The sequence below is a fragment of the Petaurus breviceps genome, unplaced genomic scaffold (assembly GCF_028583685.1).
Source record: "Petaurus breviceps papuanus isolate PSGF00001 unplaced genomic scaffold, PetGlider_PUasm1.0 118, whole genome shotgun sequence".
Classification (NCBI taxonomy): domain Eukaryota; kingdom Metazoa; phylum Chordata; class Mammalia; order Diprotodontia; family Petauridae; genus Petaurus; species Petaurus breviceps.
This window is the reverse complement of record NW_027185616.1, coordinates 10,041,758-10,113,846: the sequence shown is the minus strand read 5'-3', so window position 1 is coordinate 10,113,846 and position 72,089 is coordinate 10,041,758. Positions and strand designations below refer to the sequence as shown.

Genomic DNA, 72,089 nt, shown 5'->3' with positions numbered 1-72,089 from the left:
CACTGCAGAAACCCTATTTCAGGGCTTCACCTTTCATCTAGAATTTTATGACTGCTTAACTGACCTTTCAATCTATCCTTTACACAAAATCTTTTTAATGTCTGACTGAACCTATCATTCCTTAAATTCAACAAACTTTTATTTTATACCTGCTATGTTCCACAGGGCATACAAAGAAAAAAATAAAAATAGTCTCTGCCTTTAAGGAGCTTGCATTCTCCTAGCAGGAAAAAAAAAATATACACAACCAAGTAAATGCGAAATATCTACAAAAAATAAAAGTAACGGAGGGTTGGGGAGAAGGTAGAGCTCAAGAAAGAACTACTGCGAAGTGGTACCTGAACTGAGCCTTGGGAGGTAGGGGTTCTAATGAATGAATGAAAAAAGCATTTATTCACAGTTCACTGTGTGCAGAACACTACCAAGCAGCGTCCCTGCTTTCAAGGAATTCACATTTTAATAAGGAGACGTGACAAATTAGAAATACTCAGCTTTAGAGATTTCAAAGCTGCTGATGAAAAATGCTGTCCAATTTCAGAGAGAACTGATGAACTGAGTGCAGATTTAAGCTTTTTTCTTTTTGCTTTTTGTTTTTTTTTTTCACAATTTTGCTAATAGGGAAATATGTTTTGCATGACTTTACACATATGAATTACATGTAGCTTGCCCTGAAGGATAAAATTTTTAACTCAAAAACAGAACATGAAAAAAATTAAAAAAAAAAATTTTTTAACTTGTCAAGGCCTGGAGATCTGGAGGGTGATCCATGGGGCACAACAGCAGAGCAAATGGTAAGGCCACATGGAAGTAAAGTGGGAGGGCATTCTAGGAATGACGAATAGCCTGTCCTTTCAATGACTCCATCACCTACCAAAGAAAGTTTCATCATCTTATTCTGTCATCTCAGATCTTCCACAATGCAACTCCAACCAGCTATACAATATAAGCAGTTTCCTTTTAAGAAATCAAAGTATTCTAGCTGTGTGACCTTGGGCAAGTTACTTAACCCTAATTGCCCAGCCTTCCCCCCTCCAAAAAAAAAAAAGAAGCAAAAATAAGTGAAAGAAATCTTAAGTATTTTATGCAATCCTCCATCTATTCCACATTTCAGCAAAAATGTACTATTCATCATCCCTTATTCTTGTATTGCCCTCTCCCGTGACTGTCCTTTTGCTCATGTCAACTCCCATATTTGCATGTATTCTCTTCACCATCTTTTAAAAATTTCTTTCTTGAAAGCTCAACTTTAGTATTACCTCCATGAAGCTTTCTCCTTACTCTAAACTTCAAGTTATCCCTCTTACTTCAAAGTTCTTATAGCAGTTTTTCTAAATGACCTCTCATATGGAATTATCACATGCAACTTTGTATTATAGTTATTTGTGTACATACCTGTCTTATCCTTTCCTTATTAAGTTAATAAGTTCCTTAAAGCAGGAGCTACATTTCATCATTATATTGCTTTTCACAGATTAGATAACTTATACAATTTTTTAATTTAAGTGAAATAGAATAAATTTTGGTGTTTACTTATACATGTAACATACAGCTGAAAGCCCATTAAAATTTATTGTTTCTAAAGGATCTAATACCTTCCATTTAGGGTCTTACCTACTGTTTTATAATAATCATCTGTTCATGATAAGCTAGTTCATAGTTCATCCAAAAATGCCTTCAAACCTGTTTAGGATTCTGTATATTTTTTTACTACAATAATTGTATTGTGCTATAATTCAAACAAAAATGCTAAGATAATACTTTAGTTTACAAACCATACAAATTCATAAATCAAAGTACAGTTTGTGTATCAGTATCAGTTGAAAAAGACACACTTTTAAGTCTGGGTATGATATACAGAAAAGTGCCTGCCATTTTTTTCTGTCATTTTGTAGAAGTAGGGGTTAATTTACTCATAATCTATAATAGGAGGGGAAAGTATGATTAATTTCAGCTTAAAAAAGAGTAGACAGTATATACTGGAAAAAGAAGAAAAAAGATTGTTGCCTAAAACAGAACAAGGTTCTGCCATATTATTCATTCTATTCATATTATTCAGAACATATTATTCTATTAGACTCAGAAGTACAACACCCATAGTATGGATGGGCCAGATTGTACTTGTTTCAGGTAATAACATTTTTTTAAAAGGATTCACTCAAATATTTACAATACATATCAAATATAATGGTGGGGTAGCTAGGTGCTGCAGTAAACAGAGCACTGGCCCTGGAGTTAGGAGGACTTGAGTTCAAATCTGTACTCACATGTGACACTAGCTGTGTGACCTTGGGCAAGTCACTTAACCCCAATTGCTTCTCCTACATATATGTATATATACATACACATACACACATATGTATACATACATATATCTGATATATGTAAGTAAAATGGTAGAGCAGCTCAAAGCATACAAATTACACTTTCAGTCTTCATCCTTGTATCCTTGCCTCTTGGCAGTCCTTGGTGCCAGTACTTTAGAAATATGGTAAATGTCTTCAGAAAACAAAATGTTCATGAGTATCATAGTGTTTTCTGAGAAAACATGCATATATTTAGGAAGCCTCAGAAAGAAGAACTTTTTGATGCTTATGATAGCCAGATGGTCTCCAGGGCAACAAAACATTAAAAATATCTTAATTTCAAGGTACATATAAGTAATGTGCTACCAATCACATTAAATTGTGCACACAGTCATCATGGTTCAGGGTTATTAAATTCATATTTAGATACTATCATGTAGTAGTTCAAGGGGAAATAAAAGAAATTCTATATTTTAACATTTCTTTAATACAAACTCCTCTTTAAAAATCTCAACATTTTTTTCACTGTCAAAAAAATATCCAAGTCTTTCTTATTGACCAAAATAATCCCTCAGCTCCATTTTAGAAGAAATACTCTTGAATAAAGGACTCCTTTGGTAATACCATCACACTTGTTAGTATTTGAATTTCTAATGCCGTTATTTGCTTAGTAAAGTTGTTCCCCATATGAGTAACTGGTTAGGCACCAGCACGGATTTGACCATAGGGGAGTCAGAGTGAGCCTGGGCAAACTGATTCACCCAACACACAGGGCGATTCCCACACCTCTCACCACAGGGTAGGTCTGTCAGAGCTGGGTAAGAGACAAGCACAGAGCCTGCAGCAGTGGCAGCAGCTACTCCTGGGGCTATGGGCCCATAGTCTGGATGTTTAAAAATCACCTACCTGAACTTCCAGGAGCCAAGATAGTGGAGTAAACTGTATTGCTCTCATTCCCCACCCCACCCCCGACCCTGAAAAACCCAGAGGATGTTGCCCCAGTGTACAATCCTGAAATAGTGGAAGCAGTGGCAGGCTTGGGAGATCTACGAGGGGGGTGTGGCTATGACTGTGCTGAGGCTGAAGGGCAGCAGTGCAGGATTGGAGGGGTCCCAACAAGCCCCATCTCACCTGACCAGCAGGAGATCTTGAACCCCAGGGGGTGCCTTCTCACAACCAGAGGAATTGGCAGACAGGCTCAGCCCCAGCCGCCAGCAGGTGAGCCTGCCTGAGCTCTAGCCCAGGAGCACGGAGGCAGGAACCTGAAGTGGCCAAACTACCCCTTCCTCACAGCACACAAAACCAACAAGCAGGCCTGCAACTCCCAGCATAAGAAGCACAGGTCAGAGCCCTCTGTGCCTCAGAAGCAGAGATCCACTTGAAGAGCCAGGAAATAGGCAATCATGATAAGAAAAACAAAAACCTTAGAATCCTACTATGGTGAAAGGGAAGAGCAAAGTTCACATGCAGAAGTCAGCATTGACACTACACCCACAACCGAAGCTTCAAAAGGGAATATGAACTGGTCTCAAGCCCAAAAAGTATTCTTAGAGGAGCTCAAGAAGTATTTTAAAAGCCAAATTAAAGAGGTAGAAGAAAAAGTGAACAATTATATTTAAAATGCAATTGGCAAAATGGAAAAAAAATTTCACTGAAGAGAACAATTCTTTAAAAATTACTATTAGCCAAATGGAGAAGCAGATTCAAAACCTCACTGGAAAAAATAAATCCTTGAAGATATAATCTGACCAAATGGAAAAATATAAAACTAACTGAGGAAAACAATTCTTTAAAAATTAGAATTATATACATCGAAGCAAATGACTCTATGAGGCATCAAGAATCAGTCAAACAAAATAAATAAAAAGAAAAAAATAGAAGAAAATGTAAAATATCTCACTGGAAAAACAACTGACCTGAAAAATAGATCCAGAAGAGAGAATCAAAGAATTATTGGTCTGCCAGAAAGCCATGATGAGAAAAAGAGCCTGGACAATATCTTCTAAGAAATCATCAAAGAAAACTGCTCTGAGGTCCTAGAACCAGAGGGCAAAATAGTCATCTAAAGAATCCACTGTTCACCTCCTGAAAGAGATCCCAAAATGAAAACTGCAAGGAGTAGTGTAGCCAAATTCCAGAATTATCAGGTCAAGGAGAAAATATTGCAAGCCACCAGAAAGAAACAATTCAAATATCGTGGAACTACAGTCTGAATCACACAGAACCTTGCAGCTTCTACATTAAAAGATCAGAGAGATTGGAATATGATTCATCATAAGGCAAAGAAGCTTAGACTATAACCAAGGATCAACTACCCAGCTAAATTGAGCATAATCTTTCAGGCAAAGAGATTCAATGAAATAAGGGACTTCCAGACCTTCCTAATGAAAAGGTTAGAGCTCTATGGAAAATTTTTATCTTCAAATACAAGACTCATGAGAGACATAAAAAGGTAAACAGGGAAACACACACACACACAACTTGTTATTCAATAAGAGCTAACTGTTTACATCCCTATATGAAAAGATGATACCTGTTAATCTTGAGAATTGAATAATTATTACAACACTTAAAAGGGATATACATAGAGGATGTGGGTATAAATTAACTGATGTGATGATAAAAACCCTAATTAAGGGGTACAAACGGATTGTGATGGAAGAAAAGGAAAGGAGGAGGCAGAAAAGGGTAAATTACATCACAAAAACATTTTAGAGTAAAAGGAAAGAAGGAAGGGAAATGAGCATTGTATGAGCTTTACTCTCATTGATTTCAGTTCAGGGAGGGAATAACATACTCAGTTAAGCATAGGAATTTAACATGAAGAGACAGAAAAATCTTATTGTACAAGAAAAGAAGGGAGGGAAAAGAGCATTAAGATTTACTCTTATCTTGGGGCGGCCAGGTAGCACAGCGAGTAAGAGCACTGGCTCCAGTGTCAGACTGACCTGGAGATCGAATCCCGGGCTCAGACACTTAGCACCCACCCAGAAACACCTGGCCGTGTAACCTTGAGCAAGTTACTTAACCCCAATTGCTTAGGGGCGGCCAGGTGGCTCAGTGAGTAAGAGCACTGGCTCCAGTGTTGGGACGACCTGGAGATCGAATCCGGGCAGCGCCACACCCAGAAATAATAACTGGCCCTGTAACCTTGAGCAAGTTACTTAACCCCAAAGAAAAAAGATTTACTCTTATCGGATTTAGTTCAAGGAGGGAATAACATACTTTGTTAAGTATAGAAATCTAATGTGGCAAACCACAGGTAAAGGGAGGGGGACTGATAGGGAGAGAATATTAAGGGAGGCTATGGTCAAAAGCAAAACTTGAGGAGGGGAAAGGAGAAGGGAGAAATAAAAGCATAAAAGGGGGGGGGGATAAATAGGATGGAGAGAGAGACACAAATAGTAATCACAACTGTGAATGTGAAGGGGATGAACTTTAAAAACCATAATCCTATAACATGCTGTTTACAAGAAGTACATTTGAAATAGGGGGATACACATAAGGTAAAAGTGAAAGACAGGAGTAGAATATATGGTGCTTCAGTTAAAGTAAAAAAAAAGGCAGAAGTATTGCTAATCTCAAACAAAGTAAAAGCAAAAAGAGATCTAATCAAAAGAAATAAGGAAGGAAACTATGTCCTGCTAAAAGGTACCACTGACAATGAAGTAATATCATTACTAAATACATATGTGCCAAATAGTATAGTAGCCAAATTCTTAGAGGAGAAGTTAAGGGCGTAAGAGGAAGAAAGGAAGAAATAGATAGCAAAACTATACTAGTGGGGGACCTCAACCTCCCTCTCTCTTAACTTGATAAATCTGACCTCAAAATAAACAAGAAAGAAGTTAAGGAGGTGAATAGAATTTTAGAGAAGGTAGATGTGAGAGACCTCCAGAGAAAATTCAATGGGGATAAAAAGGAATGTATCTTCTTCTCAGCAGTACATGGCAAACACAAAAATTGACCATGTACTAGGGCATAAAAACCTCACAATCCAGTGCAGAAATATAAAATGCATCTTTTTCAGATAATGATGTAATAAAAATTATATTTAATAAAGGGCTATAGAATAATAGACAAAACTAATAATCTTATTCTAAAGAATGAGTGTGTCAAACAACAAATCATAGAAACAATCAGTAACTTTATTCAAGAGAATGACAATAATAAGACTATATACCAAAACTTATGGGATGCAGCGAAAGTGGTTCTTAGGGGAAGTTTTATATTTCTAAATGCTTACATGAATGAAATGGAGAAAAAGGAGATCAATGAATTGGGCATGCAACTGAAAAAGCCAGAAAGTAGCTCTAACAACATCTGCGTAAAACCCCAGAAATTTGCAACACGGCACTCTCTCCACTCTGGAAGCAGAGTTCTACTGTGGCAAAAAGCTCAAAAGTCTAGTAATTGACTGGGAAAATGAGCAAACAGAGGAAGAGAAAATGGACTATAGAGTCTTTCTTTGGTGACAAAGAAGATCAAAACATAGAACCAGAAGAAAACAACAAAGTCAAAACTCCTGCATCAAAAGCCTCCAAGAAAAATATGAATTGGTCACAGGCCATGGAGGAGCTCACAAAGAATTTTGAAAATCAAAGTAAAAGAAATAGAGGAAATATTGGGAAGAGAAATGAGTGGTGCAAGAAAATCATGAAAAATGAGTCAACAGCTTGCTAAAGGAGATCCCAAAAAGTACTGAAGAAAATAATACCTTTAAAAATAGACTAACTCAAATGGCAAAAGAGGTCCAAAAAGCCAATGAGGAGAATGATGCCTTAAAAAGCCAAACTGGCCAAATGGAAGGTCCAAAAGTTCACTGAAGAAAATAATTCCTTCAAAATTAGAATGGAGCAAATGGAAACTAATGACTTTATGAGAAATCAAGATATAAAACAGATCCAAAAGAATGAAAAAATAGAAGATAATGTTAAATATCTCACTGGAAAAACCACTGACCTGGAAAATAGATCCAGGAGAGATAATTTAAAAATTATTGGACTACCTGAAATCCATGATCAAAAAAAGAGCCTAGAAATCATCCTTCAAGAAATTCTCAAGGAAAATTGCCCTGATATTCTAGGACCAGAGGATAAAATAGAAATTGAAAAAATTCACTGATAACCTCTTGAAAAAAGATCCCTAAAAGAAAGGACCTCCATGTCTGGTACCTCATCTTAAGAATGTTCCTAAGACAATTCAAATGGAAGCAACTCAATCGCCTGGCATGGTGCTGGTATAATGCCCAGGTTTCACAGCCATACAACAAAGAAGTCAGTACAATGGCTCTATAAACCTTCATGTTGGTGGGAAGCCTAAAACCTCTCCTCTCCCATACTTTCCTTTGTAACCTCCTTTCCTCTGGAGCTAGTTCTGGCAATGCATGCATCAACCTCATCATCTATGTATTCGTCCCTGGAAGGCACACTCTCAAGGCAAGTGAGCATTCAGAGCATTGTTCCACATATAGATGGTGTAGTGCTGGCTGGTGGAGAACTTCTGTTTTGTTGGTATTGATTATTAGGTCAAGATTGGGCACAAGAGGCAGAAAATCAATCTATATTCTGTTGCATCTCAGCCTCTGAGGCTGCATTGAGTGGGCAGTCATCTGTGAACAAAAAGTCACACAACTCTCCCTCCACTTTAGTCTTTGCTTACAGCTTTTACAAGTTAAATAATTTACCATCCATGCAGTAGCTGACCTTGATACTATTTTTGTCCTTGTTAAAGGAATCTGACAACATCACTGAAATCATCATGTTAAAAAGCATGGGAGGGGTGGCTAGGTGGTGCAATGAGTAAGAGCACCAGTCCCAGAGTTGGGAGGACCCAGGATTGATTCTGGCCTCAGATACTTAACACCCACACAAAAAAACTGGCCATGTAACCTTGGGCAAGTTACTTAACCCCAAATGCTTTAAGAAAATAAATAAATAAATAATAAAAAGCATGGGAAGACAGCAGAGTAGGTCAGAAAACTTTTGGCTCTCCAAATTTCCTCCACAAAAAAAGATGGAGCATCACTTCAGAGGGAATGTAGAGCAGAAGAAATAAAACAAAAGTCAGGGTAAAGCAGTTGTCCTTCTAAGATAACTTGAGAAGACCCCAGGAAAGAATCAGCCTCTAGGGGTGGATGTTCCCCCAGGTGAGGTACAAACACCTCCAGGCTGACTCTGTGGAATCAACAAATGACAAGACCTAGGGGGCAGCTGGAGTAAGAGGCAGCCTCAGCCTTAGAAACTTTCCTCTCCCTGACAGTGTTCAGGTTTGATGGCTGAGTACGAAAGATTGAAGGACCTTCCACTGTGAAAGAAGCCAAGCACTGCTGTACTTACCATAAGCCTCCATGGCTGGGGGGAAAAGGAGGTAGCACATACCTGGTGAGTGCAGTAGCAGAGGGCAGGGATCCTGATGGCTGTGGGCACTTGCAGGAATGCAGAGTCCCTGGTTTCAGTTCCAGGGCAGAGACAATAGCTATAGTTTGCAGCCACCAGAAGGATGACAGAGAGCAAGATCATCCAGTAGGACACCATGCCTGGGGGCCCTAGCCATGACTTAGGAGTGGAGAGGAGAGCAGAGTCCAAGAGTGAGCCCCAGAACAACCTCAGAAAATAACAGTAACAAAGACCTGAGGCTTGGGGTATCATTCTCCATACCTCAGCACTAGAACTTGATTACACTAACAGCCACTAAAAACAAAATAAAACATTTAAAAATGAGTAAGCAAAGGAGAAAGAATCCAAGCATAGATACCTACTATGGGGATAGAGAAGATCTGGGTTCATATTCAGAGGAAGATAATGGAGCTAAAAAAAAAAACACTCCTTTTTCATGAGAAATGTCAAATGGTCCCAAGTACAAAACAAGTTCATGGAAGAACTTAAAAAGGACTTTAAAAATCAAATAAGAGAAATCGAGGAAAAAAATAGAAAAATAAGATCAATCCAAGAAAATTATGAAAATAAAGTTAACCAACTTGAAATAGAGAATCAAAAACTCAAAAAAGAAAATAATTCCTTGAAAACTAGTTAATCGACAAGGGGAAACTAATGACATTCTAAGACACCAAGAAATAACAAAACAAAATGAAAAGAATGAAAAAATAGAAGAGTGTGAAAAATCTCATCAGAAAAGCAATTGATCTGGAAAACTGATTGAGGAGAAATAAGAATAGTTGGACTACCTGAAAATTACAATAAAAAAAGGAATAAATAGGAAAAAATCCACCAATGACCACCTGAAAGAGATTCCAGGAGGAAAACTTAACAGGAATATCATAGCAAGTTTCAAAGCCCCAGATTAAGGAGAAAATATTTAAAGCAAGAAGAAAAAAAAAATTTAAATATCATGGAGCTACAATAAAGATTACATGAGACTTAATTGCTACTATACTACTACTAGGTCTTAGAATACTATATTTCATAGAGCAAAAGAGCTGAGCTTATGACAAAGGGCAACTTACCCATTAAAGTTAAGTATGATCCTGAAAAAAAATTTGACATTTAACAAACGGAAAGACTTTCGGGTATTTGTGACAAAAACAGCAGAACTTAAGGGGAAATTCAACATATAACATCTAGGAGAAATATAAGGTAAACATAAAAAACAATTATGAGGGACTCAATAAGGTCACATTGTTTACTTCTTATATGTGGAAATATTATCAGTGCTCTTATAAGTACTTATTATTTGGGTAGCTTGAAAAAAGGCTTGGGCTGAACTGAGTATGATGGGGTGATTCTAAAAAAAATACAACTGTGTAGAGAGAGATAAAAAGGAGCAATTATCTTATACACATGAGCCATAAACAGAAAAATTGATAGAGAAGAAACTAGTAAGGGTGGGGGGGAAGGGGGAATAACATATATATCTAGAAGGGTATAAAAGTCTTCTAAATTCAGAAAGAAATGAGAGCAGGGCAATAAGGTTGGGGGAGAAGATAAGGGAGGGGCTCTTGGAGGGATGGATAGGTTAAGGAATAGGAAAGCAAGGTTGCAGAGGAGTGAGGAGTAATAGGGCAAATAGGGTGGGAAGGATGGTGAGAAAAATAGGAAGGAGGAAAATACACAAGTAATTCTAGTGTAGAGTGTAAATGGGATGAATTTACCCATAAAACAGAAATGTACAGCAGGTTAATAACTTGAATTCAATAATATATTGCTCTCAGAAAACACTATAGAAATGAGAACACACAAAGATCAAATAAAAGACAGGAGGAGAATTTATTATGCAAAAAAAAGCTGGGGTAGTAATCATGATCTCAGAAAAAGTTAATGTTAAAATAGATTTAATCAGAAGAGGAAAATAGGGAACTACACTATGCATCAGCAATATTCTTCTATATTGTTTTAGATCATTTAAAATAACTAGATAGTATAAAATACCTGAGAATATCCCTGTGAAAAGAGGAACTATATTAACATAAACATAAAACACTTTTTATACAAATAAAGTCAGATCTAAATAACTGAATTAATATTTATTGTTCATGGGTAGGTAAAACCAATATTAAAATGACAATTTTACCTAAATAATCTATTTATTCAATGCCATCCTAATTAAATATGAAGCAAGGGTTGTCATTTCTCCCCACTATTTTTAATATAGTTCTGAAAATACCAGTAATAGCAATGAGAAAAGAATGAAATAAAGATAGATAAAGAGATAAAACTATCCCTGTTTGATGATCATGGTTTACTTGGAAAACCCCAGGGAATCAGCAGAGATATTAAATGAAACAATTTTAGCAAAGTTGCAGGCTACAAAATAAATGCTCACAAATTAGCAGCATTTCTATATATTAATAACAAAACACAAGAAGCAAGGGGGAAATCTCATTCCAAATGACTACAAAATGAATGAAATATCTGGGGACCAACCTTCCAAAGCACACAAAAGACTTACATAGATTCAATTACAAAGCACTCCTTAAAGAATTAAAGACCACTTACACAGCTGGAAGAACGTTCAGTGCTCATGGCTAGGCCAAGGTCATCACAATAAAAGTGTCAAAAATTACAAAAAATACCTAAATTAGCTTACACTTTTAATGTTATACCAACCAGATTACCAAGAGGATACTTTTGATAAATATAATAACAAAATTCATTTGTCAAAGCAAAAGATCTAGAATATCAAGGAAAATGGTGAAAAGAAAGCATAAAGACAGACTAACACTTCCAACCTCAAACAAGTCATCAAAACCATCTGGTACAGGGGGTGGGAGGGAGAGGAAGAGAGAGAGAATGAATAGAGAAACACAGCAGGCTAGAGAAGGGAGATTCAGAAACAGAACTCATTCAGAAACATTAGAACTCAATGTGGCAGAAATTAGGCTTAGACCAACACCTTACAACACATTCCACAATACATTCTACATGGATATGTGACCTTAATATTAAAGATTATTCTATTTTTAAAATAGAAGAAAAACAGGTCATGTGCCTCTCACAGCTATGGGTAAAAGCTATATTCTTCACCAAATAAGAAATAGAGTCAATATCAACAGTCAGTGGTGGAGGGGTTGTAAGAAAATAGGCACACTAATGGATTGCTGGTGGAGCTGTGAAATGGTACAACCATTTAGGAAAGCAATTTGGAATTATGCAAATTAAGTGACTTAAACATCTACACCATTTGAACCAGAGATTCCATTACTAGGCTTATACCCCAAGAAAAAACGAAATCCCCATATACTTAGAAATATGATAGCTAAGAATTGGACACAAAGTAGATGCCTATCAATTGGGAAATGCCTAAACAAATTGTAGGATGTGAAAATAATTGAATACTGCTATGATGAAAGAAATTATGTGTGTGATGAATATAGAGAAACATGGAAAGATCCAAATTAATTGATGAAAGATCCAAATGAACAAATGAAGTATAGCCGAGAAAACATTATACATAGTAATTACAACAGCATAAAAGGAAAGAAAAATTACATGTCAAAAAAATCAAAAGTAAATCTAGCAAAATTATAAAGATAAATTGTGACTCAAATGAAGAAATATAAGAAGATAGCTCCAATCTATACCCTCGTGGATGTGGGAAGTCCATAGGCATTGCACATTACACATTGCAACGTTTTCAGACTTTCTCAATGCATTGATCAGTTGTGTTTTTTTTTTCCTCCTCTACAAAGTAATACTATTTGTCATATGGGATGGTTCTTGGAGAGGGTGGGGGAGAGGTATATGTGATACTATGGGGATGTCAGAAAGAAAAATCATCAATAAAAATTTATTTTAAAAAAATAAAATAAGGGGCAATTAGATGATGCAGTGAATAGAGCACTGACCCTGGAGTTAGGAGGACCTGAATTCAAATTCAGCCTCAGACACTTAACACACTGCTGTGTGACCTTGGGCAAGTCACAACCCCAATCGCCTTGCCTTCTCCCTCCAAAAATGTTTTTTTTTAATATATTTTTTTTATTTTTTAATTAATTTATTTCCTTTTAGTTTACAGGATTCAATTCCACAATTCCTTGAGTTTCACATTTTGTTCCCTTCCTCCCCCCCCATGGCGGCATATAGTCAAGTATAGGATCTGTAAATACTTTCACATTATACATTAGTCAAATTATAAAGATGGATTGTATCAGATGGAATGAAAAATGATAAAGAGGACATAAAACCAAACAACTGAAGGAAAAAGATCAGGCATTTTGCTTCCACCTGGATATAAACTCAGTTCTTTCTAGTTCTTTCTCTGGATGCACATATTTCTCTCCATCATGAGTCTATTGGGATTGACTTATATCACTGCATTGCTGAGAAGAGTCCAGTCTATCAAAGCTGGTCATCACACATACATTGTGTCTGTAATTGTGTACAAATTTCTCTTGGTTCTACTCTTCTCACACAGCCAGCAGTTTGTATAAGCTTCTCCAGGTAAATATGAAGACCGTCTGCTCCTCATTTCTTATAGCACAATAGTATTCCATAACATGCATACACCACAACTTGTTCAGCCATTCCCCAATTGATGGGCACCCCCTTAATTTCCAATTCTTTGCCACCACAAAAAGAGCTGCTATAAACATTTTTGTACATATGGGTCTTCTTCTCACTTCTATGATCTCTTTGGGCTATAACCCTAGGAGTGGTATTGCTGGGTCAAAGGATATGAAAGTATTTATAGACCTTTGGGCATAATTCCAGATTGCTCTCCAGAAAGGCTGGATCAGTTCACAACTCCATCAGCAATGCATTTTAGTGGTCCAATTTGCCCACATCCTCTCCAGCATTTGTCATTTTCCTGTTTTGTCATCTTAGCCAATCTGACTGGTGAGATGTGGTACCTCAGAGTTATCCTCCAAAAATATTTTTTAAAAAATTTAAATAAAATAAACACGTTAGGGAATAAAGAGGGAAAGAGTTCATGGCTAAACAAATTATAAGATCAAACAAGATAAAATGGACAAATTTGATTATATAAAAGTAAAGTTTTGCACAAATAATTTAGTGTAGTAAAAATCAGAAGGGAAACAGGTATCTGGGGGGAAATCTTTACAATAATTTTCTGTGATAAAGGTTGCATTTCCAAGATATATGAAGAAATGATTCAACTTTATAAAACTAAAAAACATTCCCCAGTGGATAGTCAAAAGACATGAATAAAACTCAAGCTACTAACAATCATATAAAAATGTTCTACGTTCTTTTTTCCGCGCTGCCCCGAAGAGGGTTCCATATGGCGTTGTTCTCAGTTTCTGGTCATAACTTTAAAGGGAAACTTTCACAATGTCCGGAGCCCTAGATGTCCTGCCCATGAAGGAGGAGGATGTCCTCAAGTTCCTGGCTGCAGGAACCCATTTGGGTGGCACCAATTTGGACTTCCAGATGGAACAATATATCTACAAAAGAAAGAGTGCCGGCATGTACATTATTAACTTGAAGAGAACTTGGCAAAATCTTCTGCTGGCAGCTCGTGCCATTGTTGCTTTTGAAAACCCAGCCGTTGTTAGTGTCATCTCATCCAGGAACGCTGGCCGGGGAACTGTTCTGAAATTTGCTGCTGCCACTGGCGCCACACCTATTGCTGGACATTTCACACCAGGCACCTTCACTAACCAGATCCAGGCAGCTTTCAGGGAGCCCCGCCTCTTGGTGGTCACTGAACCTCGGGCAGATCGCCAGTCTCTGACTGAAGCATAATATGTGAACCTTCCAACCATCCCCACTTCGCTATGTGGACATTTCCATTCCATGGAACAACAAGGGAGCTCACGCCGTGGGTCTGATGTGGTCGATGCTGGCCGTGACGTCCTACATGTGCATGGCACCATCTCCCGGGAACACCCCTGGGAGGTTATGCCTGATCTCTACTTCTACAGGGATCCAGAGGAGATTGAAAAGGAAGAGCAGACCGCAGCTGGGAAGGCAGTGACAAAGGAGGAGCTTCAGGGTGAGTGGACTGCACCCGCCCCAGAATTCACTGCTACTCAACCGAAGGTGGCTGACTGGTCCCAGGGACTACAGGTGCCATCTGTGCCCATTCAGCAGTTCCCCACTGAAGATTGGAGTGCTCAGCCGGCCAGTGAGGACTGGTCTGTGGCTCCTACTGCTCAGGCCACTGAGTGGGTAGGAACTACCACAGGAAGGTCTTAAAACCCAGATGCTCTAATAGTGTTGGAAAAATGCTAATAGAAAATATTGGTTTCTTAAAAAAAAAAAAGTTCTGCGTTGCCAATAATTAGAGATATAAAAATTAAAACAACTTTCAGGTTATAACTTACGCCTAGTAGAGCAGCAAAAATTACAATAGGAAAATGAAAAATGTTGGAGGGGGGCTGTAGGAAAACAGGTATACTAGTACACTATCGGTGAAGCTATAAATTGGTCTGGTAATTTGGAACTGCATGCAGAAAGTTACCGACTATGCATACCCTTTGATCCTGGAAGAGATGAGAGAAGCAGGTATCAGCTGAACATTTTATCTGAACCAAGAGAGGGTTTAATGCACATGCGCACACACACACACACACACACACACATTCTACACTCCCAGAATCTGATGTGGATATATATGAAATTCAACAGGGAAACATGCCAGGATTGAGGTTAGGTAAGGGAGAGAGGAAGGAAAAGGGAAGGGAATAAGCATATGGACAATTTGTTCCAATGGCCATGAAGGCAGCTAAAGCAAACACTATGGAGCGCTTAGAGCTTGGTCAGACAACTTTGTGCAACTCTGCCTCACTTAAATACAGTTCATGCGTGAGTCAAGTCATCACCCTATGATGTCACTGGTCCTCTTCAAAAATGAAGGAAAAATGACAACTATAAGCTAAATAAGTTACTATAAGTAACTATAAGTTACACTGTGCTAAACACTGTACAAATGTTATCTCAGTTGCCTGTCACAAGGACTCTGGGAAGTAGATGTTATTTCCATTTTACAGTTCCGGAAACTCAGGTAAACAGAGTTTAGGTGACTTGCCCAAAGTCACACAGTTAGTCTACCTCCAAGGTTAGATTTGAACTCAGGTCTTCCTGAATCCAGGCTCACTGCTCTAGTCAGTGCCACCTTAAAGAGGGAGGCTAGTGCAAGGATCTAAGACAACTCCAAAAGACTCATGACGGAAAATGTATCCACATCGAGAAAAAGAACTAAGGAGTCTGAATGCAGATCAAAGCAGACTATTTGCTCTCTCTCTTTTTTTGTTTCTTCTTTCCCATGGTTCATTCTTCTTTACAATATGTCTAATGTGAAAATATGTTTAATGTGAACGTATGCGTGGAGCCTATATCAGATTGCATGCTGTTTGAGGCATTATTTTAAAATTGTTTGGAGGGAAATGTTGAGAGTTCAACTGGGTTGCAGCCTCTAATCTGCTACCTTGGCTCCACTCCACATCTAGGTAAAGGTTTAAATTGCTTCACAGAATTGTTCAACCATTTCACAGCACCAACATTGCATTAGTGGGCCTATTCTCCTAAAGCCTCTCCCAAAATCTTCATTGTCCTTTTCTGTCACCTTTGCCAATCTGTTGATAAATCCTCAGAGTTGTTTTTACTTTCATTTTAGCTTTCATTTCTTGTATTATTAGTGATTTGAAACATTTTTTCATATGAAATATTTTTTCACATGTTAATAGCTTACCTTTCTTCAAGAAAGCCTGTTCATATTGTTTAACCATTTACCTGTTGGAGAATGGTTCTTTTTCATATGTTTCTATCATTTTTATGTATAGTTTGGACATAAAGACTTTCAGAGAAATTTGCTGGAAAGTCATATTCTCCAGTTAACAGTTTCCCTTCTCCACTGAATTTTGGGAAAAAGTTTTCAATTTTTTCCTTGTATCTCCTGTAATCTTCTCTATTTCTTGTTTGGTCAAGAATTCTTCCATCATCCATAGTTGTGAAAGCCTTCTCTGTGCTTCCATATTGATGGCATGATCTTTTATATCTAGGTCATGTATTTTTTTGAAGGTTATTATGGTATATATGTTGATCTAAATTTAATTTCTACAAGATTGCTTTCTAGCTAACACCCAGCAAAGGTCATTGCAAAAGGCAGTTTGAATAAGGAACATTTTTTACACATATAACCCTTTAAATTGTCTACACTTTGCTCCACGCACTGGAGTTAGCTCAGGATAAGAACTTCTCAATATGTTTCTACTCCTCCTTCCTTTCTCTTGCCTCAAGAGATGCAGAAATCTAAACTACAAAACACCTATCTGCTTGGAGATGATGAGATTAGATCTAAGAGTTTTAGTCTGGAAAAAAGGCAACCAGGTCCAATGTGGCTTCCAAAGGGCTAAAAAGCTAAAAAAAAAAAAAATACAGATTACAAAGAAAAAAAAATCATAAAATGCTCTAAGCTTCCAGGCAATCTACTGATTGCCAAACTGGGAGGAATTGAATTTGGTGTAATTATCTACAGATTTCCCCCTTGATTATATTCTCTATAATAAAACGCAAACTCAAGATACACTTAAAATTATCTTATCTTTACCTAGTAAATCATTTAAAAAAATTTTTTTTCAAATGCTTTATTAACTTCTGATTTACATCATTCATTTCTGCCAGATTTTGAGTTACAAATTTTCTCCCCGTTTTTCCCCTACCCACCGCCCCATAATAGCAGTCCCACAGGATATCCCCTCCTCCAATCTGCTCTCTCCCATATTTTCTCCCATACCCTTTTCGACTTTTCCAGTGGATCTCTATGCCCCAATGCCTGTATATCTCATTTCCCAATTACATGTAAAATAGCATTAATAATAGTATATATATATATATATATGTATGTATGTATGTATGTATGTATTTGAGTATTTGATTTTAAAACTTTGAATTCCAGATTCATTCCCTTCCTCCCTTGTCACCCACCTCCCTTGTCCCCTGAAACACGATACTCAGTTTTGCTCGGTAGGTGATTCTTGGTTTTAATCCCAGCTCCTTTGACCTCTGGAATATCATATTCCAAGCCCTTCGATCCCTCAGTGTAGAAGCTGCCAGATCCTGGGTTATCCTGATTGTGTTTCCACAATATTCAAATTGTTTCTTCCTGGCTGCTTGTAATATTCTCTCCTTGATCTCAGAATTCCAGAACCTGGCTATAATATTCCTAGGAGTTTTCTTTTGGGGATCTTTTTCAGGAGGTGATAGGTGGATTCTTTCAACCTCTATTTTTCCCTCTGGTTCTAAAACATCAGGGCAGTTTTCTTTGAGAACTTCCTGAAGGATGATTTCTAGGTTCTTTTTTTGATCATGGCTTTCAGGTAGTCCAATAATTTTTAAATGATCTCTCCTGGATCTGTTTTCCAGGTCAGTGGTTTTTCCCATGACATATTTCACATTGCCTTCTATTCTTTCATTTGACTGGATCTGTTTAACAGCATCTTGATTTCTCATAAAGTCATTAGCTTCCATTTGCTCTAATCTAATTCTGAAGCAATGATTGTCCTCATTGAGCTTTTGAGATTCTTTTTCCATCTGGCAAATTTGGCTTTTTAAGGCATTCTTCTCCTTTTTGAGCCTCTTTTGCCATTTGAGTCAGTCTGTTTTTTAAGGTGTGATTTTCTTCAGTCAGGCTGTTGACTCTCATTTCATTATTTTCTTGCATCGTTCTCATTTCTCTTCCCAATTTTTCCTCCACTTCTCTTATCTGCTTCTTAAGGTCCTCAATGGCCTGTAACCAGCTCATATTTTCCTTTGAAGCTTTTGATACAGGAGTTCTGACTTCACTGTCTTCCTCCTGTTCCATGCTTTGTTCCTTTTTGTCCCCAAAATAGGAGTCTGATGTTGGAATCTTCTGTTTGCTTTATTTCTTTTGCCTGCTCATGTCACCACTCAGTTACTTGACTTTTGGGCTTTTTGCCACAGAAGGACTCTGCTACCCGACAGGGGAGCTTTTGTCCCAAATGCTGGGGTTTTCTCAGCTGCCGAAGGTATTAGTTGGGTGCCCTCTCTGAGGCCTCCACAGGCTCTGGCAAGCTGGACACACACCCCAGGACCTCCACCCTAGACTGCAATCCAGATCCAAGCAGGTTAAAGCAAGAGTCATTACCCCTCAGACTGGTGCTTGGTCCCCCTACACTCTGCAGACCAGGAGCTGAAGCTGCCATGTGGTGCTGGCTGTCTGTGCCAGAGTCTCAGCAACTTCTTGCCCCGGGGGCAAAAGCCATGCACTCCCTCTTACTGGGTCCCAAAGTCCAGACTGCACTGACCTCTCACTTTGTCCTTCACATCTATGTGTTGATAAATCTGGAAATGGCCACAGCTGCTGCTGATCTGGGGTCCCTCAGGCTGGCGGCTGGTTAGGCCCGCCCTGGAGCTAAAGCCTCAGTGTGGGGCTGGGCTCGGCTCCCAGAGTGCTGGGCTGGCTGATTCCTGCCGGCCTGCTGGGCTGTCCTCAGCGGGAGGTTAGCTTCTCTGTGTCATTTTGTGGGTTCTGCAGCTCCAAAGTTTGTTTAGAGTCCCCTTTTACATGGATTGGGGAAGGTGGGAGCTGGAGCAGCGGGGAGGCCCTGCTTCTACTCTGCCATCTTGGCTTTGCTCCTGTTGACTTTGTAGTAAATCATTTTTTAAAAATGCAAATATCCAGTAGGCAAAATTGTAAATAGACAAGTCTTAGTAATGAACCATGAAGCTTATATCATGCAGCACTAACAATAGAAGAGAAAAAACCAAGTGGAACAACTGCCTTCATACCAACATTTTTCGGAGTTGCCAACAAGTGACTCCTGCTGGATTTGCTCAATAAGCTGAGTTTCTTACTGGAGAAAAGAAAAGACTTGCAACAGGCCTCAGAGAATCAGTCCCCTGGCAGCCTCCTCCATCTGCTGTCACAGCGCTCCAGCCCCTCTCTCTGCAGTTCTCCTCCCTCACATTCTTCTTCAGAGAGATTTAATTGCAGCTGAAGTGGAAAGTTTTTATCTTCCAAAGCCATCCTGAGAGAGTGTCCTTTCTTCCAGAACTCAGAAGAAATAGAACTGTCATGTTCTTTAGTGACTAAGGCCCCGTCCAGAGGTAGTCAGTCCAAAAGTGGCCAGAAGGGCAGTTTCAGAACTTTCCCAAAAGCTTTTGTCATAATACAATAGTGAGTCCTTAGCCTATTACCAGGAGTCCTTTGATTTACAGAATACTATGCTACTATGTTCATTTGCTTCTGGAATTTCAGTACCAACTCTGTTACCGAATCAGAAACTCTCAGTTTGAAATCTAGTACTAGTATCCTTCACATGTCCCCCCCACCCCCATTTCCCTTGATAGTCATGAGACGAATTGTTATTTTGCCTAGTTCTATTTGGTACTTCGATAGGTATGACAGAAAATCAGTAAAAATTAAGTAGTTGTTTGAATTTTGTTATAGTGAACAATTACCATGAGCAATTACTATTTCTCTAATTATCTAGTTCTCTAATTATTTCTATAAGGTGTTTTGGGGCTTTATTTATATATAATTCACATATATATCTTGATAGTGGGGCTCCCAGATATTGTATACAGTCTGCAGCTATTTTGAACAGAATTTTTCTTTTTCTGCCTCTTCCCTGATAGGTTTTTTTGGGTAATTTTTTAAAAGACTGATGATTTTGTGGATTTATTTCATATGCTAGGTTTATTTTAACATTACTGAAGTTACTATTTCAATTAAGTTTTTGGTTGCATCTCTAGGGTTCTCTAAATCCATTATACCAAAAAGAGATGAGACTACACATTCCCTAAGTTGCTTTTTCTTGTCTTCCTTCTAGACATTCCTAAGGAGAAAGTTAGATTTAGCTTATGCCTTTGACATAAAAACTAACTACATAGAAGAAATTCAACTAAAACATCTTGAAAACAATGAATGAATGAGAAACTCTGAGTGTTGTAGGCAATTCCCTATAGCTATAAATGTCAAAGATTGGCTAATCTGCATTGGTTTAAGAAGTCTGTCAGGAAGAAATCCCTACACCATTAAAATCACAGGTCTAGTTTAAAAGAAAAATACACAAATTGGCTAAATTTACTATGAAAACAGAATAGAGTGTGATAATGGTTTTTTTCTTTATATACAATATTGCCCATAGGAAATACACCTAAAACTTAAGGACCCATACAGATTCCAGTTGAAAGACTATAAAATATATTATACTTCAGCTGACTAAAAAAAGTCCCGAGTAGCAATTGTATTAAAAATTGTATCTTGCGGCACCTTCACCAAAGCCTAAAGCAGACCAAAGTGGGGGCAATCAGTGGCAGTGAAGTTGAAGGCTTTCGAGGATTCTTCCTGATTTTGGTTGATTCTCTTCTGCCCCCACCCTTGATGCTCCAAGGGGACTCTCCCCCGAGTCCCCACTCCCACTGGAGGGAAACCTCTCCGCTATGGAGAAGTTGGAGATAATCCAGAAGGCCAAACTGGCCAAGCAAGCTGAGCATTATGATGATGACGTGGCCACTTGCATGAAGGCAGTGACTGAACAGGGGGCTCAGCTCTCCAATGAGGAGCACAACCTGCCTACAAGAACGTCCTGGGGGGCAGGGAGGTCAACCTGGAGGATCATTTCCAGCATTGAGCAGAAAACTGACATCACTGACAAGAAGTTGAAGCTGGTCAAGGTCTACCAGGAGAAAGTGAAGTGTGAACTAAGATCCATTTGCACCACCTGTACTGGAATTGCTGGATAAGTTTTTAACAGCCAATTCAACTAATCCAGAGAACAAGGACTTCTGTCTGAAAATGAAGGGAGACTACTTCCCATACCTCATTGAAGGTGACTAAAAACAAACAAGGAGCTTATCAAGAAGCATCTCACTTCAGCCAGAAAGAGGTGCAACCTACATATCCAATTCGCTTGGGCTTAGCTCTTAATTATTCTGTATTTTACTAGGAGATCCTTAAAAACCCAGAGCTTGCCTGTACATTGGCTAAAACAGCTTTGGATGAGGCAGAACTGCATACCACTGAACGAAGACTCCTACAGAGACAGTACTCTTACCATGCAGCTGCTTAGAGACAACCTAACATTACCGACATCAGACAATGCAGCAGAAGAATGTGATGCTACAGAAGGTGCAGAAGATTGAAATTCAAACAGGTTGTCATCTTCCTTTCTCTCTCACGTCCCCATTCCTTATAGCTCCACTTGGATTTCCTATAGCAAAGAGAACCCAGCCATGTGTATGAAATCATTTGTTCATAGTCTTTTCACACTGAAGCTTTGGGAAGACTCCATTCCTTTGACTTGTGTTTGTCCTGGCCTTCCTAGTGTGCAGTTACCGCTGTAGAAAAGTATTAATGGCTTCATTATATATAAATCATATATATTCATCATATAAACATAAGTAACTTCCAAACGCTTATGTAGAGGACTAAAGTGCATCTGGTATTTAAAGATCTGAACCAGTTTTGCAAGTGACGTGAAATGTAGTTAAATGCAACTCAAGGACTTTAGATAGCATCCAAACAACTTTCCCATGCTCTTATATGCTCCTTTTAAGGAGGAATCTAGAAGTATTGGGTCAAATTGAAACAAGTTTGCCGTTTTAGAGTTAGGGATCACAGACTGAAATACGCCTACTGTAAAATAAGTCCTGTGACAGCAAGAAATTTTCTTACTCTTCACTTGCTGCTGTTTCATTTGACAATTTCCCTGTCTCAATAAAAGTTCACTCACACTCAAAAAAAAATTGTATCTTGTTCTGGTCCTCCTGACCACCCCAATCCACTTCTAAACAGAATAGTAAGATTATAAGTAGCCCATATAAATTAGCAATAGCAGGAAATAATATTGCAAAAGGGAACCTAGAAGTCACATACAAACTGTCCCAAGGATCAAAGGAGCATAATTTACAAACTATCATTTATGAACCAAAAACCATATCCTGGTAATATATGCTGAATCAGGGATAGCCTTCTAGGATTTTCTGTCAGAGCCTTTTGGTTCTGTGATATCTAAATCTCAGCTAAGTTTCAGACATCTGCAGTTAAGACCAGCAGAACACCAAATATTACTAATAGCTTTGAGGTGACATATGTTATAACTTTAACATGTCATAACTTTAAAGTTTTCAGATAATTTTGAGATGATTTGAATATGTTAATGAACTAACCTCAAAGTGGCAAGGAGAAGAGTTAATCTTGTTTCCCCCACAAAAAAATCCAATAAAAATGAGACCTTAAACCCCCACCCCCTAGCATTCTTCCATCTCCATTGGGTCCATGCTGCCAAGTGCTCCCAAGTCTAATTCATGATTAAGTGAGTAATTATCACTGCCTCTTTCTCTCCTCATCCTCTTTCCCATACTTCTTCTATTCCCTAATTTTCTGTTCCCATACCATCTGCCTGTTTACCCCATTTTCACCATTGGTCTCTATATAACATGCTGTTTGCTCCTGGACTCCATGTTTTATTAAAGTGTTGTTTGATTTACTGGTATATATGTATGTATATATAGTGAGATATATTTTTATATATGTAAAATATATAAATAAATAAATGTGTATACACACACACACATACACACACACAAAATCATGACTATCAAGGGAAATGGGAAAAAAAAGTGTGAAGGAAGGGAGCTTGCTAGTACTAGATTTCAAACTGAGAGTTTCTGATTAGGTAACAGAGTTGGTACTGAAATTCCAGAAGCAAATGAGCATAGTAGCATAGTATTCTGTAAATCAAAGGACTCCTGGTAATAGGCTAAGGACTCACTATTGTATTTTGACAAAAGTTTTGGGAAAGTTCTGGAACTGCCCTTCTGGCAACTTTTGGACTGACTGCCTCTGAACAGTGCCTGAGTACACTTCCCGTTTCCATATTGGTCTGCCTCATTTCATAATTTCATAAATTAGCAATTCAGCAATTCTGATTTTGGCCAAAGTGGAAGCAAAAATATAGGGCTTTAATGACAACAAACAGAAAAAAACTATATGTCTTAAATCACCATATTATCAATAATAACCACATATGAACTGAAGGGAAGGCAACCAAGTATTTAATGGAAATTTCTTAGGAGATTCTTACCTAAGCATGATATAGAGAAAATTATCAAAGGCAAAATAGACAATTTAGCTTATTTAAGTAACTTTTGCATTAAATAAAACCAAAACATTGAGAATAACGAGAAAAGATTCATATGGAAAATTTCTGCATTCAACATCTTTGATGTCCAAAATCTATAAGAAAATGTCACATTCTCTGGTAGATAAGTCATAAAAGGATAAAAACAATAATCTCTACCCTAGTTCTGTGCCTCAATCACTTTTTACTTCCCTGACTCCAGTCTCTCCCCTCTTTAATTCATCCTCTGCACAGGTAGTAAAGTGATGTCCCTAAAACACAGATAAGATTATTTATCACCCTCCTACTCAGAAATCTTTAGTGGACTCCCTACTGCCTCTGGGATAAGACACAAACACCTAAGTCTGACATTTTAAAACACTCCTCAACCAGGCTTTTACCTACCTTTCCAGCGTTTTTCATAAGTCTTCCCTCTGTTGGGTTATCTCAAATTTATCTCGCATTATATCTTGTTTGCATGTTGACTGTGAGGTCCTTGAGATTAGCAGCTGCCTTTTAAGCACTGTCTCTTTACCTCTGCCTAATATCCTTATATCCCAGTTTCTTTAAAACACATCTCAGGTACTACCTGCTACAAGGCATTTCCTGACATTCTCATTCTCTCCCTCTTTAAATTGTTTTGCACAGCTTTGAATATTGTTTCTATTGCTTATTTGTGTTGCTCACCAGAGGTCACTGTGGCTGACAGGGTGCGACCTCTTAAGGTCTTTACTTCCGTCCCCTTTCTATTAAAAACAAACTGAGTGAGGGTGTTAGTCTATTAGGGTGAGAGTCCCAGTGCAACACTGCTTTCCTTCTCTGCAAAGCTAAAAACAAATCCTTAAAAATGAAAATTACAAATATAATTTATAACATGTTTGGAGCTCTCAGAAATTTTGTTGACTTACCAAGCTAGGATAGCAACCCAGGTCCTAGTCAGTTTAACTTAATGTAATCCTACCTGGTTTCCTCCCCTATAGTCACACTTTCTAGATCAAAACACAAACTCAGATACCACTAAAATTATCTAATTTTTATTGAATCATTGTTGCAAAAAGTAAATAATTGGTAGTCAATAAATAACAAAACAATCCTTAGTGAGTAGCCTTGTTCAGGTTTCCACAAAGTGGAAAAACCAATTTCGCCCAAGTTCAAATGAATTTTGTCCCTCTTGAGAAGCCCTAGGATTCTCCTAATAAGCAAAGCTTCAGCTATGAGCAAGGGAAGGGAAAAGGTTGGAAAAGGCTCCAGACAGGCTTCTACATTTCCTGCTCCCTCTGCTACTGCAGCCCCACCGGCTCCAGAACTTGCCTCTCTTTCCAGTCACCGTTTATCAAGGACTGAGGATACAGAGAAAGGCAAAGACAACCTCTGCTCCTAAGGAGTTACAATCCACTGAGGATTTTTTTTTCTTTTTGGAGGGGCGAAGGCAGGGCAATTAGGGGTAAGTGACTGATCCAAGGTCACAAAGTATTACGTTTCTGAGGTCAGATTTTAACTCTGGTCCTTCTGGCTGTGCCACCTAGCTGCCTCCAATGAGGATTTTCCAGAAAGCTTTTTAAACTTCCTCTGTCCTAATCCCTGGATAAAATGGCTTGGAAAAAATACAGTCCCCAACACCTTCAGAGATTTATGTTTCTTCTTGTCAGAACTGCTATTGTGCTTTGTACATGTCTATCACATCCACCCTGATTTCCCTCCTCCCCAGAAGAATGTTAGCTTCTCGAGGGCAGGGATGATTTTGTTTTTGTCTTTGTATACCTAGCATAGAGCCTCGCACATAACAGCTGCTTAGTGAATGCTTCTTAGAATTTAATTGAAAAGACAGTTCTTGAAAAAAAATGAACACAAACTACCAATGACCACCTTAAATGTGTTCAAAATAGCTACTAATTAGAAAAATGCAAATTAAAATATCTCCACTACTTCATACCCACTGAAATGACTAAAATGAGAAAAGATGAGAAAAATCAGTGTTGGCCAAGAATGTAGGGAAACAGGCATGCTACTACATTGCTGATAGGGATGTGAAGTGAGCCCATCATTTTGGAAGAAAAAAAAAGACAGAATTATACAGGTTATAAAAATTATACTCTTTGACCTAGGAATCTTATGTTTAAATCTACATCCTACCAAGGTTAGAGAAAGTAAAGCTCCATCGATATGAAAATATTCATACCAGCACCATTTGTGACAGCAAAAAAAAGTAAAACCAAATAATGCAACCAACAGGAAGAGAATGACTAAAAAAAAATGTGGTATGGGAATGTGATGGTGTGGTGCTGAAAGGAACAAGACAAGAGACCCCCGAGAGTAAAATTTGGAAATGGATTTTATTTTCCTCATTTCCTTGGGGTCAGGTCCAAATCAAACAGTGAGTCTGCACAGACAATGTGTCAGCTTTTAAAGGGATACCACGCAGCCAACAGTTAGGTATTACACAAGCAGAAACTTGCAGAGGCCAAGAACAGTGATTGGTCAGTATACACCTTGAAATTCCCACCAGTGCCCAATCTCCCTGACCTCTGTGGAGGTGGGCTGACTAGGTAAAGGTGGAGATCGGTGGGGGAAGGGACAGGGAAGAATGGGGTCATGCACAACAGGGAATTTAACCTAGGATAAAATTCCTACTCATCGATATGTTGGGGGCGGGGTCATGCACAGCAATGGATTATTAAAGGAATGATTAATATGAAGAATACAAAGAAAATCAGGTAGCTCTATAGTGTCTAAAACTGAACTCAACCCCAAAATTTCTTCCTGACTTCCATATGACAGTTGAGGGTACCACCATCATCCCCATTATCCTGCTTTGAAACCTAAGTGTCAGCCTCAACTCTCATTCTCTCTCAAATCCCTAGGGCCAATCTGTTGCCAAGGCTTGCTGACTTTACCTTCATAACATTTCTTGAATACAACCCCCTTCTCCCCACTGGCACTGCCACCATCTTGGCATAAGCTCTATTCCTGGACTATTGAAATGCTCTTTAGCTGGTCTCCCTGCCACAACTCAACTGCTGGAAGTGGTCTTCCTGAAAGTACAGGTCTAAGCATGTCGTATTCCTTGAAGGTAGCTAGGTGGCTCCACAGAGCTCCTCCAAGTGCTAGGTTTGGTGTCAGGAAGCCCTGAGTTCAAATCCAACCTGTGTAACTCTTGGGAAGTTATAACCTTTGTCTTTCTCAGTCAACTGTAAAATGGGGATAAGAACAGCATCGATTTCACAGGGTTGTTGTGAGGACCAAATGAGATGATATTTGTAAAACATTTAGTACAGTGCTTGGCACACAGTAGTTGATTAATAAATTGTTCCCTTCTCCCTTTCCTTCCCACTCTATCAACTCAAATGGCACCCTATCCTATGACTCTTAGGATTAAACATAAATTCCTCTGCTTTAAATTCAAAATGAATACAAAAATATTCAGGGATTTTTTGATAGATACAACAGCCAATCATACTTATCAACACAATGATATTTTAATAACTGGTATATTTTATGCTCGGAGCACATATAAGTCCCATGGTACACTAAAACCAAAGGATCATGACTAATATTCCCAAAAATCTTAAATAGAACAAGGCAGGATGGATACAACTGGAACTTCAACAGAGGGCAAAAGGGGAAAGTAAAGATTTATACACCAAGGGACTGATAACAGAAGGGGAAGATCTATGCCAGGTAAACTAATAAACTGATCAGCAAATACTAGAGGATTTAGCTGATCTCTCAAGATGGAATTTTGCCAACAGAGCAAGAACTGACCAGATAACACATGGAATTTTTTCCCTCCTCTTCTCTGCCTCCTGGCTTCCTTCAAGCCCCAGATAAAATGCCATCTTCTATAGAGAAGCTTTCCTGATCCCTCTTAATTCTAGCACCTTCTCTCTGTTGGTTATTTATAGTTTATCCTGTATAGTACTTTTTTTTTGTACATAATTGTTTACAGGTTGTCTCCCCAATTAGATTGTGTGCTCCTTGAGAATGGAAATTATCTCTTTTACCTTTCATTGCATTTTAACACAGTGCTGGCATAGTATTATAAGCATTTATTAGTGCTTAATAAATGATTATTAATTATTGCAGAACAAAAAAAATAAAGTATGTGGGAGTCTAAACTGCAGTTTTCTTTTTTTTTCCTTTTTGGAGGGCAATTGGGGTTAAGTGACTTGCCCAAGGTCACATGGCTAGTTTTTGTGTTAAGTGTCTGAGGTTGGATTTGAACTCAGGTCCTCCTGACTCCAGGGCCAGTGCTCTATTCACTGCACCACCTAGCTGCCCCTAAACTGCAGTTTTCATATAACAAAAATTGATAGGTGGAAATATCTGAGAATTAAAAGTAGCTCAAATTTATAAGGTTTACAAAATGCTTTACAACTGTTATGTCATTTGATCTCCAAAACAACTTGTAAAGTAGGTACTAATATTTATCCTCATTTTACAGATAAGAAAACTGCGGCTGAGAGAAGATAAGTCACTTGCTCAGGGTCACCCAACTAGTTAAATGTCTGAGACAGGATTTAAGTTTAGATCTTACTGGCTCCAAGCTCAGCATCCTATCCACTGTACCATCTAGCTTCCTTAAATAGACATCCACCTCTTTATCTTAAAAGCAAGTTATATATTTTTTAATCAAAAACAATAAAATGCTTTTTTCTGGAAGAAAATATCTTGTCTATTAAAGAAGTAAAGTTCCTCATCCTTATGCCCAAGGACACTTATATAAGGGATTTTGCCTAATTTCCTCATATCTTCTATCCAATTATAGTACTTTTTTTTTTTTTTTGCAATTTACAATAACAACTAGCCAGTTATAGGCAAAATTGTGAAACGGGTGAAGAATGTCACTTTACCTCTCTTTGTTCTCCATCCCCTTTCAGTGTCCCTTACTATTAAAATTAGAATAAGACAAAGTTCAAGTTGACTTATTTCAGGACTAGAACAAGATTTGATAGTTATTAATAACAAAAGTTATTTCAAATGAGTATTAAAAACTCAATCTGGTAGATATTAACAGTAAAGTCAACTATAGGTATATATACCTATTTTTAAAAAAACCATAGTACATTACATATTTCTACTTTGGTACATCTCACTAAATCCTTTGGAAACCTAGGTAAATCCCAAGTCATCTCAGATGTAGAGTCAAAACAGAGGATGAAATAGTTCAAATTCACACACTGAAAATTAACCTAATGAAGTGAGATTTAAGTGCAGAGAATAAGTAGGCACTGGAGCTTACCTGGAACATGGTGAGCAGGTTTTAACATAGCTTTTTTTTTAGAAAAGAGGAATGATGCTGGCAGAAAGTCTTTGGGCCCTCCAACAGGAAAACAAACCTATTAAGACGTCAAGAATGATGATAATCAACTCAACTATCTCAACCAACCTGAGAACATTTAGGACGAATAAGGCTAATTAACAACAGAATTGTAAATATGTTGACCACCTGCAAGGTATGCTGGTCTCATTCTAAATGGGCAGTAACACTTCTCAGAGGAGTAGATATAGTACAAAAGTAGCAGCAGCAGATTTTGGTTGGGATATGGCTTGTCAAAGAGTGTGGGAAAAGGGAGCCTAACCCCTCTCATTAGAGCAGAGAAGGGAAGGGGTACAGTGCCCTGGTCCCTTGAGCCCAGGAGTGGTTCTTAATGTTAAAATATGATAAATCCAAGAACACAGACTAGTAGATTAGAACTGGTGGGAGCACAATTGGATTAACAGTGTGGTATACCACAACTTTTCTCTAATTTCTTAAAATAATGTCTTCTTTTACATTTAGTTTGAGTATCCACTTGGAGGTTTATTGTGAGTTATGGCATAAGATGTTGGTCTAAACTCCATTCCTACCAAACCAATTTCCTGTTTTCCCATTAGTTTTTGTCAGAGTTTGGGATTTGGAGTCAGGAAGACAAGGGTTCAAATCTCTTCTGTGAACATTTACTGGCTGTGTGACTTTGAGCTAATTGCTTAATATCTCTAAGCCTCAGTATGCTCACCCATGAAATGAAAGAGTTAGACTTGATGACCTCTAAGGTCCCTTCTAGCCTTAAATCTGTGATCATATGAATATTACTCCAGTATGAAAAACAATGATTATAATTAATTCAGAGAAGCATGGAAAGATTTACATGAATGGATGTCAAGTGAAGTAACCAGAACACAGAAAACAACACACACAATGACTATCACTACTAATGATAAATGGAAATAACATCAACAAAACAATTAAAATTGAATGCTATGAAATTATAGTGATCAAGCATGGTCTCAAGGAAAGTAAGTATCCCCCTTTCTTCTTTTCAGAGAAGGAGACTGTGGGTGTGAAACTCCACAGATAAAGTCAAAGTTACTTTGCTAAACTATTTTTTCTCTTTTTATTGTGGTTATAAAGGCTGGTTCTCTGGGAGGGTAAAGGGAAGGTTACTTTGGAAAATTTCAGTGGTGTAAAAACAAAAGATAACAAAATTTATTTTTGAAAATTAGAGCATACAGATTGGGAGAAGGGGTATTCAGTAGGCTTGCTATTTTGGGGTGGGGATAGGGAAAAGACAGGGAGAAAAAATCAACTCAAAATCTTGTGGAAATGAATGTTGAAAACTAAAAATATATAAATTTTAAAAAGAAAATTAGAGCACAATAGAAATAACTACTTTTCACAATGATAACTACAGGAAAATTCTTATACAAACAAAGAATCGAGATTATAAAAGAGAAAATATTTGGTTTTGATTACACAAAACTGAAATGCTTTTGCAGGTACAAAATCAACTATGAAGAATATACTTTGGCAAGGCCAATGCAACCAAGATAAAAGGAAAGCAGAAGACTGGGAAACAGTTTTTACAGTCTGTTTCTGATAAAGGCCTCATTTCTCAAATAGATAGAGAATTGAGTCAATTTATAAGAATACAATCATTCTCCAATTGATAAGTGATTAAAAGACATAAACAGGCAGTTTTCAAATGAAGAAATCAAATCTATAGTCCTATGAAAAAATTGATTAGAGAATACAAATTAAAACTACTCTGAGGTGCCACCTCATACCTATCAGATTGGCTAATATGACAGAGAAGGAAAATGATAAATATTAGAGATGTGGGAAAATTGGAACACTAATGCATTGTTAGTGGAGTTGTGTACTGATCCAACCATTCTGGAGAGCAATTTGGAACTATGTACAAAGGGCTATAAAACTTGTGCATACCCTTTGATTCAGCAATACCACTACTAGGCCTGTATCCCAAAGGATCCTAAAAAATGGAAAAGGACCCACATGTACAAAAATATTTCTAGCAGCTCTTTTTTGTTGGCAAAGAACTGGAAACTAAGGGGATTCCCTTCAATCAGGGAATGGCTGAACAAGTTGTTGTATATGAATATAATGGAATACTGTTATGTTATAAGAAATAATGAGCAGAGGGGGTGGAGTCAAGATGGTGGAGTAGAAGCAGGACCTCCCCGCTGTTCCGGCTTCCACCTTCCCCAATCCATGTAAAAAGGGGACTCTAAACAAACTTTGGAGCTGCTGAACCCACAAAAAAAGAAATAATGAGCAGGCAGATTTCAGAAAAACCTGAAAAGACTTATGTGAACTAATGCAAAGTGAAATGAGCCAAACCAGGAGATCATTGTATACAATAACAGCAATATTATGCTATGTGTAATCAACTATGATTGATTTAGCTCTTCTCGGCAATACAGTGATCTGAGACAATTCCAAAAGACTCATGATGGAAAATACTATCCATATCCAGAGAAAGAGCTGTGAAGTCTGACTGCAGATCAAAGCACACTATTTTTACTTTTTTTTCCACTGTTTTTCTCCTTTTGTTCTGATTCTTCTGTCATAACATGACTAACATGGAAATATATTTAACATGATTATACATGTATAACCCATATCAGATTGCTTGCTTTCTTGGGGAGGGGAAGGGAGAGAGGGAGAAAAATTTGGAATTTTAAATCTTAAAAAAGTAAATACTTAAAAGTATCTTTACATATAATTAGAAAAGAATTAAATACTATTAAGTGGGGGGAAAAGAATATAGTTTGGTATCTTTGCATAAAATGTATCTCATAAGCAGGACCAGGAAAATAATATCCACAATTTATTCATTCTTTGTTTCAAAGAGGACCAATTACATCACAGGGTGATGTCTTGACTCATGCATGATTTAGATTTAAGTGAGGCAAGTTGCACAAAGTCGTCAGCCTCACTCTCTCTTCGAGAGTCATTGAAGTCCAGTGCAGTCCAGATGACTGTAATGGGAATGGGAATTTAAAGATCTTCCCTGACCCTTAATAGACCTGGGGGGGGAATTTGAAGATCTCCCCTGCTTTGCAAGTAAACTCTGCCCCCTACATTCTGCTGAATGTAATCACATACAGCCTGTGGTGGGAGGAGTTTTGCTGAAGGGAAGCAGGGCCCATAGGAAGCTGGTTCAGAGAGAGCCAGATGAGTGGGGGAGAGAGAACACTCAGGCAAGGAGTCAGATAAGCTAGTGAGTAGATGCTGATCTTGTATTGGTTTGTGGGAAGGCTGAAGGGTGCTGTGGCTCTCAGCATTATTATGGCTTCTGAATATTGTTGGTACTGTGATGGAATCAGCTTACTGGTTTTGGGATTCAGTTTTCTGGTGTCTAAATAAATGCTTCAGTTCTATCCTCTACCTGGAGAGTTTGGCATATTTTGCAATCAACCGTCATGCGATACTTATAGTCACAGTCTTTATTGTGATAATGGGAGCTGTAAATATTGCACTGGCACTACAGTGACCCAGGACACAGTTGATGACCTTGGCATCTTTGTTAATTGAACAAACTCTAAGCATTCCACGGTACGTGCTTCAGCTGCCTTCATGGGTATAGAACAAACTGTCCTCCTCAGCTCATTTCCTGCCAAGGGAAGTCTTCACATGCTTGGGGTAGACATCTCCCTAACTTACCAATGGGTGTAAGGCTGGTCAGCTACCCTCAATCTGTTTTAGTCTGTGTGCTGAGACTACAACAATGTAAATGGAAGAACAATAAAATGAAACTGAACACTGTGTGATTATAGTGACAGAACTAGACCCTAGAGGGAGCTTAGAAAACTCACTTCCCCAAACTATAGAGGTGTGTGAAATATGAGTGCATATACACTGCCGGAGCCACCAATATAGTAGTTGGTTTATTTGAACTGATTCCTTTCCTTTTTACTAGAAGGGAAGGGTTGCTGGGGAAGGATAGAGAAAGGGATGCATTCAAAAATGAAGAATAAAAATTAAAAGGGTCAATTAGAAATACAAACAAGGTGATCACTCAAGAGAAAAAGAAAATAAATCATACCTATTATGCTAAATTTAAAATCTTTTGCTCAAACACAATGTAGCTAGAATCAAAAGAAAAGCTCTTAACTGGAAAACATTCATTTCAAATATCTCTGTTGAAGGTCTGATGGCCAAGAGACAAAAGAAATTGATTTTTTTTAATATTCAAGAACAAGAATCATCACTAATAAATTAGTGGTCCAAGAATATACAGTTTTCCAAAGAAGAAATTCAAGCTTATTAATAATCATGTGAAAAAATGTTCCACATCACTAATGAAAATTAGGGAAACATAGTCAGTCTTTTACAATATATCTACTATGTTATTGTTTTGCATTAGCCACACATGTACAACCTAGACTGAACTGCTTATCTTCCCAGTAAAGGTGGGTGACAAGGGAGGAAGGGAATGAATCTGGAATTCAGTTTTAAAATCAAATGTTTAAATATATATATATATATATTATTATTATTATTAATACTATTTTACATGTAATTGGGAAATAAGATATGCACTGGGGCATAGAGATCCATCATGCCCTACTGGAAAAGTCAAAAGGGGTATGGGAGAAAATATGGGAGGGAGCAGATTGGAGGAGGGGATATCCTGTGGGACTGCTATTTTGGGACAGTGGGTAGGGGAAAAACAGGGAGAAAATTTGCAGCTCACAATCTGGCGGAAATGAATGATGTAAGGCAGAAGTTAATAAAGCATTTGGAAAAAAAAGAAGAAATGTAAAATAAAGACTATGAAACTTCCTGTATCCCCAACAAATGTGGTTTATTCCCTAGACAGAGCATACAGATTTTCATTTAAAACAATTTGGGTGCTTATCCAGGATTTAAATAGAATCAAAAGTAAGTTAAAGAGGGAAGACCCCCCCCTCCCAGGCCCTTCCCTCCTCCATTCAGTGGGTCTCTATTGCCCATAGGCTTTTTTTCTCTGGACTGCTAAAATTCTGAGGGAATTGTTGGGGATCCAGGAACATGGGTGTTTAAGGGAAATGGAAGGGCAGGCATTAGTCCAGAAATCCCACCCCCATAACCGGTTCAGCCCAGGTTTTGGGGATCTCAGGAAAGTTGAGATGGGAGGAAGTGCTGGAAAAGAAGAGTATCTGACAGGGACCCCCTAGGGCACCTCCTCCGTGGTCAGCTGTGCCTCGAGCTGCTCAGTGTCCAGCACTAAGCATGGTCAGAGATGTGAATGAGAAGGAACCAAGCCATGTGGGTAGTTCAAGGAAGAAATCCTTTTATTGATTCTTAGGACAAGGTTTTTATAGAGCAATGAGACAAAGGATTAGGACTCAAGTTTTCTTATCATTGTCTTTGTCATATCCTGGAAGTAGCACAGAATGGATAATTTCATAAGGATTTGTCATCTGGGTGACTAAAATCTTAGGGAAAAGCCTCTGATCTTGTAGTTAGGTAACTCCTATTGCAGCCGCATCTTCAAAAGCATACAATCAAGAGTAGGCTCCAAAGCAGAAGCTGCAGTCATCAAAGTTTCCATACTTGGCGCTGACCACTCAGAGTTATCCGAGTATTGAATCATGTATTTTGGCTCTCCACACAGCTGAAGAGATACTTGCTAAATCCCCTACCCTGACTCTTGCAGGCTGCTGGGAGGGTGGGGACCACTGGGTGAGTACTGGGACCTGGGACAAGCAGCCCTAGTTCTTGTCTTGAGTCCTCACTGGGGCTTGCCAATGTATCAAGAGGGCAACATTTGCCGTATGGAGTAACTGAGCAGATTCAGGGAAGAACCAGCTGGTGACCATGTGATAATAATTGATATTGATAAAGGTAGGGGGACTTAGGTTGGGTAGAGGAAACTGGGAGGATGATCTTGGAACCTGCAGAACACCTGGGTGCTGAGTTAGCTACTCAGACCCAGTTCTCAGAGGCTGGGGAAATGGGAGAGAGGGACTCAAAAGAAAAGGTGCCAAGGGAAGGAAAGAAATCTGGGAAGGATCCTGAGCTTTTGAATCTGGAATCGATCCTAAGTTTTTGACCAATCTAAAAAAATTTTTCTCAGTGCACTCATAATATTAAGTGTTGTGTCCATGTCTGATCTGTGTCTGTGTGTCTGAAATGTCTCGTGTTTGTGGCTGGGAAAAAAAGAAAAGAAAAACCCTGGTCAGCAGAGGGGTAATTGGCAGAACAAAGGACCTCTGGTAGGCAGTTAAGAGTGAGCTGGATGGAGAAAGTGAGAATCTTTTTTTCTCTTCCCCAGTCTCTGGGGCAGTTAAAGTGGAAATTTCTAAAAGGAAGTTTTGGATGGGGTAGGTGAGAACAAGCCCTGTGATCTCAGGTCCATATTGTATTTAGCCACCTTCTTCCCCCCCTTCCCACCTGAAAGGATTAGGAGATGCTAATGGGACAGGGAACTTTTTACAAGCCTCTCAGAAGAAGGAGGGGCAGTGGGGAGTCAAAGTTCTGGATTCTGGAGGAAGATTTCAGTTGTTAACTCCCCTGATCCCAGATCAGAATTCCTGATTTGTAAAGGGAAAATAATAATGGTTGTTATTGGAGAAAGCAAATTTCAAATTGAATTTTGTTGTATATGAATTGGCTTTTGAAGGGGTGGGATAAAAATGTGGAACTATTATATTTGGGTACAAATGTAATAATGATACTGATGTTTACTAAGTTTTGTGATTTGGTAAAAATTATGAGCTATGTTGCTAAAAGCATCTAAATGTTATTATGAAGCTTGCTAAGTTCTTATGAACTCTGTGCAAAAGTTGTATTGTAAGGATTCCTATTTCACAGATGAAGATCCTGGGGTGTTAATTTGGGGGTTTGTGGATTACCACATTCATTATATGAAATTCCAGAAGGTAATAATTTCTAGTTAAAGAAGAAAAGAAGGAAGTTTATTTAAGGATTAATATTTTGGGAATTTATGTTACTTAAGGACATTTTACACCAAATTAGTTTTAATGAATTCCAATATTTAAAGGTTTATTTTTGCTTTAAGAAGGAAGCTTTAGTTAAAATTGTTTTGCTAAAAGAAAACTGGTAATTATATTGAATCTTCTATCCAGACCCACAGTAATTTTTATGATTCTCTGGGTGGGATGCTGATGTCTGGGAGATTGGCTTCTCTAGAGGGTTTGGATGGGGAAAGTTGATGGCACAAGATAAGGGAGACAAAGGAAATTTTATGACCCAGGTTGGGGGAGATAAGGAATTTTAAGATTATGGGGTCAGGGGCAGCAGTTACAATAAGGGCCCCTAAAGAAGTCTCACTGAGGGGCAGCAGAATTGGAAACCAGCCAGCCCCCAAACTGGCTTTTAAAGTCAATAAAATTGATTTCTAGTAATTGGTTTTCAGTACAAATTTGGAATTGAGAATAGGAATCCTGATAAGATGTTGAATGGAATCCCTTAGATATGTGAGTCCTGGTAAATCTTTATGGCTTATTGCAATTCAATGAGAGTAATGATACATAATTCTTGTTAACCAGTAACCTCTGAGTTTTGTTTCAGCTGGGATACCAGTACAGACAACTAAGTTAGACAAGAATAATAATTTATGAGCTATCTTGTTTTATGGTTAGAATGTAAAGGAAAGTTGAATAATATAAATAATGGGTTTTAGAGTTTGGGAAGATAAATAAAGGTTTGGTTAAAAATATGGAAGGCAGATAAGAAGGTTTGGGGGAAACTGAGGGTTACCCAAGCCACTTAGGTCTCTAGATAGTTGCTCTGGATACCTTTGTGTGTCAGTTTCAGATGATTTAAGTATGTGGGAAGATTGTGAGGAAGTATTTCAAGAAGGGAAATGTTAATAAATAGCTCAGTCAAACTGGGACTAAATCAGAGACGTCTACAGTCTGGAGAAAGGAATTTCAGTATGAGTTTAGATCAAGCATGATCAGAGAAAGAGAGGGAAGTTTGGGAAGTAGATGGAAATCTGCTGGAACAATATCTCAATGGGAGATTTGATTTTATGAACTAGAATGAGTGTAGAAATGAATACAGGTTACTTAAGGCTCACTTTAGAGATGTTTCTTAATGTGAGGTTATAGTTATATCTGAAGCTGATTATTGGAACTTGCTATCTGAGATTTAATGGGACTAGTTACTGACTCTTCCTGAGTCTAACTCTAGGTGTGGATATCAAGAAAGGCTAAAGGCTGTCTGATTCACTGACTCAGGATGCCAGAGAAGATGCATCTATGAATTATAAAGGGTAATCTCATAGGAAGATTGAGAGAAAAGCTTTTTGACATGTGCTGAGGTTGAAGTCTCTCAATTAAATTTCCTCATTGACACTCAGCAGAGGCCTGGCTCAATGATGCAGTCTGCATTTTGATATACTTTCTGCCTGGAACTGGCATGAAATTGGGGAGATGTTATTCCTTTGCCTTAGTATATGTCCCTACTCTTTTAATAGCAGTTTTCTATAATCAAGGTTTTGTAAGCAAAGTATCAATGCTTTTTTAAAAAATAATTTATTCTAGAACATCTTAGGTTACTGTAAGATTGAGTTGTTAGGTTTAGGATTTTGGCTCAAACAACAACTAGTTATTTATCCTTAATATCTATTGTTCATATAGGAGTTATTCCTGTATAAGTCAGGGCCCGTTAGTTCTTTGTAATAATAATATGGGGACAACTAGGTCAAGGGCTTCTGAGGATATTATCATGTTAATATCATACTTGCCTCAGTGTTGTTATAATAAAAGAAGAATGGTTTGCAGTCAATTTTGTGAATGCTTTAGAAAAAACAACATGACCAGAAGTTGGCATTGTTTTAAAAATTGATTACTTGATGTATTTATGTATGTATTGAAGCTTGTTACTAATTCCTTATTGATCCCCTGGTGGAGGAATTAATATAAGATCTTGAACATGACAATTGGCCAAGGTTCCAGTTTTGATTTTGTAATAATGGTAGGGATATATAAAGCTTAGGGGTGGCAATTTAAAATTGTTCCAAGGTCACTTTTGTAGGAGAATGGACACAGGAAAGCAGATTCCTACAGGAGGATGAAGAGGTGATGCGATGTGCTGCTGAGGATGGCCACAGACAACAAGAACTAGATAAGGTCCATCAGATGGTGGCTCTCCCAGGCAGTTGTGTGAGAAGAGACTTCTGGACCTCGAAGGGACAACTGATTGCTATTTGGGGGGGCTCTATGTATCTGAACTCACAAAGGGGACTGTGCCCTTTAATTTGTCAATGCACTGATCTTACCTAAAGGGGAGGTGGGAGTCAGGGTTACAGGGCTACCGTTTATATATAGTGAACAGGTTCATAAAGTGTGTGGCAAGCTGAACCTGTCAAACTGTTGCATAGAGATAAGAGCTGATATTGAAACAGTTTGAGGAAGGGGTAGCTTAAAAGGTGTGGAAACCAAATTTCTGTTAAAGAAGAAATGGAGGGATTGTGAAAAATGCTGGCAGTTTGGTTTCCACAGATTTTATAGGAATAGGAGTTTACATGCAGGAAGGCATAAATCTGTAAAGAGGGGCCTGAGTTAGGCTGGTCACCATTGGGGGATGGTCACCAACTTTTCGTTAACATGCATGCTTAATGGGCAAGTCAGGAGAGTTGTAACCCAGAAGAGCTGGAGCCAATCCCAGCTCTGAAGGGAGGATAAAGAGGGAAAGTGAATGGAAAGGAGCATAAAAAGGGCTTGCCTTTGTCTAATCCTTTGTAGTCTCTTTCCGGAGGCTACCCATTTATTTGTTACAGAATAAATGTAAAAAAGATGATGAAAATTCCTGGATCCCCAACAAGTGTGGTTTATTCCCTAGACAGAGCACACAGATTTTCATTTATAACACACATATACACATATCAGTATCTAATGGTGGCCTTCTCTGGATGGGATAGGAGGAGGGAGAAAAAAATTAAAAGTACACAGCAGAGAACAAAAGAAAACTCAGAAGGAAGGACAGAAAAGAAGGGTAGCTTTGAAAATGACATGTATTTATTACATAGTTGTTTTTTAAGTAAATTGTGTGAAATGGAGATTTTTGTGGTTTCATATTGAATCCTCTTTTTGTGTTGTGCTGTGTACATGGAAATGTGGCTTTTTTGCCTTTTTGTATATAAGTTCAAAACAAATAATAAAAAAAAATAGTGAGCTGATGTGATCATGTCACCCTGCTTAAGAAGTTTTCAGTGGTTTTCTAATGCTTCTAAGATAAAATACAAACTCCTTAGTTTAGTATTTAAGGCCCTAAATAGCTCTGGTTTTTCCTTTCCAGACTTAATTCATACTATTCCCCTTTATGTATTTTATGTGCCAAACTGACCTACTTTCTATTTCCAGAATTAGGTTTTTCTATCTCCCATCTCCACGCCTTGACACAGGCTACAATGTATTCCTTCCTCATCTCTGCTTCTTACAACCCTTCAAGGTCTAATTCAGATTTCCCCTCTTAATGTGATTTCCCCCCTTTCCTAGTATCCTTACCCTTTAGTGCTTTCTCCCTGGTCAAATGATATATTTACCCATGCATGACATCCCCTAGGAGAAGCCCAGACCTTTAAAAAAGATTAAAATATATAATAAAGTATAATCAGGCTAAAGAAATCAACACATCTGAAAGCATGTTCTCATTCTGTATCTCTAATTCATCATCTTTCTAATCAAAGGCGGGAGGTGTGCTTAAACTCATTTAAAATGTTGTCTTTGTATTCTTAATGTCTAGCAGTGCCTTGCTTGTATTTCATAAATGCTTACTGAATGGAATTGTTTTTTTTTTCCTTTTGGAAGCCTGTTTTTATCCCTTCATTTAATAATAATCATATTCTATAATACTGTGAACCATAAGCTTACATTCAGTTTCCGTGTAATGGGAGCAGGCAGACTATCAATTACGTGAAAGAGAAAATCCTTCAAAAATTACCTGGGATCCTTTATGTCATGAGTCTTTTTTATAGGGTTATACTATTAAGACTGTCCAAAAGTGGAAAGGAATGCCTGAGATCATAGGATCATAAGGTTTAAAGTTGGAAGGGGCTTTAGATTATCTAATCCAACTTCATTATTTTATAGAGGGGGAAACTGAGACACACAGGAGTGAAATTATTTTCCCAAGGTCACACAGATTTTAAGTGGCAGAGCTGGAATAATTCTCTATCATAGGTGGTCTTTCAGTATAAATGATCCACTTAAAATCATAAAGATTTAAAATCATAAGATCATCGATCTAGAACTGGAAGGAGTCTTTGAGGCCATTAAATACAAACCCTCTCATTTTACAGGTGATAAAACTTGTTGACAATGTTGTAGAGATTCATGTTTTAAGAGTATGTTAAAATAGATGACCTCTGAGCTCCTTTTCCAACTCTTTTACAAATTTTTATTTATCTTATTTTTAATTTATGAAATAAAATATGTGTTTCCATAGCACGGTAGAATAAAAAAAGGTGATTGCACATGAAACTGCAAATCTATTTTGTACAATTTGCTATTTCTTTTAAATATATAATAAAATTATCATGTAAATTCCTTTATTCCCCTTTCCTTGCTCCCTCCCCCTACCACCCAAGAGATGGCTATCATATGCATATATATACACATATATATATTATACATATACACACACTCAATCATTCTGTACATACTTCTATTTATCAGTTCTCCAACTCTTTTAGAAGATACAAATGTCTCTAGAAACATTTTAACCCAAAGTCAGGCTTGCCTATAAAGTTTACAGTTAAGTGGAAACATTTGTGTGGTCTCTGTATACACATTTAACTTTTCCTCTCATGGCAGAAGTACCTACTCATAAGTGGATACCTTCATAAAAATGACTGTAGATGATGTCTCAGTAACCTATAGGGTTCACACACTTTATGAGAGTTAAGTGGCATTTAAGCATTGTATCCAACAAGAAAATGGGAAAGTCAGAAATTATAGATAAAGGCAGGGGATCAAAGGGTAAGAAGGTCAATAAACACCCATTCTAAACATATAAAAATGCTTATGTCAAATTCCCTCCACCCCAAATGCTTGACATACAAATATGGAAATGAAACCATGTAGGGTTTTCCCTCACCTTTGTGAAAAGTACCAAACTAGTGACTTGCATGTAGTAGGTGCTTAATAAATGACTTTTGCATTAAATGATACTGCTAAGGAGTGCTTCTTATTGGAATAACCTGGGTGAATTTTTATTTAAACTTATCTGTAATAAACTGTTGACTTGTAGAATCTCCATTCTGTAAAATTTAAATTCAATAGGAGTAAACTGAAATATATTCATGGTTTTATCTAAATCTTTCCCTTTTCATAAATGCTAAAATGAACTTATAAATTCACTGACAAACCAAATATAATAATAAATAAAACAAAGGACAGCCTCTGTAGGGAAAGATATTCAGTATTCAGAAATGTGATATAAAAACAAAAATAAGAATGAGATTTAAAAAAATAAAATGTTATAGTCCCAAATAGTAGCTTCAACTGATACCAGTTCCACCATTAGATTACACTCTTGGAGATAAAGAACTTGGTTTTTAATTTTTGTAATTCCTTGTGGTACTGAAGAGGTTTGGGGTGCTGGCACCCCTAGAATGCCAAGGCAGAGTTGCCTGGAATGAATCCACCCTAAAGGCTTCTCTTAGTGAAGTGGCAAAAGTTTATAGTAATGCTTTAGCAAATGCAGGCAAGGGTCCTTAGGGAAACTGCAAACTAGTGAGAATGGTGCTGGGGCTTATATGGAAAAGGGACAGGCCTAAAGAATGCCAGTGATGTTAATTAGGTAATCTAGGGACTTTAAGGGATATATCAGGGGTCCAGGTGTCTTTGGGAGCAGGCGCCTATAATCTATGGATGGGAAAAAACAGGGAGTCTGCAGAGATAACTGTTGATACCAGACATTGAGGGAGAAAAGAGTTTTTTTGTTTTGCTGCCAGAAGCATGGACCTTGGGGAATCTGGCTCCAGGGAGAGACCGGGGTCAGTCGGGCACAAAAATCCTTGGACCAGGCACCCCTATGTCTGTTCTGATAACAGAATCAGGCCTACAACAAGGGAAAAAATTCTTACAGGACAACAGGGGCCTGCTGAGAGATCGGGAGGCTTCCGAAGGCATGATCTTTTAGGGCTGGGACCCAGCACAAGTACTTGGTAAGAATGTTCAACAAATCTTACTGACTGGGGATTTCACCATTTTCTTTGATTCCTACAACCTCTTAAAATTGAATATGCTCAACATCTGAAAGTTTGAAATATTTAGTATTTCCAAAGATCTTTTTTTTTTTTCAAATTTAGATGGCATAAGGTTTGAACTTTATTGACAAGACTCATGAGACAAGAAGGTCCTATCTGACAAATCATCTTTGAGAGGATCTCCCATATATTTTGCCTTGTTTCAGAACTGCAAGCCGAGTGTATCTTGTGGAATGACTTACTCCCTTCCTCACTTTGCCCCAGTTCCCACCGATGAGTTAATTACCTTCTATCTCGGAGAAGACACGACAAAAGAATAACGGCAGCGGTTCGGAAACTAGGTTTACTTTCTCCTTCTCGTGCCTACGTAATGCAGAACCTGCTCTCGCCTGGTATGCCCGCTCCCTTCCGTGCGCGATCATGAAGTATTCTGAGAAGCGCGCGAGTGGACCAGAGACAGCAGGGACCTGCCTTCCTAGTCACTGCCGGGGAACTCTGAACGGAGATCGGCCGCAAGGGTCCTGATTGGTTTCCTACGGGTCCGCCGCCTGACTGCGGCGCTGTTTGTTTTATTTACCTCTGAGTCGAGATTGAAGCGTGTAGTCCCACCGGGAAAAACGCACAGCGTGGAAGGGGAGGGGCTTCCCTCCCACCCTTTTTCGCGCCCTCCTCAAAGGTGCCCCGGGCAGCCGAGTGTATCCAGGAGCGAAGCTGCCAAGTTTGGGCGAGGAGAACGCAGGGTTCAACCCCGTCGGGCGAGAGGAGCTGGGGGGAGCGGAACCCAAAGCAAGAGGATATTAAAATCTTTTCAGTCGCGATGCCTGGGGGGCTAGACGCAAGCAGGGTCGGGGGAGGAGGAGAAGCGGCCAGGCCTTCCCCTCCCCCTCCCCCACCCGTGGGAGCTCCCCGCTGGGCGCCTCGCGGAAAACCGACCCGGGGTGGTGGTGCCCCGGGCTTAGCAATCAATCGATCACCCAGACAAACAGCGGGAGGGATGGGAGTGCGGGGGGGACACTCTCAGGTATGCCCTATAGCTCTTTTCCCCACCACCTTCCCTACTTCTTCTCCCTCCCAGGCAGAAGTCCGGGGCCGCAGGTCAGCTGGTAAGAGGCCCGCCTCGTAGGGCTGGGAATTAGCCGCCAGACGCTGGCCCCGCCTCCCGGCCCCGCCCCCGGCCCCGCCCCCAACCGCCTTGGTCCTCGAGGGCGGCGACGGTCCCTTCCGCGAAGCATCTGTAATGAGAAAGAAGAGGGGAGGGAGGAGAACGGGGGTGGAGCGAGAGAGCGCGGGAAGCGCAGCGTGCTCGTGCCCGCGCGGGGAAGCACTCGGGAGCGGCGCCAGGATAGAGGCTCGTCCGCCCGACAACCTAACGCAGGCGCGGTGGCCAAGTGGTAAGGCGTCGGTCTCGTAAACCGAAGATCACGGGTTCGAACCCCGTCCGTGCCTAGTGGCAGTCACGCTCGAGGCCGCACATTTTTAGGACGATTTCGTTTCCGTTGGGGTTGCGGCCTCGCAGTAGCTTCCGTGTGCGTTTTTACCTCTTTGCGGCATGTGGTGCAGGAAGCCGCGCACCTGCCGGGAGCCGGGGCGCAGGCGGGGCGCGGGGACAGTAGGGACAGACCACGGCTCGGTCCGCTCCGCGGAAAGGCCCCCCGCGGCCCGTCCGAGCCCAGCCACGGGCCGGCTCCGCAAGCCTCTGCCCGCCTCTCAGCGGGGTGCCTTACAGAGAGTAATCCCCTGCCCCGCCTTAAGGAACCCGGCCATAAAATCACACGAATGGGGGGATCCCCAGGCAGATGCAGTGCCCAGAGCGCTTCCCCGATTACATCTGCGTGCATATTCCATGCGTGTGCCATGTACGTGAACTGTCCGACGCAGGAACCAGTCTGCGCCCCTTGGCAGTGCCTCCGTCACTGTCCGCACAAGCCGCTGGTCCTGTTCCAGAATGAAGGTCCGACAAAAGCAAGCAAAAAGGCATCTTTTTCATCTAGCCCTGGTAATCTGTACAGACAGTGAGTGGCATCATGGCAGTTGGAGGGGGTGTTCTTTATTTATGTATTTTATTTGTATTTTTGTTATTTATTTGTATTTTTAATTGTATATATATATAATTGTATAATTTAATGGTATATATATACAATTTATTATTGTACTTATTTGATTTTTATGTATATTTATTTATGATGGTGTGAGGGTGACTTCACAATTTTGAAGGCTTGACCGATGGAATAAGAGATTTGACAGGTTATACCACCTAGCGGCCCCAACAAGTTCTCTTTAAAAGGAATTGACAACATTTGATTTCTATATTCAGAGAAAACAGTATCACTTCGTGCCCCCTTTTGATCTCCTCATAAAGAATGTGCATAAAGTGTTTGCAGAAAGACCACCAAGAAAATAATTGCAGCAAATGTGCATCTTCTCACAGAAGATGAATAGAGACCCTTTATGAAGAACTTAAACTAAACAAATGCTACAAATGAAATCAGCATATACCTTGATAGTCTGATTTCAAGGCAAAAGTGAACATAGTCAAGGATGGTGAAAAAACATGGGAAAATATGGTTCAGGGAATGAAAAAGTCTTATGGAAGCTTCATACCAGTATCTCAGGAATACTTTATTTTCAAAAAGCTGTGTGAGCATCAATAGCATCACCAAAAAATTGACTGTATTTTAACGAATAGGAAATGGTTCATTATGAATATGGGAGTCATTCCTGAATTAGCTGTCCATATACAGTTAGATCACCGATTTGTTAGGGAAAAGATTAAAATTAATACAAAATTAAAAGTATAAGAATGACAAAAAGATTTGATAAGCAACTAAAATAACTCTAACCTGACCCCCTTTTTTTAAAGTTACTGATGCCAAAAATGAGAAGCAGATGGAGGAAAGAACTCCTTTAATGATAACATTTCATTCAGAAGTCTGACTGGCATACCCTGATTGTTGTAATGAAGAGGCTAAAATGGTCTAGAAACTTTGTTGGTTGAATCTGCTTGCCAAGTGGAGAAATATAGCAGCCAAGAGTAAAACTGATTTAGAATATAAATTCCTTTGTAAAATACTGTGGAGAATGGTCAAGGGTTTTGGATAATATTGCCTCATACAGAAAAAAAAAAACACGAACTCTAAAGAAAATTTGGTGAGAGACTCAACCAACTATGTAGTCATTTAAAGTTGAAACTGGAGGGAGTACAACAAATGGAAGAAAAAGGGAAAAGATCTCCAAAGATTTTTATAACAGTGAAACCACTACATCACAATCCTGTATATGCTCCTTGATTAAATGGAAAGAGCACTGAAAGCAACAGAGATGCAAAAAGTAGCTGGAGTAGATCAAATGCTTAGAAAGGCATTTCATGTTATTGGTCACAAAACGTGGAGAATGTTGAGGAATTATTTCTCATAGTATTTGAAAGAGATATTGATGTAATACAAAAAAAAATCTCAAAATTTATAAATTCCATAAAATGTGACAGAGAACATTAAGAGCTGTGAATCCACATGGCTGCTTTGTCCTATACATAATTTATTTTTTGTTTTTTGGAGGGAGGAAGGCAGGGCAATTGGGGTTAAGTGACTTGCCCAAAGTCACACAGCTAGTAAGTGTTGAGTGTCTGAGGCTGAATTTGAACACAGGTCCTCCTCACTCCAGGGCTGGTGCTCTATTCACTACGCCACCTAGACGCCCCTATACATTAAGTTTTTATGAAAATAATTTATGCATGTGTCAAGGACATCAGTGATAAGAAATATTAGATGGGGATCAATGGACTTTCACAAGCAATATTACCTACCAGGCCATATCTTGACTCTCATACAATTGTTCAAAAGATGTAACAAAAATAAGATCCAATTATACTTACTAAAATTTTGAATCAGTAGATTTGCCACTGTAAAATGTCACTTTAAAATTATTATTTTTTCAATCTCCCACTCCACCCACTCCTCAATTGAGAAAAACAAAGATTTTATTTCAACAGAGGTTACATGTATACTCAAACAAAACAAATTTCTAAATTGACCAAGTCCAAAATAACATGCTCCATTCTGCATTCTGAATCCTTCATCTCCCTAGCAGAAGGTAGATATGTTGTTTGATCATTAGTCCTCTGAAATTGTGGCTGGTCATTATGCTGATCAGAGAGTCTCTAATTCATTCAGAGTTACATCTTTACCATAGTATTCTCATTATATATTTGTTCTCCTGGTTCTGTTCATTTTGCTCTGCATCAGTTCATATTAGTCTTTTCTAGGTTTCCCTGAAACCACTTCCTTCATAATTTCTTACTGCACAACAGTATTCCATTATATTTATATACCTTATCTTTTTTTATTTAATTTTTTTTTTCTTTTTGGAGGTGGAAGGCAGGGCAATTGGGGTTGAATGACTTGCCCAAGGTCAGACAGCTATTTAAGTGCCAAGTGTCTGAGGCCAAATTTGAACTCAGGTCCTCCTGACTCCAGGGCCACTGCTCTATTCACTGTGCCACCTAGCTGCTATATGCCTTATCTTGTTCAGCCATTCCCCAATTTGGGTGCAGGCCTTCAGATTCCCATTCTTTGCCACCTTAAAAAGAGCTATGAATGTATTTGTATATCCTTAACAATTAGTTTTGCTTAGGACTAACCTTTAACCTACCTTCCCTCTACTACTCACCTCTCCCCTTTCTTCCCTGTTTTATTGTTGAATGGAATCTATTTTTGTATTTAGCTCTTTATGTCTCTGTGTGTATGTGTATGTTCTTCTTTCCTTTGATCAGTTCAGACGACAATGATGTTTAAGCATCAGAAACTCCCTCTACACCCTCCTCCTTTTTGCATAGATATCTACTCCCACACCCTGATTATGCGAGACACTTTCCCTTGAACTTTCTTTTCCTTCCTCTCCTCCTAATGGATATTCCTCTTCCACTCTCTTTCCATTCTTTTCTTAAGATCATCAATATGTAACAGATACCCTTCCAAGCCTTCTGTCTGACTCGACTACCTCTAAAGCCCCTGATGATAACAAATCCCCATATTAGGATGTAAGCAGTTTATCCTTGTTTAGTTCCTTATGATTGTTCATTTGTGTTTACCCTTTTTATGTTTCTCTTAACTCCTGTATCAGAACTTCAAAGTTTCCATACAACTCTGAACTTTTCATCAGGGATACTTGAAAGTTTTCTATTTTGTTAAAAAACCATTTTTTTCCTTGTAACATCATACCCAGTTTTTCTGAGTGTTACTCTTGCTTATAATCCTATATCCTTTGTCTTCTGGAATATTATATTCTAAGATCTCTGATTCTTTTTAGGGTGGTAGATGCTAAATTACTTGTGGTTCTGACTATGGTTCCTTGGTATTTGAATTCTATCTTTCTAGCTGCTTGCATTTTTAAAAATTAGACTTGGGAGTTCTGGAATTTTGCTATAATGTTCCTAGAAATTTTCATTTGGGGGTTTCTTTCTGATTGTATTTCTATTTTGCCCACTGATTCTAAGAGATCTGGGCAGTTTCCTTTTAAGACTTCTTGAGATATTATATCTAGGTTCTTTTTTTTTTTTGTAATGTTATTCAAGTAGTACAATGATTCTTAATTTTTTTCCCTCCCTGATCAGTTTTTCAAGTCAATGTGGGATTTTTTGTTTGCTTTTTGATTGTTGGGGTTTTTTTTTCTGCTATAAGATGCTTTCTGTTTTCTTCTATTTTTCTAGTCTTTTGCCTTTGTTTTAATATTTCTTGTCTTTTGGAGTCATTGGTTTATTTTTCATCTATTCTAATTTTCAGGAAATTTGCTGCCTAGGCAAGGTTTTCTATTTCTTGTGTGAAGCTGTTAATTCCCTTTCCAAAACTCTCAATTCCTTTCAAGTTTTTTCTTCTAGCACTCTCATTTATTTATTTATTTTTTAAAGCAATCGGGGTTAAGTAACTTGCTCAAGGTTACATGGCCAGTTATTTCTGGGTGTGGTGCTGAGTCTCTGAGCCCGGATTTGATCCAGGTCATCCCGACACTGGAGCCGGTGCTCTTACTCGCTGAGCCACCTGGCCGCCCCACACTCTCATCTATTAAACCATTTTTAGCTCTTTCCCCAATTTTTTTCTTTTCTTCTAGAAATTCTAATTGAAACTGTGCCCCCGATTCCTTTTATGAGTAGGTTTTTTTTTGGGGGGGGAGCTTTCCTTGTAGATATCTTGGAGTTATTCTCTTCTTGGGGATACATAACTTGAGTATCTCTGTCACCCTAAAAGCTTTTTATGGTGGGATTCTTCTTTGTGTTCCCTCATTCTTCCAGCCTACTTCCTGACTTTTGAATTGATGTTAGGGCTGGGCACTCCATATTTCTAGACAGGTCTGGACTGGTTCTGATGCTACTTTCTTGGACTATTGAGTGTTGTGTTATTCTTATATCTCAGGTTGTGGATCTGTAAGCTTTTGAGACTCCTGAAGTAGTCTGATCCAGGTCAGTCTGATTTCTGCCCCCCAACGCTTCTTTAAAGGTCTCCTCCGATAAGGTGTCACTCATCTCCCTTCTATATATCAATAACAACTATTCAATGACCCACTGATTATTAATATCAAATGGGGCACAAAAGAGAAAAATGTGTGACTGCCAGAGGTATTTGCCACCACACTATAGAATCCAAGTTGAAAAGGAATTCCCTTTTGATGGTGAGGTCCTCCAGCCACGTGTGCTGTCAGATGTCATCATGCTAATTGAATCAAGCCTGATATATTGCAGAGCATCTTAGATAAGACCTCTAACCATTCAAAAGTTTGGCCTTCTCAGCCATATAGGAAAAGCCAAGCTGATGAAAAATGGCCATCGTCCAGTTATAATATGAAAATAAAAGGACAACCTCTTCTATCAAAATGAACATATGTACATATATGAGTGTACATATGCACATACATACATATATACATATATAGCGTATACAAATATATATCTAGTATCCACATGTACTATGTATAAATTATATGTATTGGCAAGTATTATATATGTATATGTATGTATTGTTATATGCGTACATTATACAATGCATTATTGTATATAATATTGTACACATGTATTATTACATGCTTATTCTATTATATATGTATAGTATATAATGTTATTTATATGTATTATATATTGTAATATTATATGTATTGTTATATATTTATATTGTTATTATTATGTGTACTATATAATACATTGTTACACATACATAATATATACACACAATAATATATGTTATATTATTATGTATAATATTTTCTATATACACATTTAAGCTTTACTAGCTTAAAACGACTAAGTTTTTGGGGATAACATATATGTGAATATATATTATATACATGTGTATTTGTATGTGTATCATATATTCACATATATGATAAACGCCGCAAATGGACAAGGAGCTGGGCCCAGAATTGAAAAGGGAGTAAATCATATTACTTTTGGGAAATTATAAAAGTCTTTCAATGACCTCAGACCTCTCAATGAAACAAAGACTCATCTTTTAAATACCAGTATTCTCCTCATGATGAGGCATGGCCATGGAACATTATGGTCCTCAGAGAACTGTAGCTGAGGAACATCCAAAAAGACAAAGAGGCAGCATATGATGGGAATGAATAGGCTGCAACACGTTACAAACCAGGAATGGTGCTGAAGTGGTGTGAAGAATGTTATTAGGGAAATGTACGAATTAAAAAGAAGACATGGAGAACTGCGGGACAGCCCACATATTCCACGGGTGCCCTGGAAGGCATGTGGGATCAGTCCCATGTAGTGATCCTGTGGGAGAACATGGACAAGCAACAGTTTAAGCAGACAAGGATGGACTGCCATCTGCACTGTGGAGTGAATATTCAAGTCAATGAGATTATAGATTAATTGCAAAATTGGAAGAGTCAAGAATTTGGACTGAAAGCTCTTAGCAACACAGCAGTCAGTAAATAAGGAATTACTAAGCTGTTACTGTGTGCCTAGTCCTGTAAGTACTAGGGATACAAAAACATCATGTAGGTCCTCAAGGAGCTGACATTCTAATGGGGAGACAATACGCACTCAACTATGTACATACGAGATAATACCGTGTAAATGGGAGATAAAAACCAGATAAAGAGGAGTTCAAAAGACAAAGCTCAAGGCACGAAGGCTACTCCAGTAGTCAGCAGAGTAGAAGGTTGTACATAGATCACAAAGAGCCAGCATCAGTCCTGAGGTTGCAGAAGCTAATTGCAGCTAATGCCCAGCAGATGGCAGCAGACATTAGCCGTGCAAGTGAGCCCTTTGCATTTGTGTCTGCATTTCCTGGTCAATGTGTTCCCTTCTCCGCTGATGGGACCCATGGGGTCGGAGGTGATTTCCTAGGAGTCCATGGGAGGTGGGACCCAAGGGACAATACCTGTGATGCACCTAGGTAAGACTTGGAGTCAGGAAGGCATGAGTTCAAATCCAGTTACAAACACTGCTGTGGAGCTTGGGCAAGTTACTTAACCTCTTTCTGCCTCAGTTTTCTCAAAAGTAAAACAGGGCAAATCAAAGCATTTACTTCCCAAAATTGTCCTGAGGATTAAGTGAGATTAAGTGCTTAGCACAATGCCTAGTACACAGTAGGTCCTTAATAAATGCTTGTTCCTTTCCTTACTGGGGGGAGGAGGAAGAACAGGGGAAAAGCATATGTGTGCCCATATGTGTGTGCGTCTGATGATAGGATGAGAATAGAGGATGGCAAGAGTGATAGAAGGAGCCGTAAGGGCTGTAAGCTTGATTCAAGAATGAGAAGTTGGGGGCGAGTCAAGATGGCAGAGTAAAAACAGGACTTCCCCGGGCTCCGGCTTCCACCTTCTCCAATTCATGTAAAATGTAACTCTGAACAAACTTTGGAGCTACAGAACCCACAAAATGCCACAGAGAAGCAAACCTGCCACTGAGGACAGCCCAGCAAGCCAGCAGGAAGCAGCCAGCACAGCATGTTGGGAGCCGAGCCCAGCCCCGTGGGAGCCAATGGTTTTAGCCTCAGGGCGGCCACCACCAGCCCCGGCTGGAGGGACTTCAGATCACCAGCAGCTGTGGCAGTTTCCAGAATTATCAACACATAGATGCTAAGGACAAAGTGAGAGGTCAGTGCAGTGTGAACAGGGAGTTTGGGAGTGCGGTTGGCCTTTGCTCCCAGGGTGAGAAGCAGCTGAGGCCTGGCAGCCATGCAGCCGCTGCCAAGTGGTTGCTTCAGAGCTCCTGGTGTTCAGACTGTAGGGGGACCAAGTGTCCAGTCTGAGGGGTAATCTCTCTTGCTTTAACCTGCTTGGATTTGGATTGTGGTCTAGGGTGGAGGTCCTGGGGTGCGTGACCAGTTTGCCAGAGTATGGGGAGGCTTCACAGAAGGCACCCAACTAATAGCTCCAGCAGTTGAGAAAACCCCAGTAATTTGGGACAAAGCTCCCTACTCTGCTATCAGAGTTCTACTGTGTCAAAAAGACAAGTAATTGAGTGGCAACATAAGCAAACAAGGGAAGCAAAGCAAACAGAGCAACCCAACTTTACACTCCTATTTTGGGGACAAAAAGGATCAGGAACAGGAGAAAGATAGCTAAGTCAGAACTCCTATACCAGAAGCTTCTAAGAGAAGAATAAGCTGGTTGCAGGCCATTGAGGAGCTTAAGAAGGATTCTGAAAACCAAATAAGAGAAGTGGAGGAAAAATTGGGAAGAGAAATGAGAATGATGCAAGAAAATTATAAAATGAGAGTCAACAACCTGACTGAAGAAAATAACACCTTAAAAACAGACTGACTCAAATGGCAAAAGAGGCTCAAAAAGGCAATGAGGAGAAGAATGCCTTAAAAAGCCAAATTTGCCAGATGGAAAAAGAATCTCAAAAGCTCACTGAAGAGAATCATTCCTTCAGAATTAGATTGGAGCAAATGGAAGCTAGTGACTTTATGAGAAATCAAGATACTATTAAACAGATCCAAACAAATGAAAAAGTAGAAGGCAATGTGAAATATCTCATTAGAAAAACCACTGACCTGGAAAATAGATCCAGGAGAGATAATTTTAAAATTATTGGACTAACTGAAAGCCATGATCAAAAAAAGAACCTAGAAATCATCCTTCAAGAAATTCTCAAGGAAAATTGCCCTGATGTTTTAGAACCAGAGGGCAAAATAGAGGTTGAAAGAATCCACTGATCACCTCCTGAAAAAGATCCCAAAAAGAAAACTCCTAGGAATATTATAGCCAGGTTCTGGAGTTCCCAGATCAAGGAGAAAATACTACAAGCAGCCAGGAAGAAACAATGTGAATATTGTGGAAGCACACTCAGGATAACCCAGGATCTGGCAGCTTCTACACTGAGGGATCGAAGGGCTTGTAATATGATATTCCAGAGGTCAAAGGAGCTGGGATTAAAACCAAGGATCACCTACCCAGCAAAACTGAGTATCATGTTTCAGGGAAAAAATATGGTTATTCAGTGGAATACAGGACTTTCAAGCATTCTTGATGAAAAAATCAGAGTTGAATAGAAAATTTGACATTCAGATACAAGAAGCAAGAGAAGCATGAGAAGGTAAACAGGGAAAGAAATCATAAGGAACTTATCAAAGTTGAACTACTTACATTCCTACATGGAAAAATGATAATTGTAACTTATGAACTTTTTTCAGTATGAGAACAGTTGAAGGGAATAGAAATGTGTGTGTATATATATATGTATATACACATACATATATGTATACATACACATATATGTCTATATAGGAGGGTATATGAGCATATGAATACATATGTGCATATGTGTATATATGTGTACAGGTGTACATAGACAGAGGGTACAAGACCAGTTAAATAGGAAGGGATGATACTTAAAAGGTGAAACTAAGAGGTGAGAGAGGAATATTATGAGAAGAGAAGGGGAGAGATAGAATGGGGTAAATTTTCTCATATAGAAGAGGCAAGGGAAAACTGTTACAATGGAGGGGAAGAACAGGAAGGCAAAAGGGCATGAGTCAACCTTATTCTCACTGAATTTGGCTTAGGGAGGGAATGACATACACACTAAATACAGTATCTCATCCTACAGGAGAGTAGGGGGAAAGGGGATGAGAGGGGGGATAATGGAAGGGAGGGCAGGCTGGGGGGGAGGAAAGTTGGAAGCACCCACTTTTGAAAAGGGACAGCATCAAAGTAGGGAATAGAACAAGTGGGGGGTGGGATGGGATTGAGGGAAATATAGTCAGTCTTTCACAATATATACACTATGGAAATGTTTTGCATAGCTACACATATACAACCTATATTGAATGGCTTATCTTCCCAGCAAGGGTGGATGATAAGGGAGGTAGGGAAAGAATCTGGAATTCAAAGGTTTAAAATAAAATGTTTTAAATATATATTATTATTTTACATGTAACTGAGAAATAAGATATACAGGCAACGGGGCATAGAGATCCACCGTGCCCTACTAGAAAGTTGGAGAGGGGATGGGGGAAGATATAGGAGAGAGCAGATTGGGGGAGGGGATATTCAGTGGGATCGCTATTTTGGGGTAGTGGGTAGGGGAAAAATGTGGCAGTGATAGGATTCAAATCCAAGATCTTCTGACTCTGTGGAAGACAACATCTTTAATGTTTTCCACAATTCCTGTTATTTATAGCTCTATACCACTTTTAAATTACATGTATAAGAATATGTTTTTGTTTCTTGAATCTTGTAACTTCACTACTATCTTTATTATTGGGTAAAGAGCAGAGAACTTATTTGGCTTTAAAGGTGAAAGCAAAAATCTCAAGAATGTAAATTAATTAATATTAAGTACTATAAGATGCATACACACATTTATCTATAGCTGTATCATTAAGTGAGAACTTTATCCCCTTTGTTAGGATCTTTATGCATGGGAAGTTTATTCACCCTACCCAATGGAATTGAGTTAGCATTTCACAAACAAAATCCCATGGGGAAAAAATCCAAAAAGACCTCTTGAGGTCTTTGATTCTTCACTTGAGAAAATAACTCAAGACTATTTTAGCACTTGTCAGATAGTTGACTTGTATTCCATAAGTGTCAATTTTCCCTAGATTTGTGCTTTGAAGCCAGATAAGGTCTCTGCACTTTAACCAATAATAAATTCTTGGATAGAGGCTATCTGGACCTATATATTGCTCCATGATACCTGGTATTAGTGATAAGAGTTTCCAAGTTCTCCCTTATGTACTCTCACTTAAATCAGGAAACTTCCATTCTCATCCTCCCCTCAATTTGTTCGTCATCAATCACCACCCTCGAATCCCCTAAAGAAAGGGGGGAATCTGTAAAACAGGCCAAGGATGGAACTTTTCCTGTAACAAAAAAGTATAAGAAGCTCTCTTTGGATCACTCCCATGACCACCATTGAGGGAACTACCATATCACCACCTGCATCTGGATAAAGACTGTGAGGACCATAGTATCCCACTCCAATCTCCACCTATATGTATGAGGTATCATTTTTTTAAAAAAATCTCTTTTAAGCAGATACATTTTGTTGTGCATGGGCTTCTTTTTTTCTCCCTCGTGAGGAGGCAGAGTACCAATATAATCATTCAGAGAGGTGTTTGCTAGGAAATGATGAAATTGAAATAGGAGCGACAGCCTGAGTCTCTTCCTAATTTTTAAATTCCTCAACCTCTAAGAGACCTCATTTCAAATGCTGCAGTGAGTTTCCCCAATTTAGAATCCAAATGAAACATAATCCATGGTATACATAACAATGTGAACAGGACTGTGATTCATGAAGTGTACAAGGTGATAGAAATATGTGTGTCAGCTTACTAATTTTTCTTCTCTGATGAGAACGTTATCCTTGCTTAACAACAGTGATCTTTTCTAAAGGTTTAGTGAGAAATGTAGTATATGTTTTATAGGAGGGACCATCTCCCTATCTCCTTGCATCCCCAATGAAGCATGCTCAGAGTCATCCTTCCTCTTTCTATAGGCACTTTGGGGCCTGCTTCTGGCCATATGATGACCCCATGCTGAAGGGACTTAACATTTTAGTAAGTACCTTGAGTGATCCCTTTGTCCTGATTTTAAGTTTAATCTCAATTTCTCACAAATCATCAAGCTTAATTAAATTTGTTCACAATTACTAACATTTCCCCATCACTTTCTTAAGTCTAGACTATTAATAAAACAAATCAAGTCTTGATTTATAGCATTTGTTAATTTCCCAAGTGTAAATGCTCATTTTGAAAACTTAATAATCACTCTCACCTGTTTTAGCAGGCTACAATGGAAAAAAGACAATTCTGTAGTTAGACTACTTGAACTCAGTCTGATGCTTCCTGTCAGTATTACTTAACTTCCCTGGACATGTTTCCTCATCTAAAAATGATGAGACTAGATTAATTGACCTCTGAGGCCCCTTTCAGCTCTAGAGCTAAAATCAGAAATAGCTGTTGGTTTTACACACCAACAGCACAGATTTATGTTCAAAAAGAAGCACTGGTTTCACACATACCATTACTCTCTTCCTGTGGCTAAACTTAGCTTACCTATTTTAGGTAAAGCTAGAGCAAGGACTCAACCTTGTTTGTGTCATAGACACCTCTGGCAGTCTGGTGAAGTCTATGGTTCCCTTCTCAGAATAATGTTTTCAAATGGATAAAATAAAATATGTTGTTTTTGCAAAGGAAAAACCAATAATGTTGAAATCTAGTTATCAATTAAAAAAAAAAAGTTCATTGATCCCAGGCTAAAAACCCCTGAGCTAATCGGAGAAGTAACTTATGAGGAAAAGGGATAAAGGAGCTGGGCTAAAAAAAGGGGAGAAGGGAATGGCAAACCACTCCAGTATGTTTATATCTTTCCCTACCTTGTCTCTTATCCATGTTCTCCCATAGGATCATTACAAGGTATGATCCAACATGCCTTCTAGGTTACTAGTGGAGTATGTGCTCTAACCCGAAGTTTTACACATGACCAGTCTATCTTCTTTTTTCTCCTTACATTTCTCTAATAACATTTTTCACACCACTTCTGCACAATTCCTTGTTTGTAATGTGCTGCAGCCTGTTAAGTCCCTCTACTTTGTCTTTTGGGTAATCCTCAACTACAGTTCTCCAAGGACCATAATGTTCCATGGCCATGCCATATCATGAGAAGATTACTGGTCCTTAAATGATGAGTAGCTTGGCAGTACATTGAGCTCCATAGAGACAGTGCTGGAGTAAGTAAGAGCCAGACAGGCACTGGGCTACGCTCTGAAAATGGGCTAAGACACCAAGAGGGAAAATGTCTTCATATGCCTTCTTTGTGCAAACCTGTTGAGAGAAACTTGAGAGGAAGCACCCAGATGCTTCTGTGAACTCAGAATTTTCTAAAAAATGCTCAGAAAGGTAGAAGACAGTGTCTGCTAAAGAGAAAGAAAAATGTGAGGACATGGCAAAAGCTTATAAGGTTTGTTATAAAAGAGAATACATACCACCTAAAGGAGAAATAAAAAAGAAGTTTAAGGATCCCAGTGCACTGAAAAGGCCTCCGTTGGCATTTTTCTTATTCTGTTCTGAGTATCATCCAAAAATCAAAGAGAAGCATCCTGGTCTTTCTGTTGGAGATGTAGCAAAAAAAAAGGAAGCTAAACCAAAGGAAAAATATGAAAAGTCTGCATACCAGGCTAAAAGAAAACCTGATGTCAGTAAAAAGGGAGAAGAGCAAGAAAAAGAAGGAGGAGGAGAAAGATTAGGGAGATGAAGATGAGGAGGAGGAAGATGATGATGATGGCAATGAATAAATTGGTTCTAGAGCAGTTTTTTTCCTTGTCTATAAAGCATTTAACCCACCATACACAGCTCACTCCTTCAAAAGAAAAAAAAGTGAAATGTAAGGCTGCGTAAGATTTGTTTTTAAACTGGACAGTGTCTTTTTTTGTGTGCAATTAACACACTACCAAATGTGTCTTTAGATAGCCCTGTCCTTTAATGGTATTTTTAATAGCCGCTAACCTTGCTTGGTACTGTATGGGGGTTGTAAATTAGCATGGAAATTTAAAACAGGTTCTTGCTGGCGAACAGCACAAATTCACTATATTTGGGGATGCAGTTCATTTTCACCTTCAGTTGTCTTTGATGCAGCATATGAAATAGTTGTTCTGTTAACTGAATACCACTCTGTAATTGCACAAACGAAAAAAGGTGCAGCTGTTTTGTTGATGTTCTGAATGCTTCTGAGTAATTAAATTTTTTTAATTAAAAAACATATGAGTAGCTTATGAGGAAAAGAGATAGAAGAGATGGACCTCTAAAAAGTAGTCAGCCATTCATTTGCATGATTTATTTTTTCCATCCAGAGAGATTTTCTTTGGAGCTCCATTGAATCTAAAGTAGTAGAATCACAGAGGGCAATCCAGATGAATTATGACTCTACCTAATTGATATCATCATCATTGAAAGTCAAGTTCCATAGACAAATCATATTAAGGATTCCTATTTATTTATTTATTGGTTGGGATGGCTGACCTCTGAGGTCCCTCCCAAGCCTGAGTTATTCTATGAATTTTTAAAATGAAAAATACCTTTATAACCAAAGACTTCCAGTGTCAAGCTAATAGTCCTTTTATTTTAAGAAATATTTGATAAATAGTTGATATAACAGGATTCTGGTATACAGCAAAAGAATTTGAATAGCTCTTTGGATTTTCCTTCAGTCATTTTCAATCATGTCTGACTCTCTTCCTGTCCCCTTTGTAGGTTGTCTTGGCAAAGATACTGGAATGGTTTGCCGTTTCCTTCTCTAGATCATTTTATAGATGAGGAAATTAAGATAAATAGGGTTAAGTGACTTGTGCTACCTAGCTGCTCTTTGGGGTTTATGATAATTTTTTTTTTTTTTAAGCAATCGGGTAAGTAACTTGCTCAAGGTTACATGGACAGTTATTTCTGGGTGTGGTGCTGAGTGTCTGAGCCCGGGATTCAGATGATCTCCAGGTCTTCTCAACACTGGAGCCGGTGCTCTTACTCGCTGTGCTACCTGGCAGCCCCGGGGTTTATGATAATTGTATTTTATCTCTATTATTAATGCGACAGGCAGTGACTTGACTCCATTCTATAAAGCATATTGGAAAGAGCATAAAACTCAGAAGTTTAGAGACCCAGTTCCTGCTCCATCACTAGCTCCTTGTGTGATCTAGGGCAAGTTACTTAACCTGTCTGATATTTAGTTTCCTAATCTGTAAATGGAGATAAATCTAGGGACCCACCCTCTTCTTGGGGACATTAATCCATTCTGCTTTGGACTGCCCCGAGACCATGTTTCACATTCCATCCAGTCATCTACTAAGAAATCAGGGCCAAAGGAGGCTTCTTGCCATCTGCCTCAGCCCCAAACACAAGCCTCTTCCTCCTGCCCTGCCTTGCCCCCATCTCTTGCTCTGACAACAATAATCAAATCAATACCTTTTGCTACTGAAAAGGGAGTAACGATTGACTGCTCTATGACTCACCAGACCAAACCTACCTTACCTGGCCAGAATTCATGTTTTATTTCCCTGTTGAAATATAAGCTTGCTTATATTTGTTTCCCAGTGCCTAGTTCGGTGTCCAGTAAATGTTTTTTTCCTGCCTTCATCCATTGTTGTCACTGGATAATGAATGTGAAAGTACTATGGAAAAGTAGAAGCTGTATAAACATGTAAATTATTATCATATCCTGCCTCTTAAATGAAGAAGCTCACTCCCCATTGTCAAAGAGACCACCCCAAAGCAAGACATTCCTGGTGAGTAAGACGGAGCCAAAGCTTGGCAATGTTCAGTGACAGAGTTTATGGAGACAATCGGCCTAACCATATTTCAATTGTGGCTGATGTCATCTATTTAGAAAACCTACATTTAACATAAATAAAAATAACATAGGCATTTCAAAATGTTGGGTTACATGTGCAAAATTAATTTGAAATGCATTTTTAAAGACACATTTCAAATGTACATAGGATTTAAAGAAAATATTATACCCTCCCCAAAGAGTCAGGCTTTTTAATATCACATTAAAGTGAGCTTTGTCTAACAAACTACCCTGCTGGTATGTACTTTACATGTCAGACAACTTGATATTTCATCTATACTCTATCACAGAAATCTATTCATCCATATTCTTATAACTCAGGTAAACATATACTGTGTCTCCATAGTATAAAGCAGGTATGCGGTACAGTGGATTGAGCCTGGGACTGGAACCCTGAAGACTTAAGTTTAAATCTGACTTCAGACAAGCTACTTTACTAAGCTGTATGAACCTAACCTAGTCACTTAACCTCTATCTGCCTCAATTTCCTCAACTATAAAATGGGGATAATAACAGCACATACCTCTCAAGATATATTGTGAGGATGTAATGAGATAATATTTGTCAAGTACATAGAACAGTGCATGGTTCATAGTAGGTATTTGTTTCCTTCCATAGCCATCTATCTTTAATCTATTTCTTTTCTTTTTTTTTAAGCAATTGGGGTTAAGTAACTTGCTCAAGGTTATGGCCAGTTATTTTGTGTGGGTGCCAAGTATCTGAGGCCGGAACCAATCCTGGGTCTCCCGACACTGGGGCCGGTGCTCTTACTCACTGCACCACCTGGCCGCCCCATATCTTAAATCTATTTCTAATTCTATTTTTAATCTATCTAAAATTCTACTTAATCTATCTCTAATTCTATCTATATCTATCATTTGGTATAAAAACCTCTCAAATCTATAAACCTACCAGTCCTAATGCTTTCAACTATTTAACCCTTTAAAATGAAGTTCAAAGCCTTTTTCAAATATTTAAATCAAGGAAACTTTGGGTAAGTCATCTAGCTTCAGTTTCTTCATCTGTAAAATGGGTATAATAGCAGTACCTACTTCACAGATTGTTGTAAGGATCAAATGAGACATGTAATTTGCATTGATAATCTTAAAGTGCTTTACAATGTTAAGTAGCAATTGTTATTACTTTTAGTTCTCAGACTCTTCCTAGAAGAAGACATACAATGCATTTTACACATAGGACAATTGAGAGGTGAAATCACTTTGAAAAAAGTGAGTCCAATGTGGGACTTCCTTCATGAAGCTGGCTTCACAAATACCCACCAACACCTGACCTTATAGTGATGCCACCAAGATACCATTAATGGGTCCAGGAAGACAGCTGGCCTTCTGTTCCTGCTGGTAGAATGTAAGCATACTGAAGGCAGGGACAGTTTCATTTTTGTCTTTGTATCCCACCACCTAGCACAGTACTTGGAACACAAGAGGTGTTTAACAGGTACAAAGTCAGAACTCCTGCATCAAAAGCCTCCAAGAAAAATATGAATTGGTTACAGGCCATGGAGGAGCTCAAGAAGGATTTTGAAAATCAAGTAAGAGAAGTGGAGGAAAAATTGGGAAGAGAAATTAGAATGATGCAAGAAAATCATGAAAAGCAAGTCAACAGCCTGCTAAAGAAGACCCAAAAATACACTGAAGAAAATAACTTAAAAAATAGACTAAACTCAAATGGCAAAAGAGGCCCAAAAAGCCAATGAGGAGAAGAATGCCTTAAAAAGTCGAATTTGCCAGATGGAAAAAGAATTTCAAAAGCTCACTGAAGAGAATAACTTCTTCAAAATTATATTGGAGCAAATGGAAATGAATGACTTTATGAGAAATCAAGATGCTATAAAACAGATCCAAACAAATGAGAAAATAGAAGGCAATGTGAAATATCTCATTGGAAAAACCACTTACCTGGAAAATAGATCCAGGAGAGATAATTTTAAAATTATTGGACTACCTAAAAGCCATGATCAAAAAAAGAGCCTATACACCATCTTTCAAGAAATTATCAAGCAAAATTGCCCTGATATTCTAGAACCAGAGGGCAAAATAGAAATTGAAAAAATTCACCAATCGCCTCTTGAAAAAGATCCCAAAAAGAGAATTCCTAGGAATATTATAGCCAAATTCCAGAGTTCCCAGGTCAAGGAGAAAATGCTGCAAGCAGTCAGGAAGAAATAATTTGAGTATTGTGGAAACACAATAAGATAACACAAGACCTAGCAGCTTCTACATTAAGGGATCAAAGGGCTTGGAATATGATATTCTGGAGGTCAAAGGAGCTAGGACTAAAACCAAGAATCACCTACCCAGCAAAACTGAGTATAATACTACTGGGAAAAATATGGTCATTCATTAAGAGACAGATAGCTTTCAGGAATAAGAAGGTAGAAACCCTTTTGGACTCTGTCTGGAACAGACAACATAGAGAGTATTGTGTTCAGCTCTGGGCACCACAGTTTGGAAACACATTTCCAAAGAGAGCATCACCAGGCTGTCCCCAGAATGGAGAAAGGTTTTAGGTTCATGCCATGTAAAGATCAACTTAAAGAACAAGGGAGGTTTAACCTAAAGAAGAAAAAATTTGTGGGTGATACCGTGTTTCCCCGATAATAAGACACTGTCTTATTAATTATTTTGGACAGAAAAACACCAGAGGGCTTATTTTCAGGGGAGGGCTTATTTTAATGAACATTGACAGAAATTTTAATAAACAGGTAAATGTGAACAAAAAAATGTACCTTTATTCAATAAGCAAATCACTGGGGAAGAACAGGATGACGCGCTCACTGCTGCAGCTCTGATTGGATGCAGCTCGGAGCGCTGCATGCGTTTCACAGGGGGAGGCACAGTGCATACAGAGGGTACCATAATGTAGCATGTAGAGCAGGGGATCACCTTCACTACAGTAGCAATCTCAATAGGGCTTATTTTCGGGGGAGGGCTTATTTTAGAGGAACCTTACACAGTAAGGGGAGGGCTTATTTTCGGGATAGGTCTTATTATCAGGGAAACACGGTATTATTTTTATCTTTAAGGATGTGAAAAGCTGCCACATGGGAGAAATAATAATAATGATAATAATAACAATAAACTAGCTTCATTAAGGTTTGCAAAGTACTTTTCCATTTGTTCTCATTTAATCCTCATAACCCAGGGGCAGGTGCTATTATCAATACCATTTTTCAATTGAGGAAACTGAGGCATATGGGATTAAGTAATTTGCTCAAGTACACACAGCTAGTAAGTGTTTGAGATGGGATTTGGACTCATCTTCCTGACTCCAGGCCCTGCCTTCTATCCCCTGTAAACCTAATTGTCTTCCTCTATTAATTGGATTAGGTGGCTTCTGTACTCATCACCAGGCCTTCAATGAGCTAAAATGTTAGAGGATCTCCATCTCATACAGAGGAATGACACTCCTTAAAGAAAATGAAATATTTCTCCGTTGAACTATGGAATAACCTGATAATCTTGCATTTTTCTAAGGAGTAGAGGGAACCCCATCTAATGGCCAAGGATCTAAGGATCCTAGAGTCACTCAGTTTCATGGATATCATCTGACCATTCATGGATCCAGGTCAATCAATTCTTCATGAGCCATGATTAGATTATTCACAGTGTGTTTTACTTATAAATCTTGCTTTCAAGTTCTCACTGACATAATTAAACCAAATAGAAAACAGTCCTTGGTTAACACAATTCATTAACTCTTATTTGTCTTCCTTAAAGCCTGTGACTCAGCAAAAAACTTTCCGAACCAATCAATTAATCAGCTGGGTATTTATTGAATACCTGCTATGTGTCCAGCTTGGTGCTAAGAACTGTGGGTAATAACAAAAGGAATAAAAGACAGGTCCTCAAAGAACTTTCAGTTTAATATGCATTAAATAATAAGATAACAGTATGTATATTAATTAGTGAAATGACATGATATTGACTATAATATTACAGCACTGCAGAAAAGGAAGAGATAAATATGAGACGTAGTAATAGAAGAAATAGAGTGGGTAAAATGTGGTTGGACAGACTTGAATGAACTGCTATTGAGTGAAGTGAGCAGAACTAGAATTTTGTACACAGTGACAGCCACAATGTTCGATGGCTAACTTTGATAGACTTATCTCTTCTTAGCAATGCAATGATCCAAGACAACTCCAAAGGACTCATGATGGAAAATGCTGTCCATATCCAGAAAAAGAACTATGGAATCTGAATGCAGATTGAAGCATATTGGTTTGTTTCTTTCTCTTGGTTTCTCCCATTGGTTCTAATTCTTCTTTACGATATGACTAGTATGAAAATAGGTTCAATACGAATGTATATGTAAAGCCTATATCAAACTACATGCCTTGTTGGGGTGGGAAGGGGAGAGACGAGAAGAAAATCTGGAACTCAAAATCTTACGGAAGTGAATGTTGAAAATTAAAAATAGATAAATATATTTTTAAAAAAGTCACTGACCAAAAACAAAAATATTTGATTGGATGGAAAGGAAGGAGGAAGCATTCCAAGTGGGAGAAAAGCATATATAAAAATATAGAAGAGGCATGAGTGTGGCCAGTGAGGAGACTGGCTTATCTATAAAGAGAAGGTATGTATTAAGAATAAGGCTAGCTATATAAGAGGACAATATTATTATAGAAGGCCTTAAATGCCAAACTGAAGAGTAAGAGTTTAATATGTTGAGGAAGGTTAGCTATGTAAGGGGATAAGTTTATTATAGAAGGCCTTGAATGCTAAACCGAGCAGTAAAAGTATGATGTGTTGGGCAGGAGTCTTTGTACTCAAGTACCTTCCCTAACCTGAAGAAAGTAAGAAACACAGAAGTCACATCTTATCTCTAGATTCTTAAAGTCTGTACCACAAGAGGACAAGCTCTGGTAGTCCTAATCAAGCAAGACAAGTTTGTAGTGTAAGTCCAGTGATGATTGATTGTCTGAAAACCGACTTAGTTACTAAAATCAGATGGACCACTCACTGTTCACCAGGCAATAAATTTTCAGACCAGCTCATAAAGTTTGTCTAATGAGTCTTTGAAGGGAGCCAGAACATCGGATTCAGGAATCAGGCTGGTCCTAAATAAGTTTGCTCCGGGTTTTCCCCATGGCCAGTGCAAAGTAACTGGTCTTGGTTTTTTCCCTTGAGAAGCTGCCCTTATCAGAGCCTTTCTGATATCCTGTGATCCAGGGAGGTGCCCTGTTCTGGGATTATTGCCAGAAGATGTTCGCTGCCTTTTATACATTTTTAGATACTATACTTGGGACCTGGTTATCTCCAAGGCCTAGTAGTAACATCATTACTTTACTGAACAAAGGTTATTACGAAAACCAACTGACCTATAATTACCTTCTTTGTTTACCTTCTCTATAAAAACCTTGCTCATGGTATCAATAAACGGATTGCTTGACAATCACGCCTGGACCACGTTTATGCATCACACTTTCTCGGGCTAGTGTGTCAGTTTAGAGCTGGCTTAAGAAACCACTCAAGTTACCTCTACAAGTCTTAGCAGAATTGCTACATATGTTGGTAGAGAGAATAGTTACACAAGGAAGAAAGGAATATGCATTTATGGAGTATTAATGACATTCCAGGCACTGTACTGTTTTTTTTTACGAGTATTTTTTCATTGATCTTCATAACAACTTTGAAAGGTAAGTACTAATAGTATCCCCATTTTCCAGTCGAGGAAACTGAGGCAGAGAGAGGCTAGGTGACTTGACCAGGGTTACATAGCTAGTAAGTATATAAAATGGGAGTCAGACTCATGTCTTCCTGACTCCAGGCCTAGCACTCTATCCGCTGGGCTCTACCTACTTGCTATATGGATGGAACAATGAAAAATTAGTAATGAACAACTCATTTATACATTATAAAGGTTTACAGAGTGCTTTCGTCACAGCAGCCCCATGATGCACATAGCACAGTTTTCAGTGTATTGATGAAGAGACTGAATAATTGGGGGTACAGTGTCCCCGTGCACAATCCTGTTGTGAGGAGAAATGGAGGATTGGCTAGGGTGTGTTGAGAAGAACTGAGAAGAGGACATGGCTGAAGCAGAGAAAGAAAGGGACTCGGGGATCTTTGACTTACAGACCAGCTCATCTAGCTCCATAATGAGATAGCAGAGGCCAGAAGGAACCAGAAGTCCCAGCCAGAAATTTCACAGCTGAAACCCCAAGAAATATATTCCCATTTATACCAGATCTGAATTCTACTCTCTGAGCTGAGCTGAGACCCCAAGTCTATCACTTGTGCTGAGGTCCAGTTGCAAAGCTCCCTCAGAGTCTCAGCATTTTCATTAAGTGAGTTGAGCATTAAGTTGATATCCCTTTGTATCCCCAGAGGGGAACAGCAGGGGGTAACGAAATAAACTCAAACTGCACATTTCCCAGAATTCTTGGGTCCAGACAGATCCTTTGTCTGGAGGACCTTATGGAGTTTAGGAGAGCAGTGGGCTAGTAGTATCATTGTTGAGGTGCAGTTCTTTCCAGCTGTACCTGACTCCTCGTGACCCTATAATAGTCATGAAATTTGAAGATCCCTTTGTATTGGCAAGCTAACAGGTACTTAGCACTTAGTTTCAAATTATATCAAGCCTCTGTTAAGAAACAGAAGGTAGGAACCCCTGTTGCTGATGTAGCAGGAAGGGGCTGAACAGGGAAGAGCTAATAACATATAAAAGGAAAAGCCCCAGCTGGGAGAGTAGGAACTTTGAGGGGCAAGCATCATGGAGGCAGACCAGCTACTGCTGGGGAGAGAGACAAAGAATTTCTCTCAGTGAACATCTGCAGGCCAGGCTGCTGCTGCTGGAGTGAGGATTGAACAGAGAATTGAGAAGAACTGAGAAGAGAAATGAGAATGGAGCTGGAGGAAGTGATTTTGATTTTGAAAACGGAATTTCTTCTGAGACTTTTCTTCTGGGAACTTCTGCTGAGGGCTTCTGAGGGCCAGCCAGAGCTGCCAGAGGAAGCATGACTGTGGTGTCGGTACTTGGTCTGTCTGTTTTGGGTCTATGTTCATTTCACAGGAAGAAAGTGAATTGGGATGACAGTGCTGACCATGTGTGTGAATGTTGTAATTTTGCTAAGCTTGATGTGTATAGATATTGTTGTGGCTATGTTAAGTTTTATCTTCCCAGGAACAGAAATTGTGAAGGACCAGAGGTGGACTGGACACTGTGAGCTTCAATGTGAAGCAGGAACTGCACAGAGACCTGGACAAGGAACTGGGAGCTGTCTGCCTTTGAACTCAGGTGGCAGTTGGTTAGATCTGGAGCTGGGACCATGGAAGAGGAACCATGGAAGCTGAGAGCCTGCCTCTGAGTCATGATGAAAAGACCTCTCCTTGGGTATTTAATGCTAACTGATGAAATTGTAACTTACTTGTGACCTAGGGGTGGATGGCCCTTGTACTTTCTACTACTCCCTAAGATGGTACTGAGTAGTCACTAATGATATTGTAACTTAATTGCACCCTGTGGGTGGAGGACTTTGACTTTTGTACTTTGTGATTGAATTAAGGACTTTGTGATTGACTAAATGAATGTACTTTGCTGAAAACCATGTGACCAGGGCAGCTAGGTGGTGCAGTGAATACAGCACCAGCCCTGAAGTCAGGAGGACCAAAGTTCAAATTTGGCCTCAGACACAACACAAAAACTAGCCGTGTGACCTTGGGCAAGTCACTTAACCCCAATTGCCCTCCAAAAAGCAAAAAATAAAAATAAAACTATGTGACCACTTTGGCAAAAACTATGTGGCTATTTTAGTGATAAGTTGTAACACTGTGAATGCTGTATTTTGACTTTCTGTGAATGTTTTGTTCTGATTGGTTACTGAATAGAGAGATTGCTATACTATGTAATCAGAACCTTGAAAGTTGTTCACAGCAGCAGTCTTCTGAAAAGCTTCTTGTGCTTGGCTTTACAGACCACATTTGGCATTTTCTTGCCAAAGATACTAGAGGGGTTTGTCATTTTCTTCTCCACCTCATTTTACAGATGAGGAACCAAGGTGAACAAGATTAAGTGACTTGCCTAGGGTTATATAGCTAATAAGTGTCTGAGGCCAGATTTGAACACAGGAAGATCAATATTCCTGACTCCAGAACTGGAATTCTGTTCTGCTCTGCCACCCAGCTTCCCCAGGCTAGTAACAGTAACCTTGTGAATTTTTATATATTTACTGTACATTATCTACTTATTATATACTGTTTTCATATAGATTATATACTGAATAAACACTGCATAGAGTAACCAAGAATGTTTGATCTTATACCAAGATCATATGACTGAAAAAATCTTGTTGTTGTTCAATGATTTCAGTTGATCTGGCTTCTTGTGACCCTATTTGTAGCTTTTTTTGGCAAAGGTACTGGAGTGGTTTGTCATTTTCTTCTCCGGCTGACTTTATAGAGAGGAAACTGAGGCAAACATTGTTAAGCAACTTGCCCAGGGTCACACAGCTAGTTAAGTGTCTGAGATCAGATATGCCTGGGACTCTAATCCATTGCACCAACCTAGCTCCAGCCACTGCAAATTATCCAGTTCCAAAAAAGGAAGTGGAGTTTGCCAACTGGTGGGAGCCTCAGAGCTAATTTTGATAGGGAGAGATCCTCAACAGCAGCAGAGCTGTTAGAATAGATAGAAGGCTAGTGACTCTGAAAAGCATACAAAGTGTGGCACTTAGTACTTCTGCCCTATGTGGGCATGAGCAAACCTGAGAGAGACCATAGGACTCCCAGTGAATGGATATGAATGCCACCTGGTGGTTAGAGGGGAAATTAGTGATCTCAAGGAAGAGCCACAAAAACAACTGAGTGATGTGTCATTTCATGAAGGCTTTAAAAGGAAGTCATTTCTGTAAGAGAAGACTCAATATTTCCAAGTCCTAAAGGTCTAAGCTTACGAAGTAGAAAGCTAAATGGACAAATCTGTTTCTAGGTTGGCTGATTGAATGGAGTTAGCTCTCAAGAAATTTCCTCCTTCTTATGGTTAAAAATTCTCTCTTCTCACCATCATCAAATAGCATTCATTAAGTGCTTAATTGCACAGGAAATCCTACTAAGTGCTATACAGAAAGTAATCATCATCAATAAGCATTTACTATGTGCCAAGTACCACGCTACAAAAACCAAAAGAGAAACAACCTGTCCTCAAGGAGTTTACATTCTAAAAGGGAAAACATGTAGGTACATGTATGTATGTTGTTTTCAGAAAGGGTGCGTTCACAACTAGCAGGGATCAGGAAGGAAATGGTGCTGAAACTGAGTACTCAAGTAAATCAGCCATTCCTGGGGAGGCGAAAGTGAGGAGAGAGCATTCCAGGCATGGGGAACATCTGGTACGTGAAGGCACAGAGTCAGGAGACCAAGTATCTTTGTGGAGAACAACAAATAGACTAGTATGGCTGGACTGAAGAGGAGTGATATGTAAGACGACTCGAAAGGAGACAAGTTGTGAAGAGTTTTAAATGCCAAACAAAGGAGTTTACGGGTGATCCTTACATAACAGGGAGCCCCTGCGGTTCACTGAGTGAGAAGGTAAGGTATAACAGGATCAGACATGTGCTGTCTTCGTTCTACAGAGGATGGGTTAGAATGAAGGCAGGCTTGAGGTAGGGAGATTTAAATAGGAGGTTATTGTAATAGTCCAGGAGAGAAGTGATGAGGATCTGTATTAGAATGATGGTATATAAATGGAGAAGAAGAATTACATAGATCAGAACCCTCTGCCCTTTGGGGGATGATGTGGGTTTCCAATGTAAGACAAGGACCAGGAGGTAGACACAGGAGTGTCAAATGTACAAACGATTAAATAGAATATGGAGCCACGACATATGAGAGTAAATTCATTTTCAGGAACAAGAGGATGCATCACTATGAAAACCCACATGCTCTGTGACAAGGACATAAGGTAATGTGAGCATAAGGGTTGCTCAACCAATCCCCAAAGATTAGATGTTCCAACTTGGCTAAATTGGAGTGGTAGACAGAGAGCTAAGATATACTGTTCTGTCACCCTTGAGGATAAACCAATCAAATTTAAAGCAGTTAAAGTGGAGCTGGGAATATACTCAGGTTATGGGGCCTGCACAGCACCTGCACTGGATCATTAAAGGTAACAGGACGTGTGAACGAGGAAAGACAGGATGCCACATGCCAAGATTATGTAGTAGAAAGCTAAATGGACCTAGTTTAGGGTCGTCATCGGCACCATCATCCACATAGAGATTTAAGTTTCACAAAACGCTTTCTATACATTATATCACCTGATACTCTTCAAAGAAGGGAAGAAACCTTTGGTGCTATCAGCAACACCAAGCACATCACGTCCAGCCCTGTGTTCTGGGAAGGATTTGAACAGCCACACCTAGTATATTTCCCCATCTCTCACCCCCACCGTGCCTTCCATGCTGGAAAGAAAGAACATTATTTATGCTTGAGTGCTTGTCTATTCCCCAGGATTCCCAGAGATTAAAGAATACATGCAACAACATATAAATACCAATATCCAGTTATTTACTTATTTATTTTGCTTTTTGGAGTGGGGAAGGCAGGGCAATTGGAGTTAAGTGACTTGCCCAAGGTCACAACTGCTAGTGTTAAGTGTGTGAGGCTGCATTTGAACTTAGGTCCTCCTGACTCCAGGGTAGGTGCTCTACTCACTTCACTACCTAGCCACCCCAATGCCAGCTATTTTTACTGATAAACTAGTCATAAACACTATGTACACATCGTATGCTGCATATGCAGGCATACATGTGCCTCAATGGATCAGTGCTCTCATATCTGTGGGTACCCCTTCCAACAACTGGGAATGTGCATGCCCACTGATAACCTAATGCACAGAAAGGCAAATACTCAAATGATCTGAGGTCGCCTCAGTGGGAAATGCTGGTGTGGCTACTCACCCTATCAAAACAGATAGCAACTTTCCTCTGACATCTTAATAGAATATAAGCTCCTTGCAATCAAGGACTATTTTCACTTTTTTCTTTGCATCCCTAGAGCCAATACCATGCCAGGCACAAAGCCAAGTGCTCAATAAGGGCTCATTGAATTGAATTAAATAAGACTTAGTTAATAAGTCTTAGCAAGCTGCCAAAGGCATATAAGGCATAGTACCTGAGGTCAGGAAGATTTGGATTTGAAGCTTGCTTCCCACACTTATAAGCTGTGTGACCCTGGGCAAGTCACTTAACCTCTTTGGGTCTCAATTTTCTCATCTGTAAAATGAATAGATTGAACTTTAAGGCCCCTTCTAGCTCTAAAGCTATGATCCTGTTAAGACTTGCTCTAGGCTGAACAGCTTTCAGAGACAGGATTTGAACCCTGGTCTTTCTAACTTGAAGACCAAAACTCTCTCTATAGCTCTACCAGGTATTCAAAGAACTGCTGATGTTGGATAGTAAAATAGTCTTATGTTTTGAGATGCCAGTTGCCTCAGGTCTTAACCCCTGATTTGATTCAGTCCACACCATATGACCTCTGTACTTCATTTCATTGAGGAAAGAATCAGGAATGCTGTTCCAATTTGGTTAAATTGGAGGGGCAGAGGGCAAAGATACGACCACTCAGTCACTCCAGAAGAAAAACCAATCACATTTAAAATGGTTCAGAGCAGAACTGAAATCTTGCTATCTGAGGCCCCCAAATCTCACCACAGAACAACTTACTTCTCTGTGCATGGTGGAAACTGGGTCTCTCTGACCCATGGGAAATCTGAACACATCATTGTACAATGCTGTGAGAGTTGGAAGGACCGGGAGATAAGAGTATGACCCTTTCTACTCAAGCCACATTTTTCCCCTTACCTATTCCACTGGGCGGACCAGAGAAGGGGAGGAAGGCATTCAAAGTGCAGTTTGGCATCTGTTCTGAATGCTGACCAAGCAGAACAGACATTGTTCCCTAAAATCCAAGCCCTTCCATGGAGAAGGAAAATCCTATGATTTTCAGTTAGGTGGTTGCTAATTTTTTTTTCTCCTTTTCCAATTCCATTCATAGGGTAGGAACAGGAAAACTGATGTAAACAGGTAGGCCGCTTCTGGGACCTTCCCATCTCGATGCACAAATGCTTGAGGTAGCCAATCCAAAGCCAAGATTCTGACTCGCACTTAAGGAAATAGAGAAAACCCTGCTTCCTCATCACCGACATTCAGAAGCCTGAGGCACTTGTTCTACCTAGCTGTCCTTGACCCAAATTTCCACTCTTCCTTATAGCTGGGACAAGTTTCGGTTGGATGCATTTCCAGTAAGAGGGGGGAGGGACTGGAGATGGAAGCTTAAAGGAATTTCAAGTTAAACTTAGTATTATTATTTTAGGTTTGAATGAAATGTCCAGGCTCTATGCAGTTTTGAATATGTATAGACAGAAACCCTCCCCCCCTATTTTCAGGGTATGAGTAGTGGAGCTCTGTGATGAGGAAAGATAGAAGGCAAATAAAAAGGCTGAATGCTTCCCTCATATTTTGCCAAAAGACCTTGGGGGTAAAGAGGATGGTCCTGCCCCAGTGGACCGGAGGGTTTCCACCAAAGAGAAGTAGGCCTGCTTTGGAATCCCAGGTATATGATCCAGTGACCTGGCAAAGGAACCCTTCAGTCCTGCTGGGAGACTCCGCTGTTCCTGCTCTCCCCCATTCAGGAACCACTTCTGGATTAGTGGAAAGGGAGGAAGCCTTATGCAGTTCTCAGAATCATGGAAGGGATTTGGGGAAAATATTCTCTGCCCACTGTAACCTCTGAAATGCCAGGGCCAAACATTGGGCAATTTCCAGGAGTACCAGGCACGGCTACTGGCCAAGCAAATTTAAATGCGGGATTGCCTTTCACTCCCCATTTTCTCTTGGACAAGCATCTAATTGCCCACTTCAGAGTTCCTGGTCTCCAGCAGTCTTTCTACTAGCCACTCCCGGCAAATCCCAAGTACCTTTGGCCCCCTTGGCCCTGTCTCGAGAATAATGTAAACTCACCTCCTACCTACTAAATCTGGCCCTTAGTCACTTCTCCCTCAGATATGACCCTC

General features: G+C 39.1%; 1 protein-coding gene, 1 long non-coding RNA gene, 1 other non-coding gene and 1 pseudogene across 3 annotated transcripts; 3 read left to right on the top strand and 1 right to left on the bottom strand.

Annotated features, from left to right (window-relative positions):
• Positions 1-13,722: 13,722 nt before the first annotated feature.
• LOC138159853 (uncharacterized) lies at positions 13,723-43,349 on the bottom strand. The gene is made up of 3 exons (XR_011167992.1): positions 42,544-43,349; positions 29,051-29,147; positions 13,723-14,166 (listed from the first exon to the last, which is right to left on the bottom strand). It is a non-coding gene; the product is annotated as an uncharacterized lncRNA (long non-coding RNA).
• Positions 20,551-22,024, top strand: LOC138159831 (14-3-3 protein theta pseudogene; annotated as a pseudogene).
• Positions 43,350-43,494: 145 nt separating the features above from the next.
• On the top strand, positions 43,495-67,407 carry LOC138160962 (uncharacterized). Its single transcript, XM_069087750.1, has 3 exons — positions 43,495-43,562; positions 43,676-44,253; positions 66,204-67,407. Exons 1-3 carry the CDS (start codon positions 43,495-43,497, stop codon positions 66,371-66,373), a joined length of 816 nt encoding a protein of 271 aa, XP_068943851.1. The 3' UTR covers positions 66,374-67,407.
• Positions 43,632-43,703, top strand: TRNAT-CGU (transfer RNA threonine (anticodon CGU)). Its single transcript has one exon. It is a non-coding gene; the product is annotated as a tRNA-Thr (tRNA).
• Positions 67,408-72,089: the final 4,682 nt, after the last annotated feature.

Bases quoted from the DNA above. Each gene is read 5' to 3' on its own strand.
- LOC138160962 (XM_069087750.1), top strand. From the start codon at position 43,495: ATGAGAAAGAAGAGGGGAGGGAGGAGAACGGGGGTGGAGCGAGAGAGC. The intron at 43,563-43,675 runs GTGCCCGCGCGG...CGTAAACCGAAG, and splicing joins GCGGGAAGCGCAGCGTGCTC to ATCACGGGTTCGAACCCCGT. The intron at 44,254-66,203 runs GTAATCTGTACA...TTATCTTCCCAG, and splicing joins ATCTTTTTCATCTAGCCCTG to GAACAGAAATTGTGAAGGAC.